The sequence below is a fragment of the Gopherus flavomarginatus genome, chromosome 3 (genome assembly GCF_025201925.1).
Source record: "Gopherus flavomarginatus isolate rGopFla2 chromosome 3, rGopFla2.mat.asm, whole genome shotgun sequence".
Lineage (NCBI taxonomy): Eukaryota > Metazoa > Chordata > Testudines > Testudinidae > Gopherus > Gopherus flavomarginatus.
The window spans coordinates 31124330-31182061 of NC_066619.1; the positions used below are offsets into that span (position 1 = coordinate 31124330).

At 40.9% G+C, this 57732-nt stretch overlaps 1 protein-coding gene across 3 annotated transcripts; it reads right to left on the reverse strand.

Moving 5' to 3' along the window:
* Window positions 1–2762: 2762 nt before the first annotated feature.
* PAIP1 (poly(A) binding protein interacting protein 1) lies at window positions 2763–40488 on the reverse strand. Of its 3 annotated transcripts, none has more exons than XM_050947039.1 (11): window positions 40134–40488; window positions 37513–37682; window positions 31647–31835; window positions 26391–26503; window positions 20131–20254; window positions 18821–18946; window positions 12820–12926; window positions 9510–9627; window positions 9288–9342; window positions 7305–7398; window positions 2763–3239 (listed from the first exon to the last, which is right to left on the reverse strand). In XM_050947039.1, the coding sequence occupies exons 1-11, from the start codon at window positions 40369–40371 to the stop codon at window positions 3146–3148; spliced, it is 1428 nt and encodes a 475-aa protein (XP_050802996.1). In that variant the 5' UTR covers window positions 40372–40488; the 3' UTR covers window positions 2763–3145. The 3 variants fall into 3 exon arrangements, with proteins under 3 accessions (XP_050802996.1, XP_050802997.1, XP_050802998.1); XM_050947040.1 differs by having other exon boundaries at window positions 20131–20242; window positions 40134–40487; XM_050947041.1 differs by lacking the exon at window positions 26391–26503 and having other exon boundaries at window positions 20131–20242; window positions 31702–31835.
* Between the last annotated feature and the right edge of the window lie 17244 nt (window positions 40489–57732).

The window sequence follows — 57732 nt, forward strand, 5'->3', positions numbered from 1 at the left end:
CTCGACTTTATACAATCTGTTTTAAAAAACCGGTTTCTGCAAAATTGGTATAATCCCGTAGTGTAGACATACCCATAGAAGAGCCAAACCAGGAGAATAGGCATTTGATTGTGTAAGCTAGAGAAAGAGAAAAAGCCATGCACATATACAGAGCCTGAGGAGTGGGGAAGAGAGCCAGAAAACAGCCAATGTCAGGTGCTCAAGACTCTTGACCAGCAGTTCTTGGGAAACAGTGACTGTGGTTGGGGTGGCTTTCTCGAGCCAACTCTTTAGTAGCAGTGGCAGCAACAGATTCTTCTCCTACAGTACAGTCACATGCTGGAAAAGCAGCCAGGGACCAAGAAAACATTGCTGTTTCTGGATAAAACAACAGCATAGTGAAGGCAGCTCAAGATAAAAGTCCTTCCTTCACCACTCATTGTTTCTTTAGGACCACAGTCTTCCAAGCAACACTATTGCATAGCTTCCTCCAACCCCTGAAGAAAATAGGTAGGTTTTGAATTCTCCACCAAAATTAATTGATGGGGCTCTGCTACCCCTTGTTCTCACTCCCCAGCTGGCCTATTAAAAAAGAAGCAGACAGGAATTTTGACTGACTTGTTAGGAGTTAGGCTAGCAACTGGAACACTGCTCAGCTGCCTGCTGGTTTCTACCAGTGAAGTCTTCAGCTTGGAAGCCTCCTGCTTACATCCAGAAGCGGGGACAGAGGCAAGAGAAAACAGCAAAAATCAGTTTAAAACCTACTTTAAAACCCTCTTGTGAGAGACTTTTATTGATATAACAAATAAGAAACACCTGAATTAAGTTTGGGGTTCCCTGTATTAAAAATGCAATTGTGTACACATTGCTGTGGAATTGTATTAAACGTCACTCGGAGACTGACCAATGCAATCTCTGGAAAGAATCAGGAATGTCAAAGGACTTTTTAGGACAATGTGTGTTGAAGTGGATTTCCTAGGAAATACTTGGGGTTTGGAATGCAATGATCTAGCTCTGAGTCCATCCTTTTGAAACTGTGACTTGAGAAAAACCCATTGTCTACTGATTACCTTTTCCTGGAAAACTCCAGATCAAAGACCCCTGAACTGTATAAAGAACGGACTAAAAACTTTTTTTTTGGGGGGGTGCGGTGGGGGGGGGGGACAGGGACGGGACAGAGAAGCCTGCTTAGTTGGGAATAACACAGTGAAGGCAGGGGACTGTTCAGCCTGGAAATACCTTGGTCAGAAGTGAGTGAGTGAGTGAGTGAGTGAGTGAGCGAGCGAGCGAGATCTCCATCCAAGAGAGGCAACAGCCTGGGAAACAGGAAGCCTGAGAGTGGATACTCTTGCTGGACCATTAGGGGAAAAATACAGGTGCAATTTGCCCCAAACTGAGACCATGATAAAGGCCTGATTTAAAAAAAATAATTGGGGAAGAGGTGTTAAAACAAGTTGGGTTTGGATGAAATGTTCTTTTCAAGAAAACTGCTTTGATGGATCTAGTTATATTATTTCTGTGGTGATGTACTTCTACCTAAAAATGGCCAGAATAGATGTATAAGGGAAATTTAATTAATTTACTCTTACCTGCAAATTCCAGATTGTGTATGGACATTTTTAAATGCAAACATTGTATCTGTATATATGTATTGTCCTTTTATGAATTTGCTTTTCAAATCTGTACTACAGAAAAAAATTCTCAGTGCAGTTGTGTAATAAAAAAAATGTTAATTTGCTGCCTTCTTGAAGTATAATTTGTTAAATGCTTGAATACGAGATATTAAGTTGATTCAGTATTAAGCACTGAGTACACTGACACTTAAACTGGGGAAACAAAAAATTCTAATCAAATTTTTTTTTTTTTGAAACTAGGAAAAGAAAAGCATAATGAAAATATTCCAAAGGAAACAAAGCTAAGCTCAGTTTTATTCTTCAAAACTTACTCTGAACTAATATGCTAAACAAACAGCAAGAAATGTAGTCAATGCTAACGGTATTAGCTGACGCACAAATTATTGTACCAAATGTATTACAGTACAATATTAACAGAACTATTTACATGCATATTTACAACATGTGTTTTTTACTTACTTCTTGGGAAGTTGGAAGCATATGCATTTTGAGTTTGGTAATGGGTTCTACTTCATCTATCCAATACCAAATAGCATGAACCACTACAACTGAATTATAGGCAATAAGAAGAATGGTCTTTGGGTATTTCAGAAAAACTACAAAAATTAGATGAGACAAGCAGCAGTTGACTTTAGAATTTGTTAATACATCTGAAATGTAAAAATTGATACAAACCAAACTATGGAATGAACACAATAAATTGCATAAATTAGAGGACTAAGGAGTGTCCTGGGGCTCTCTCAGAAGGGTAGACATGTTAATCACATTCAAGAATACATAGATTCAAAGCTGCACACGTTGTAAAGCCTGGGCTAAAACCTAGTTAGATTAATGTTTTCTTGTAGAAGAATGCAAAATATTTAGCAGAAGCTTCTGCTTGTAAATAGACAAGTGTTCTTAAAGCACCTGGCTTCCAAAGCAGTGCTTGCGTATTAATGATGTCACATATTAAAAATGTTTATTCCAGAAAAGAACCTCAAATACCACCACACACATTGGGAAAAAAACAACTAGCTTTTTTCATGATTGTGATACACATTTAAAAAAAATAAAAAAAATCTACCCATCTGTAGTTGAGTTTCCTAACCTAAAAATATGTAATACCAGAAAACTCCTGTATGATAAAAAGGGTGTAAGGCAATCCTAGTGTATACTAAAATAAGTGAGCAATTTATTTTTAACTCAAGGTTTTCATTTCTTCCAAGAGAAATTTAGCATTTTAATGGGACAGTTCCAAGTTAGTAAAATTTTATTTCCATGTGATACTTTTCATAACAATTTTATTGCAGCCAAAACATTGTTCATTTAACTGTACATAAAATAAACTATGATATATACACAACATTTTAAGTTACAGGGCATAAGTTTACAATTTTTGGCAGATTCAGTTTAACAAAATGGAAATTGCATAACTTTAATACTCAGAGAAACTCAACAACCTTAATTTGGTATATATGTGACAAGTTCTCTTGGTTTTCTGTTTACTAATCATACCTAAACTGCTTTATTAAGCTAATATTGTGTATAACATCTCACTGTTTTCTCTTACGTTCTGATTCTAAGCAGAATTTTTCATATGCTTCTTCAATTTCTGGATCCATCTCATCATCGATGTCATCAAAGTACCTGCAACAAAAATTAAAAACAAACAAACAAAAAAAAAAAAACACAATTATACTGATACGCTATATTTGTACAGTTTTCTTTTAAGAAAAAAAGTATACAGAGAAACAGAAAACAGATTAAATTGCAAGGTATTCTTTGGAGAAAAACAACATATTTTCATAAATAATCGTCAATATACCACAACTCTAATTAAGGGTAAAGAAGTCAAGGTCACAGACAATACACTGCCATGTTGGGACAATGTTTGGTAACAAAGTGGAGAGCGACACATACTGTATAACCAAACTATTTCCTGCCGTATCTAGGATATCCTTGGAGATCTGACATGTCTGTTCAGTTTATGAGATTCAGTGGTGACACATCATAAAGTCATATGGTTACAGGCTCTGGCATAAAGCCTCTTAAAAAAAAAAAAAAAAAAAAAGCCTGCATTCTCCAATGGCCTTTGCATTGGACCAAATTACAACTTTATATTTGTCATTTCAGGACCTTTGAGTATTTAAACAGTGCAACTCCAACACTAGTATTTATTTTACAAGTAACCACCCAATAAGCCATTTTTATTTGTTTTATAGCTTTCTTATAAATAAGCTTGACAAAAACCTTTGAAATACAGAATGATTATTGATATATTCATGACCCAAAACAACTTTCCTGCATGAATTCAGTAATGCATACTTGCTGATCTATATGCATAACAAAATGACACATTCTGTCAACTTCCCAGCTCAAATACTGTATCCAATTAATTTGTCCCATTAGGAGTCTAGAAAGTGGATTATTAGGTCCTGTGTACTCAGATTCCACAGCTTCAAAAATTTGCTACTTAAACCAACTACTAATGCAAAATTGTTCAGTATAATTTAAGACCCTGGTCCTGCAACACAAACCATGCAGGTGGAGCTATGCACCCATTAAGGGTATGTCTACACAGCAAAGAAAAACCTGTGCCTGGTTGCTGCCAGCCGACACGGGCTCACAGGGCTCAGGCCGCAGGGCTATTTCATTGCTATGCAGACTTCTAGGCTTGGGGTGGAGACCAAGCTCTAGGTTTCTCCCACCCTTCAGGTCCTAGAGACCAAGCTCCAGCCGGAGCCCGGAAGCCTATACAGAAATGAACAGCTCGCAGCCCAAGCCCCATGAGCCTGAATCGGGTGGCACAGGCCAGGCATAGGTTTTTCTTTGCTATGTAAACATACCCTTAGAGCCCCACTGAGGTCAGTGGGCCTCAGTGAAGCACCAGCAATTTGCCATTGCAGTTCTCAATGCAGAATCAGGGTTTAAGCCAGGGGTCGGCAACCTCTGGCATGCGTCTTACCAGGGTAAGCACCCTGGTGGGCCGGCCCAGTTTACTTGCTGCGTCAGCAGGTTCAGCCGACTACAGCTCCCACTGGCCACAGTTCGCTGTCCCAGGCCAATGGGGGCAGCGGGAAGCCACGGCCAGCACATCCCTCACCCGTCCCACTTCCCGCCCCCATTGGGCTGGGACAGTGAACTACGGCCAGCGGGAGCAGTGGTCAGCTGAACCTGCTGACTTGGCAGATAAACTGGCCTGGCCCGCCAGGGTGCTTACCCTGGAGAGCTGCGTGCCAGAGGTTGCCAATCCCTGGTTTAAGCTGTCACTTCTAGCCTTTTGGGTTGTGAAAAATCCTTTAAAATGCAAACTGAATTGAAAGGAATGCAATGTTGTCTCCCTAAGCCTGCAGAGTCTGCAACAATGTATTTGAGACAGGTGAAAATCATTGAAATCAGTGGGTGAAGCCCTGAAACCTGATGACAGAGTCAAGTCTTAATTATTTCACTGCTTCTCATTGTAATAAAAACTTCCAGCAAGTGTCCATGTCTATCAGTTTCATTCAGTAGTGGTTACTGCTGTGAGGGCAGTGGAGTGGCTGGTTGCTGTTAAGTACTGGGATGTATCCCTTTTTTCTAGAAAGGAAGCACGGAGACTAATAACCAAACCCTACTCCCACACATCCCTGTGTTCCCAAAAGCCACAACTGTTATCTCATGAGTGGAAAAAGCCCCCAGCAACAGTGTAGTTATGCACTGTCATTAACATTTGTAGAAAACCCAAAGTGTAGTGATACCGTGAAATTCAGGGTTAAAATAAATTCAAGGGATATTGCACTGATTATTCCTTTTCAGGTTAAATTCAATAAAAAGCTTCTATTTTTAAAATTTACCTGAAGTTTACCACAGAATTTAGTGTCCAAGTGTTACAGAAACCAAAGCCAGCTGTGATACAGAACTGCAGCCCAACTTGTAGTACAGTACAAGAGGAGTTTGACCATTATTCATTGACATTATCTTTCTCAAACACCCACCATTTCCCCAAACAAATACTAATTAAACAACCTTATTCAGAAAAAAAAAAGTGTATAGAAGTTTGTCCATCTCAAACTGGTCTCCAATTTGCTGACATATGAAAGATTGCAACCTTAATTCAGTTGCCTTGTTTGTCTCTATTATGATAGCCTAATAATTACATGATCACATACTCTTTTTTCCACATGACCCTTGTCTCATTCAGTGTACAGGGTAGATTGTGCTCTGGGACTGAATCAAGGTTGTCTACTGATGGGGGCTACTGCCTTTAAGGTGTCTCTCACCTCATTCATTGCAGAAGCTGAAAGGTGTGTACTGACTGAGGCAACGGACTGCAGGAAGACAAAGGATAGTCTGTCTCCCTATTAAGGCATTTGAATGCTACCTTGGAGAATTAGATTCTCTCTCTGCCCCTACTACAGAGTTCCTATGTGAAGCAGGACAAGTCACTTAAACCAGATTTTTCACAAATGGCCACTAACTGTGTGTTCCTCATTTTCTGGGTGTCTGACCTGAGAGACTGTGGGGTTTGTTTTGTAGAAGTGCCAAGAACTCAAAGCTGAAACTGAAGTCAACGGGAGCTGTGCTCTGAACAAGTGAAGTACTATATCATGCTAAATACTCAGGCTGCGGGGTGGGTGGGGACAGAAAAGGGGGGAGAAAGAGGGAGAAATCAGGCCTAGGCATCTCATACTAGGCACCCAAAAGTTAGTGGACACTTCTGATCTTAGTCTTTCTATGCCTCAGTTCTCCATCTCTAAAACGGGGATAATACCAATACAACTCACAGGAGTGATGTGAAGACATATCTTTGTGAAGCATTCAGATATTATAGTCATAAGCACTGTATAAAAGTCAATGAGGAAGTTGGTAATTCTGTATGCAGAGCATAATTTGAACAGTATGCAGTTAATAAGGCATGCGGCTATGAGGATAAAATGAAATACTGAATGGTAGCTAATTCAGTTCATGTTGTTCAGCCTGTGCACTGAATGAGGCAGTGGTTCTGTGAGGAAAAAACAACCTGGGGTGATGTAATTAAAGACGATCATAATGCAGACATAGAAGGAGACCAAATAAGGTTGCACAGGAAACTAATTATGGCATTTCATAACTTTTGAGTGGTTCACTTTGGAACATTAATGTTCTATAGTTTTTAGTGTTTAATTATATGTAGTTTGCACAATGCAGCCAAGGTTACACTGCTGGGAAATCAGTATTTATTTCCACAACTCAGATGTTTAGCACTCCCCACTGTTTATTACCATAACCCTCAATACAATGCTTTGTATTTTGTGTAGCACCTGTGCTCTCAAAACTGCAACGCTCTATTCTGGGCATAAGACTATACTCTTCTATTTTTTGTAAAATTAGTTCTTGGATGGCTGAAACAATGCCAGACCTCCATTCCATCTACCTCTCCTCACCTCATCTTTCTCTCTCCTCCCTATTCATGCATGTCTTCTCCTATTTTATTACTGTTACTCCAACCCAAACATGTTATGTCTATGTAGTATTGTCTGGTCTTGCGGCTTTGACAAATTACATAAATCTTTTAGAGATCCCACGAAGCATGTGATTTTTGGAAACATATCCAAGCTGTAAGGCATGTACCTTTTTGAACTTTTCATTGTGCTTCTTTATGAAAAAAAAAAAAATCAATAAAAATTTAAACAAAAAAACTGAAATGCAACATATAGATATTTTTGAGCAAAAGTAGACTAAAACAAAACATACGGATCTCCAGCCCCTGATAAGTCTGTTCCATTTTCCTCATAATCTGGAAAGAAATCCTCTCTGTCAAGCAACTCTTGATATTTCTCTTGATAATCTACAAAAGAAAAAAAATTTAAGTTTATACATAGTCTACTTTTAACATATGATTGTTTCTCAGAGGTCTTGCAAAATTAGAAAATAATTTAAAATAGAGTAAGATTAGTCCAGCACCAGTAGCGTAGCAAGGGGGGGGAAATGGAGGAGCAGCTGCTCCCCCACCGAGCACAAGTGGTGCTTTAATTTTACTCACTCGGGAATGGGGAAAAAATAAAAAAGGTGCCACCCGCTGCGGCACTTTTACTGATGGGGCGGCATTCCGGGTCTTCGGCAATGGGACCTTCACTCGCTTCAGGCGTCTTCGGTGGCACTGAAGCTTCATTGCCGAAATGCCACCGAAGACCTGCGGAGCAAGTGAAGGTCACGTCGCTGAGGTGCCACCAAAGACCCAGAGCACTGCCCCTTCAATAAAAGCACCGCAGCGGGTGGCTCCTTTTTTTTCCCCCCGTTCCCCTTCTTCCCTCCTGGCTATGCCACTGTCCAGCACCCAATGATGCAGTATAAACATGGCCTTTTTATTAGACTCTATAAACAATGAGATATGTGTAACGCAGGGAAGTGATCTTCCTTTCTAATTTCAATGTTGCATGCAGTGTTGTCATTAATATCCTGGGACCTTCACAGCTATAACAAGGTGGATGAGGTAGTATCTTTCACTGGACCAACTTCTGTTGATGAGATGGATATGTTTTCGAGCTTACACAGAGCTCTTCTTCAGGCCCGGGAAATATACTCAGAATGCCATAGCTAAATACAAGATGGAACAGATTTGTTTAGCATAGCTGACACATATTTCAAGGGACCATTCAAGATGAAGTGGCCCATTAGCACCCCTCTAGTAATAGGGAGGAAAGGAAGGGAGGGGGGAAAGCAACTGAGGGGTTGTTAGTGGGTTATAGATTGTTGCAATAAACCATAAATCCAGTCTCTCTATACAGTCCATGATTTTTAAAATGTCTAGAAAAGTTATGAATTTAAGCTCGTCTTTTGTAAGTGTTCTGCAAGTTTCCTTTGATGAGGAGGATTGAAATAGTGATCCCTTTGTTGAAAAAAAAAAAAAAAAAAAGTGTTCACGCACAGGTGATAGGGTGTTTTTTGTCTTTTCATTTTCTTGTGAGAGTTCATTCAAGAGCATAATGACTGTCTGGTTTCACCCAAATAGTGGCTATTGGGGCATTTAGTGCAGTAGACCACATGTGATAGGCATGTGTGTCTCATGGATCAAGAAAGGGGTGTTATGGAGGGTGTTAATCATTGCAGCAGTAGTGATATGTCTGCAGGTTTTGCATTTATTGTTCTGGCAGGGTCTGGTGCTGCTTTGAGTTGGTGTGTCCTGGTTTGTAGCACCAGACTCTAAAAACCATGGACTAAACAGACACTGGATTTATGGCTTATTACTACAATCTATAGCACCCTCCCCCACCCCCAGATAGTCTCTGAAAGAGATATGAGCCAAAGTCATGTCTGCCCAAGCCTAATGGGCTCTTTTGACCTAGTTCAGCTCTTTTCAGGGTAAAATTCTCCCAAATGATAACAGATCATGTCACAGGAGAGAAGAATAAGGAGTGCACATAAAATACAAGATGTCTTTATTCCTTCTCCATTAGCTAGAAAACAGGAAAACAACAAAGCAGGATGAGCCAGCTATCCCCCCTTAGAGAGGGAGTGATGTAAGAAGAGCTTTGCTTTTTCTCGGGTCCCCATCTGTGGGCACACTGGAAGGAATCAAATCACTTGTTTGTGTTATCATCTTCACACTACTTGTCATTGAATCTGCATTAATTTCCATTATTTAAAAATCGTTTATACTTCGTGCCTATTTGGACAGGGCCTCCTAAACAGTCATTTTCCTAAGAAAAATATAGCTATACTAAGCTGGAGACATACCTGGGTCTGCTGCAGTGAAAGGAACACCCTCAGAGGTGTAAAATGTTGGTTCATTCTAAAATTGAAATGACACAGTAAATTATACACATATTTAATATAAACAGGATAATCACTTTGCCTTTACTACTTCCAGAACATCTATCAAGGTTAACAAAATTTCTGTGCATTTCTTTATGAATATACATCAACTTGAACATTTGAAGTTTCCGAGTATATTCATACCATAAAATAGTTGGGGTCATTTTCAGGTGTTGCTTCCCTATATGTTGAGGTTACATGAACTCTACCCCAGTTACTTGAGCGTAGTTCTACTAGTTTCAGTAGCATCTGTTTTACATCTCTGCAAATAGACAAAAAGCACCAAGGACTGGTTAAGTACTTTGTATTAAAATGTGAAAAAAAAAAAAACAAAAAAAACCCCAAGATTCTTTACAATCCAACGCCTCTAACACTGCATATGCTACTATTTAAGTCAAAGCCCCTTAAAATAATTTAAAGAGCATGCTTCACACATATTTATAGATAAAGGTAGGGGGAAGAGAAACAGTTGTTAAACCAGTAAGATATCAAAACCCTAGTAGTTACTAAACAAATCTACAGTAAAATGGTTTTAGGAAATCCAGCTATTTTGCCACCACAATTGATTTTGAATGAACACATATGTGAGCTAGTTTCTTACCATGGATGTAGTGAAGTAATTCTGATTGTATAACGTAATCAATTACGGGAAACACGTATGCAAGAGAATCACATTGAAATGTTAAATATAGCCCCCCAGGATATTACATCTTCCACTTATGTATGACTAAACAGTATACATAATATTAATACATTCAAATAATGTTTTACATCTTTACTCGCTTATGTGTTGCACAATACAATTACAAATGGCAAGTTCTCGCCCTATTTTAGCTAACACATCCACTTAGAATCAGTGCAATACGAAACAAACAACAAAAAACTATTACATTTATAAGCAACTATTTATAAAATTATTGGCTGTAGTGTGCTTGGGGAATGGGAAAGTATGACATGTCCAAACTGTCTTCATTCCATACAATCTGCCTCAGAAAAATCCTCCATATCTTTTGGCTCAGAATAATCTCAAAATCAAGATCTATTGACATAGTGCAGCCAAGAGGATCTGAGCACCAATCACTGCCAGGAGGCGCTGGAGACTGATTGGTCATGTGCTTCGAATGGAAACTGATTCCATGACCAGAGTAGCAATAAGATGGACACCTGAAGGCAAGCGAAAACGAGGCCGCCTGAAAACAACATGGTGAAGAGCTGTGGAAGCCAACCTGGAAAACCTGGGGCACAGCTAGGGAACCATTTAAAGACTTGCCAGAAACACACAGGAGTAGAGGAGCTTTGTCACCGCCCTAAACACCAGAGGTGTTATAGAAATATATTGTAAGACAATACAAGAACAGTCATCATCATCATCATGTTCCCATTACACCTCTTATGAGTAAGATGAAGATTTCCCAGATGTCTACTGTATGACTGTCTAGGTTTGAGGAATCTTTCCCAAAAAACTTTAGTTGTTTAACTCGATCATCATCATTTTGGACTTCTAGCTGAAAGTATTGCTTATAGTCCATTTTTTCCCTTACCTATTTTTGTGAAGGAAGATATTGTAGTTTAATCAATCAATGGCAATGAAATGTGTGCAAAGACAGAAAAAAAATTAAAAATGTCAGATTTCCAAGCTCACTTGTTCTAAAAAAAATAAAATTATTGATAAGCATATAGCATGATAAAATCATGAAAAGTAACAACTCTCAAATTATTTAAAGTTGAGTGTTAACGGTAAGCAAAATCCAAGATACTACAAAGGCTTTTTATTTCTGTAAAGTGGCTAAAGTTGGTGCAACAAGAACAAAACAATCCAATTATGTTCAGGAGGTCACAGTACTGGGTAATTGGAGGACATGGTTTTCTTTATAAAGTTACACTTTGAAGACAATAAATCTTTCAGATTTGTTTTGTTCCACGATTTATTTTGGATAAATTCTCTTTCCCCATCAGGGTCTGGATGCAGGGAGATGATTTTATAATACTTTCTCTCAACTAGATCTACAGAAGGCACAAGCTCAGGGATTTGATTTTTCCCCTCATAGTTAAAAAGATAATTGAAAATAGACAGTTCTTCCATGTCCAGTAAAATATCAAACCTGCAGCAAGACTGAATCAAGTAGAGTCTGTAACATTCTTTTTTATGTCAGCATTGCCATCTGTGATTTTATATCAAGATGACAATTTCACTAATTATTACCCCTCCCACTGAAAAGCCTGCATAAGAAAGCTGAGGGGGGGATGAAAACTCAACAATATTCACTTATCTGAATTTATCTTTGACTTTTTCCTCTGGTGAGAGGCTTTGGTTACCATGGCTTTTGGAGGCTGTAGGTCCTCCCATTCCCAGTGATCTTGGGGATCCATAAAAATCAATCTCCTTCCATGCAAAGCCAGAAGCTCTCAGGTGTAATACCTGCCACAGATGCTACTGAGGAGCAACAAGACTCCTGCAGGGACAACTACTGATCTACTGGCCTTCCTCCCTCTGACAGGAGACCTGCTGTAATTGTCTGGATCCCAATATGGCTGTGTAACAGCAGCCTTGGAAGGACTCAGAAGGATGGAATAAACTCCTGCCCAGATTTCTGTGTAGGAGTCCAGAAGCTGAAAGCAGTACAGTGACATTTACCTAGCCACTCCTCCATTGTTTCTCCAACCTCTAATCATATCCATAAGAGACAGAGAGTGTACTGTGGAGGCAGAATAATCATTGGGGGATGATCAGTGACACTGAATAAAGTCAATAAACCCTCATATTAGTGAAGTCAACCTCCCTCACAATGTCTTTAATCAACATGTTCTATGCAAGATACTCTAGCAGGAACAGTTTTGCCACTTATAGTTATAGCATCCAACATGTCATCTTAGAAAACTAATCTTAACTCTTCTGCACAGCACTTCATTTTGAAAGTGTTGTTGGTTCAAATTAATGAATATAATGAAGAGCTATATTAGCAGTAAAATATACAATATTCATGGTATTCTATAGTAACCATTGTATATGGTATATAAGTTTGCAAGGTGGTAAATTGTGAACAAAATCAAGAAATACCTTAACTGACAAAGTTTCTTCAACAAGTGCAATAATTATAAATGTCCACTATAGAAGTATAGCACTGAGAAGGTATTTTAACACCTAAGCTTAAAATCTTTATTAATTGCTTAAAATATCTGATTTATACATGTACAAAATTTCCTAATTCTTTAGAAACAGGATTGTTTGTATGGGAATGTTCTGGCATAAAGTATATTACCTCATGCCCCATAAGAACAAAGACCATTAAGGTTACTATAACTCTGAAAAGAATGCATTCTGCACATTGACATACTTACTATTTCTACTGTATTCAAATTCACATACAGCTCTGAAGAAGAAGTAGGAAAACCCCACACATGAGTAAGGGAAAGCAGTGAAGAATTAATGATCAACTAATTTTTTTTCCCGCACCTGCTGCAGTTCGCATCCAGGACAACATTTTCAATTCTCTGAACCATTTCATCCATATCAGTCTTTCCTTTTTCTTTCCATGCATCTTCCAAAACTGACCCGGTCAACTAAAGAAAAGAAAGAAAAAAAGCATATTTTATTAATACAAAAAGCATGTAAGTACACTACATAAAATCTTAAAAAGCAAAGTTACAGTTCATGGAATTCTGTGACAAGCGTAGACGCATTCTTTGACTACCCTAAAGGAAAAGCTAACCTTGATTTTCTAGAGGTCTTTGATTTCATAACATTACAGACCGTATAAGTTGATGAATTCTCATTAAATTGAGTTGGCAGTTCATCAAACAGCTGGCCTTTGGTTTCTGGAAGTTTCCACTCGTTAATGCTGCTTAGAAGTTGAATGAACAGCCCTATTGCCATTTATGTTATCTTCAGGACTTTACAACTAACCACAATTTGAAAATAACTCTTCAATAAACTCACAAGGCTTTAAAGCATTCACATAAGGTTCACTCTTTAAACGTGTGCACACAACCTGAAGGTATTTTTCAAGTAACAAGGACTTTTCTATTTTACTATTTTTATGATAATTATTTCCCTTCAAAAGAGGGATATATCACTGGGTTTGCCCAAAAACCCACATATCACTGGGAAATAAGGAGCTCTTCCTAAAGTACTTAGTGTAGGCATTACCTCATAGGCCTTGCAATTAGGCCAAAATACCATGAGAAAGATAAACTTCAATGTTATCTCAAAATTAAATTCTGCAATAAATGTAATATTTAGATTTATAACAAAAAGCTAAACAAACTGGTACTAAATTCCCAAATTCCATATTTAAAAAACAAAAGGCTTTTTCACAATATCTGAAATTAAAGAGAAAAAGAACACAGTTTGTATGCAAGGTTAGAACTTCCATGAATCACAAAAGACCAATATGGCTACAGATATGACAGAAGAAAGCAGTATGATTAGCCCTTACCTGAAATTTTGACTTTTGACTCATTTGAAATTCTATCCCTGAAAGATTTCAACCCTTATTACTAAAATGTAATACATCTATTTTTTCCTATAGAACTTCTGATTGATGCATTTTATGGCAATTGCTAATGTTGGTCTATCATGTATAAAGCTAGACTAAACAAACAGACTTCAATTCCAACCAGATTGATCTGGCCCTTCTTCACTCTCGGGAATCTAAATTGAGTACAATGCACCTTACTGTTGACAGCATAAAAAAAAATATCAAGGCCATCTTGACTGCTCTGTGCAGGGATTAACAATATCTTGGCACTCTCAAGCTATGGTTACACTCAAAACTTCAAAGCGCTGCCGCGGGAGAGCTGCCGCAGCAGCGCTTTGAAGTGCAAGTGTGGTCACAGCGCCAGTGCTGGCAGAGAGCTCTCAGTGCTGCAAGTACTCCACCTCCTCATGGGGATTAGCTTGCAGCCCTGGGAGCCGCGCTCCCAGCGCTGCGGCACTGTTTACACTGGCGCTTTACAGCGCTGTATCTTGCAGCGCTCGGGGGGTGTTTTTTTTCACACCCCTGAGCGAGAAAGTTGCAGCGCTGTAAAGCGCCAGTGTAGCCAAGGCCTCAGAAGAGCCAGGATTTGCCTGTAGTCCTTGTCAAAATTTCCCCTGCCTCCACTATTGTGTACTGCACACTAGCTGGTTGATGACCTACAGTCTCAGAGTTGCTATATTTCACTGGTGCTATATATTGTTAAACTGTTTTGGGATCCTTTGAGATTATAGTTACTATATACAAAGTAAAATATTTTTAAAGTTACAGTGCTATATTTTCTGTAGTTAGAAAATGCCACTTAATTGTTGCCAAGTTAAATCCCATATAATACCCAATTAACAAAAGATAGCAACATTTCTTTTAATATAGAACGATTCTGCTGGTACCACCGTTTTAGATGAATGATTTTGAAATGCATGTTTGTCCTGATGACTTCAAAAAACAAACAAAAAAAATATCAAGTCTACTGTATTTTGTTAAGCCAACTACAATCAAATATTTGATTAGTAGTTTTAACTTGTAACTGAGGGCAGATATCCATGGTTACTGGAAGCCAGAGAGTTATTTGTATTACCTTAATGGAAAAGGCCATTCATATATTTCTACACAGACTTCATAAACTACTCAGGATCTTTCATCAGGTGTAGTAAATATTCAACCACAAATCTATGTAAAACAGATTAAATGCTGTTTGAAAGACACAATGAAGTGTGAAATGCAAAAAGAAGCTATATAAGTCTTATGTAGCTTGCCTATATAAGACTTGCCTATACTCCCTCACTTACTTTTTGAAAATAAGCTCAACTCCGCCCCCAAATCTTGATGCTGCAGACATAAACAAACCTTCATAAAAGAGCTCCACATTTTTAATTTATATTAGTTCTAATGTAGATATTTTAAGAAATTCCAAGCTTGGACATTTAAATGAAGATTTAAAAGCCTAGATTTAGTACCTAAAGAAAATGACTTTTCAGAGCGCTGAGCATCTGCAGCACCCAGTCAGCTCATAAATAAGCCATAGGGAGCCCAGCACTTGTGAATATCAGGCTGCTTAATTAAATGCTTAAATATGATTTCAGAAACCTAAACTTAAATAAAATTCAAATTTGGATATGTATGTGAAGTAGAGGCTGTTTTTGGCTTATTTCTAGCTGTAAAAACCCTAGATGATATCATAGAAGCAGTTCTCAGAACAACATCATGATCTCCTGTTCTCCAACACCAATTATACTTGTGATGTTACAACCATTGCTGTAACTAGACATCATCCCAAGAGAAAAGTGAATTTTTCTTAAATTGCAATAGTTAAAGATGAACTACTTAGATTCTCAATGAATTGCAGAAGTTATGTGCAGACTCAAACAATGCAAATGAATTTTACATTTTAAAACAACCAACCAACCAAAAAAACACAACCACCCCCCAACTAATTGCTCCTTTACTTATCTGCCAAAACTTCCAACTGTTCTATGCAGTGTTGTTGTAGCCATGTCAGTCTCAGGATATGAGAGATAGACAGGTGGGTGAGAATATATTTTATTGGACCAACTTCTGTTGATTAGAGAGACAAGCTTTTGAGCTTACAAAGAGCTCTTCATGTTTGGGAAACTTACGCAAGGTCTACACTACACACCTTATTTTGGCATAACTATGTTGCCCAGGGGTGGGAAAAATCCAGTGCTATCTTGGCAGGAGAGGGCTTCTCATGGAGGTGGTGTTATTAAGCCAATGGGAGAGCTCTCTTCTGTCTGCTTAGAGTGTCTACACTGACGCTGCATCGACCTAACTACATTGACATAAGCACTATGCCTCTCGTAAAGGTGGAGTTAAGTTGGTGTAGTGGGCAAGTTACATGGGAGGGAGCTACATTTCAGTATAGGCGCTTACAGAGTTAGGTCAAAATAAGCTGCCTTACATCTAATTAACTCTGTAGTATAGATCAGTAGTCATAGCCAAATACAAGATGGAACAGATTTAGCATAAGTACTTAAGACATTTTTAAAAAGGACCATTCAAGGCGAAGTGGCCTGCTAACACCCCTCCAGACATAGGGTAGGAAGGGAAGCAGGAGGGAGAAACAGCAACTGGGCAGGGGGAGAGAGTGTTAGCAGGCTATAGATTGTTGTAATAAGCCATAAATCCAGTGTTTCTATTTAGTTCATGATTTTAGTGTATAGTAAAGTTTTGAATGTAAGCTCCTAGTCTCATCTTTTGAAAGTGTTGTGGGTTGTAGGTCTCCTTTGAAGAGGATGACAGGTAGGAGCTTAAATTCATAACTTTGCTAGACACCAAAAATCATGGACTGAATAGAGACACTGGATTTATGGCTTATTACAACAATCGATAACCCATTACCAACCACCCAGCTGCTTTCTTCCTCCCCAGGACTGAAGGGGGTATGAATGGGCCATTCTACCTTGAATATTCCCTTCAAATGTGTTAACTACTTATGCTAAACAATCTGTTTAATCTTGTATTTAACTGTGAGGCTAACTTTGAGACTTTGTCTACAGCAGCGGTTCTCAACCTTTTTGGGCTCAGGACCCATTTGTAAATGTTCATGTCCTGTCATGAAGCACTAAATCAGAGGTTGGCAAACTACGGTCCAAGGGCCACATCCAGCCTGCGGGACCCTCCTACCCGGCCCCTGAACTTTTGGCCTGGGAGGCTAGCCCCAGCCCCTCCGTGCTGTTCCCCCTCCCCTGCAGCCTCAGCTCACTGTGCCACCAGTGCAATGCTCTGGGTGGCAGGGCTGTGAGCTCCTACCAGGCAGTGCAGTTGCAGAGCCATGGCCTGACCCAGTGCTCTGTGCTGCGCGGTGGAGGGGCTGACTGCTGCCTGTCCTGGTGCTCTGGGCAGAGTGGCTGTGGCGCCACCAGCCACCATGCTTCAGGTAGCATGCTAAGGGGGCACAGAGCGGGGGGGGTTGGATAGAGGGCAGGGGAGTTTGGGAGGGGGTGGTGTCAGGGGCGGGGGTGTGGGTAGGGGTCAGGGCAGTCAGAGGCCAGGCAGCAGGGGGGTTGAATGGTAGCAGGATCCTGGGGGCAGTCAGGAAAGTGATCGGGTGGTGAGGGGCACTCAGGAGAATGGGTTCTGGGGGTGGTCAGGGGACAGGGAGTGGGGGTGTGTGTGGATGAGGCAGGGGTTCTGTTGGGGCTATCAGGGAACAGGGGGAGGCTGGATGGGGCAGGAGTCCCAGGGGCACCATCAGGGGGCGAGAATCAGGAGGGTTGGGATGGGGGCAGGAGCTGGCCCAAGCCTGGCTGTTTGGTGAGGCACAGCCTCCCCTAACCAAGCCCTCAATAAAATTTCAGAAACGCAATGTGGTGGTAGAGGCCCTAGGGTGGTTTCAGCTGAATCCTGCTCTGCACTCACCCAACAGCGATTACTCCTGCAGCTCTTGTGCTGTGCTGCTGGCTGGGCTTGGCACTCTGCTCCGGCATTGCAACACCACTCCAGTTTGGCCCTGCCTCCTTGACTGGACCAAATTTGTGTGAGTGGAGTTGTGACCAGGCTCATTGGGTTGCAGTGCCACTCAAATTTGGCATACCCAGACTTCCGTCGTCATGATAACTAGGCCAAACCTGAGGGGTTCTGGGACCCCACAGGTTGCAGTGCCTGTAATAGGTAGACAAGCCCAGCCATCCCTTTGGGACAGGAGCTGCCATGCAACCTTTTGAAACATTCTGGAGACCCAATGTTGGGTCCCGATCCATGGGTTAAAAACCTGGTCTACACTATCAACTTATGTCAGTATAGCTACATCACTCAGAAAAAATCCACCCCCCTAAGCAATGAAGTTATACCAACCTAACCCCCACTGCAGACAGCACTAAACTGACAGGAGGGCTTCTCCCTTCGACATAGCTACTGCCTCTCGGGATACCCGCATGGATGGGAGAAAGGAGTAAGCAATGTCTTCACTAAGTGGTGCAGCTGTGCTGCAGCAGCGCTGTTCATGTAAACAAGCCCTGAGTAAGTTTTCCAGAACCCAAGAAGAGTTCTGTGTGCAAAGGAGCAAATGCTTTTCAAATGTTTTGAAACACCAACATATCTGCATTTGTTATGGCTACACATAAAAAATTGTATTATAGATAATCTGCAGTTTACCAGCAGAAACTATAGCAACTGCCATATTGCATTCCTTGCAGTCAATGTTTTCTCTCGTTATCTCAGAGAGAACTATCAAAAAATATAGCAATCACTTTAAGGAGCTATTTTAACATGAAAATATGAAAGCAATAATAATGAACTAGCAATTTTCTTTAATATAACTTGGTGTTAATCGATCTCAGAGAACTTATATTTTCATATAAGAAGGCAGTGTTGGTCAAGTACTTACTTTCATACAGCAGGGCAATCTGGTTATATTATGACAAAACCTGCAACATTTCATGAACATTTAAGTTTACAAAAAGTAGCAGTTTCTTTTAAAAGTATATTGTAAGAAAACACTGAATACTGAACTCTTCCTACCTTCAGTAACTTTACTGCACAAATCAAATTGTTGTCCACAGGATTAGAAAAAAGCGCGTTCAGTAATTCCCGAAGGCCAGTCTGCAGAATCTCTGCTCGCATTACTTGTCCTTTCGTTCCCTTAATCTACAAATGACCAAAAACCATGTCTGAACACTTAAAATATAGATTCAAATTATTTCTAAAGTTTGCTATAAAGGTTTCCCCTCTTCAATTCTGTACAGGTCGATATGATAGTTGGACTTGACTGGTGGACGAATATGAAAAAGTTTTTATTAAACTCCGAATAAAAATAAATAAAATCTAAAGTAGCTTTTCTATAAAATTTGACATACAGCATACTTACTGGATAGTATTGCATAACGACTGTATTAGCACTTGTTTGGGAGGACCTACACAAATGCTTGTGTGACTTCCTCATTCATGAGTGACAAAGGTCATCCCAAGCTCTTGAGAATAAAAACCCTTTCTACTATACCATTGTGCACCCTGTCTCCCCTCCAGCTCACATTTGGAAAGTTCTCTTTGTAATCAGAAGTTCTAGAAACTGTTTTTTAAAATAAAGGTTAGATTCTGCAAGAGCTGATGGCTGTCACCTGGGAAAAGTCAAACTGCCATCAGCAAATGGCTTGTTTGAGGTCTAGTTATAAACAAATTAATGTGCAATACATACATTTCTTTTGTGATTAGGTTCCCCAAAACGGCAAAGCACATACTTAACTTATTGGAACATTCAATTAAATTGAAACATGCACCAAATTTAAAAGCCAGTGAAAGGAAATATATACTTTCTAAAAATCTCATCACACATTTACCTGTGAAACTCACCATGGTAAGATTTTATATATGGAAAATGAACTGGCATGCTTCAAGGCATAAGCCAAGTTCTAACTGATAAGAGTTAGGAAGGAACTTCCCCTATCAGCTGGTTCTTGGATTTGAGTACAGTAATATATATTGTGGTGGTTTCACCAGGCAAAACTCTCATTTCAAAACAAAGAGAGGAGACACCTCATGTTGACTGGTCTGCCCTAGCTTAAGACAGACAGACAGCATCCACATCAAATACTGACTTTAAGAAAGCTGCTCTTATAATTTAGTAGAAGCATTTTTAGTGTCTAAAACGGCTTGTTCTTGTGTTGTTTTCTGAGACTCTGATGATAATGAATCAGTTTTGAAGTTCCTAGATGGTTAAAGGTTCAATGACATAAAAGATTAATATAATTTGATCTTCTATTTTAATGTGTTTTTTAAAAAAAGAAATTTTTAATGAGTAATAAAAAAGGGCCATGATACAGAACTTTTCTTACCTCCAGGTTAAGATAAAGTTCAGCTAAGAACAGCACAAAAGTATGAAATCTTTTTCGAGTAGCCTCATCACCTTTTGCTGCTTGATCTCTGTTTTCATACTCCGTTCGACACCTACAAAAACATCTTCAGAATCAAACTATTGTTACCGCTAGAAATTCTAGTGTTCATAAGAGATAGCATGTTAAACAGTTAAAATGCTGTGAACTACTAAACTGGATAGAAAATCTCTCAAGGACATTGAATACAGGACATCAATAAAAAAGGGACTAATTCATGAAGGAATGTATAAACTTCATACAGACAAAATGAATTTTTTTCTTTTATATTAACTAAAGTTGTATGATTTAAAAAAAAAAAAAAAAGGCAAAGTGTTTTCTAGTCCTGAAAGAATGGAAGCAGACAGCAGAATGGAACAGAATACATTATTTTTTTAAAATTATATCACTGAGATATCAGAGGGGTAGCCGTGTTTGTTGCTCTTTACAGATCCAGACTAAGAGAGTCCTGTGGCACCTTATAGACAACAGAAGTACTGGAACATAAGCTTTTGTGGGTGAATACCCACTTTGTCAGATACATGCTGAAGTGGGTATTCACCCATAGAAGCTTATGCTCCAATATGTCTGTTGTCTATAAGGTGCCACAGGACTCTTAGTCTGGATCTGTAACGAGCAACAAACACGGCTACCCCTCTGATATCTCAGTGATATAATTTTAAAAAGTTAATGTATTCTGTTCCATTCTGCTGTCTGCTTCCATTCTTTCAGGACTAGAAAACACTCTGCCTTTTATATATTATTTCCCTACATTGTCTCTATACAAGTTAAATATTGTTAAGTTGGTCCAAGAAGATGCAACTTACACACAGTAAGAAGTTGAATAGGGATACTTTAAATCATAGTTTCTCATATCCTCCTGTTAGTGGCTTCGTGTGCAACACCACAGACTATTTTACACCACTTATAAACGTGTATCACACATATAACCTTAGCCCATCAGTTATAAAATGATTGATATGTATAGTTTAATTGTAAATCAAAAGGTGATGGCGAACTAAAGTTGAATGGAAATACAGAACAAAAGATGAAAGGGAATAGAGGTAGTTTTGTATAGAACTCTAAGTACCCGTACCAAACAAGGTCTTTGGAAATGTGCATACCAGTACACAGCAACAGAGAATCTCATGGACCAATCCTTTCCATTATCAAACACTGTCAGTGATAATTTGATGGAACGGAAAAGGGACTTGGCTGTGAACTGAGGAGTATGGTTGATTTAGGATTATGTTTGGATAGAAGAACATGCAAGTTAAGGTTGGCATAAATATTAATGTTATTTCCTGGATTTTCAGTGTCAACATTGATAAGAAAACCACATGAGCAACCTTAACTAGTGTTTTCTAGATGGACTAACAAGGCAAATTTTCCTGAAACACATTTGTGTCTCTAAGCACAGTTCTAGAGAGCTGAGCATGATTGTGGTTTAACTGATTGATTTGGGGACTGGGAACCATAAACTTTTAATCTGAAATACTGAAGCGGATTTGCTATATTGGTCTTGGGCAAGTCTTATTCTCCCTGCTTCTTTCAAGCGTAAGCTTCTATAGCTTTTCTTCCAAAGTGCTATCTGTGATGCTGGCAGATGAGGTGCCAGCTCATGCCAAGGCCCCTAAGCCTCACTGAACACAGACAAATGCATTGCTGGAAACCAATCTGGCTCACCTGTGTGTTACTATTGTTAAAATAGATATTAGAGTTTTAAGAATGTATTTAGACTTTATGAAATGCTTGTATGATGCTGCATGTATTAATCTTACTAATATTATCCGCATTATCAGGTGATATGTAAGTGTTTGCTCTGCAACTATAAAAAGTTTGCTAAGATTGTAAACCCCACAGCCAGGAGAGAAGCATTATCAAGTGCGATGTACTAGTTTACCGCAAGAGACACATCTCCTCCCCCAACAAAAGAAGGCCCATAGACACCAGACAAACCATTATGGAACATCAGTGGACAAAATATTTCGTTGATTGCTTCCCTCACACCTATTAGGACAACAGGGGACTGGACTAGATGACCTCTTGAGGTCCCTTCCAGTCCTACGATTTTATGATTGTAGGTGCACAAGCCCTCATCCCACAGAAGACTGAATGGGAATACAAATCCATGTTAAGGAGAAATCTCATCACTATGCTGCTTGGAATTGGAAGAGGGCAACAGTTCTAAGCATAAGCCAGGGATCCCCAAGTCACTTAGTTTGGTTAGCCCTAAAAGGCTTCTAGTGCTTGCATATATAGCAGCTACTATCACATTTTTGGAACGTAAGACTGTAATTCGTGTGTGTTTATGGTTATCTGCTTTAACCCTTGTAAACAACATTTCTTTTTCCTAATTAATAGATCTTTAGTTAGTTTATTACAGAATTGGCTACAAGCATTGTCTTTGGTGAGAGATCTAAGGCATAACTGACCTCTGGAAAGTGACCGGCCCTTTAGGATTTGGAGTAACCAGAATATCATCGTGACTTTGGTGGAAGGGATCGTCTATTACAAAGGCAGGCTTGCATGGGAGACAAGATAAACTGGAGTGCCCCAGGGGACTGTCTGTTATAGTGCTTGTCAAGTTCACATTTGTTACTTGATTGGAGAACTCTAATACAAAAACATTATGGCTGCAGATTAATTGCAGCTAACTTATGCAATTAACAAAAAAATTAATCGTGATTAATTGCACTGTTAAACAATAGAATACACATTGAAATTTCTCTATATTTTCAAATATATTGGATTTAAATTACAAAACAAAGTGTACAGTACTTTAAATTATTCTTATTACAAATATTCTCACTGTAAAATGATAAAATAGTATTTTTCAATTCACTTCATACAAGTACTGTAGTGCAATCTCTTTATAGTGAAAGTAACTTACAAATGTAGATTTTTTGATACATAACTGCACTCAAAAACAAAAAAAACAAACAAAGTAAAACTTTAGAGTCTACAAGTCTACTTAGTCCTACTTCTTGTTAAGCCAATTGCTAGGATCAGCAAGTTTGTTCACATTTATGGGAGATACTGTTGCCTGCTTCTTATTTACAATGGCACCAAAAAGTGAGAAGAGGCATTCACATGGCACTTTTGTAGCTGGAGTTGCAAGGTTTTTACAAATGTTTAGCATAGATGGCACGTATGCCCTTTCATGCTTCAGCCACCATTCCAGAGGACATGCTTCCATGCTGCTAATGCTCATTAAAAAAATTAAATGTGTAAATTAAATTTGTGACTCAACTCCTTGGGGGGAGAACTATATGTTTCCTGTTCTGTTTTACCTGCATTCTGCATATATTTCATGTTATAGCAATCTCAAAGGATGACCCAGCACGTTTAAGAACACTTTCACAGCAGATTTGACAAAATGCAAAGAAGGTATGAATGCGAGATTTCTAAAAACAGCTACGGCACTCGTCCCAAGCTTTAAGAATCTTTAGTGCTAACCAAAATCTGAGAGGGATGAGGTATGGAGCATGCTTTCAGATGTCTTTAAAAAAAGCAACACTCCGATGAGGAAATACAGAATCCAAACCACCAAAAAAGAAAATCAACCTTCTGCTGGTGGCATCTGACTCAGATGAGAGAAAATGAACATGTGTCGGTCCGCTCTCCTTTGGACTGTCATCAAGCAGAACCCATCATCAGCATGGACGCATGTCCTCTGGAATGGTGGTTGAAGCATGAAGGGACATATGAATCTTTAGTATATCTGGTACATAAATATCTTGTGACACTGGCTACAACAGTGCCATGTGAACACCTGTTCTCAATTTCACATGAGATTGTAAACAAAAAGCAGGCAGCATTATGTCTTGCAAATTGTAAACAAACTTTTCTGAGCAATTGGCTGAATAATAAGTAGGATTGAGTGTACTCGTAGGCTCTATTGTTTTGCTTTGACTGCAGTTATGTAATTAAAAAATCTACATTAGTAAGTTACACTTTCACAATAAAGAGATTGCACTACAGTACTTGTATGAGGTGAACTGAAAAATACTATTTCTTTTAATGTTTTTACAGTGAAAATATTTGTAATAGAAATATAAAGCGAGCACTGTACACTTTATATGTGTTGTAATTTAAATATATTTGAAAATGTAGAACATCTGAAAATATTTAAATAAATTATATTCTATTATTGTTTAACAATGCAATTAATTACAATTATTTTTTTTAATCGCTTGACAGTCTTACAAAACATACAACCAGTTTGAGGCTTGTGCCTTGGTTTGTGGCAATCTGCCCTAAGGTTGGCACTCATGTCTGTGAGCATCTTCAGAAAGCTTGACACCATCATTTCAAAAACTGTATTCCACACACAAAGCCATGGAACTTGAGTTCTAACAACAACTTGAAAATTTGGACTAAGAGTAGAAGAATCATGAGATTGCACCCTGAGACAGGAAAGCACAAGAGACCCAACCCCAAAAGGGGACAGAGCTAGCCGTGTAACTGTAATAAATATATTAAATAAATATTGTGTAGCATTTCGAAAACCATTAACTCATATGAGTGTAACCAAGAGTTATCCCCAATTTCATTTGTTACAAAATAAAACAGAAGCAAACAAATGAACAGAAGAACTAGAAGGGAGGTTGAACAAGCCCTTAATTTGTTCTCTGAGAAAATAATTTGCTTTAAATAGCAACTGAACTTTCCATCTCTATTTCAAATAATTTGTGCAATATACTTAGTTTCACAGAGTTGTGGTCAACCTTGCCTTTCCAGCAGGGAAATAACTTTATTCTAATCAGTATTTTATCTGACAAGAAGTTATTGACAACTAGCAAAACAAAAAGTAAAAATGTAAGGTGTAAGTTTTTAACAGTGAAGGTAATTAACTATTGGGACAATTTACCAGAGGTCACAGAGGACTTTCCATGATTGACAATACTGATTTGTAAATACAAGTTTTATACTTAAATATTATACTCAGATAATAAATAATATTAATAATCTAGAATTATGATGCTCACATATTCAGGGAAAGAAGGAAATAAATATTCAACAACATGGTAAGACCCTGCTCCAATAAAATATTTTATTAATCATGAAACAGAGTAGATCCTTTGGAGAGTTCCTAGAAATCCACAGTAGTCAAAAGTTATTTAAAAGAAAAAACATCTATTCAATGTGTAGTATCTTTCCTGGGAGATCAAAGGGTTAGAAATTCAGACTCTTAAGAGGGGAAAAGAATTAGTGCCTCTTATTGCCCAGCAGCAGATTTCTCCTGATTCACTGATGTGATGATAGCTAAATACATGATAATCAGCATTGAGGCTAGAAATCTACTGATTTCAGGAGAGTATAAGAAAGATTTAAGAGGAAAGAACAAATCTTTACAGCTCTGTCAATGACCGAAAGGACCCTTGGGAAAAGGAAGAATAAATTTCTTTTAAAGACTAAATCTTATGAAGAAAAACTGTAAATTTAAGTATACGTTTCAAGAGCACTAATCTGTCAAGCCTTTTGCCACACAGACTAATAAAAAGTGGTCCCAATAATTAGAGGCCCAGAATACCGCCCTTTCAAAATAGGATTACCTCAACAGGACTCTTGATTCAAAATAAAATGCCATGCCAAAAGAACTCTGAAGAGAGAATCCTATTCTTTTATACCGCACTTCTAATCTATCTCAGTCTCATGTGTGTATTTCTAATCAGAAGACAAACTTGAGAACAAAAAAGTGAAATATCAAAATCCTAAAAATGGTTTTAAACACAAACAATTCAGGGAATTTAAGAACTGTTGGTGGCAGAAGCAGAGCATATTGACATGCAAGAGAAATTCAGGAGCAATATGATATAGACACACTGCAGAGATATGTCACGCTTGAATTTCAAGGGGAAGGTGCAAGTTACTACACTGAGAAAGTACATTTTCCTTTTCAAACAAGAGACAAATACAGGACACTTTAGAAGTTATGAAAAATTGGAAAAAGACTGAGGGATACCACACTGATTTTTGGAGGAACTAGTTTGCAGGCAGCTTTATTAGTAATTTATTAATTCACAAATTCATCAAAAATGAGGGCCTTGGTCTTGAATACGTAGCTTTCATTTAAAATCTCAGTCTAAACTCTGCTTTATATTAAATATGTATTTTGACTCCTTTGAACTAAGTTCAGGGGTAAAGACAAAAAGAGGAAAACAAGTCATTTTTAAGCATACTAGTTTTTCCTCGTCATAAAAATATAGGTGGATACTGACCTCTGAAGTAACAATTGCCGGAAGTTTCCACTTTGTGGATTAATGGTTAGATGATGAGATAGATAATTACACAGCCGTGCTCCCATGTAGGAAAAATTGGGGACAGATGTGGCCTTTCAAAATAAATTCAGAAAATAAATTATTATTCACAATAAATGAAAATTAGCTCATTAGGAAATCAAGATATCTTTCAGTAAAAGCACTTGATCAACACCAATGGATTTCTAAAAAGCTGACTATATCACTGAGTAGCAGACTAAGCAAAAAAAGAGAACTGTTATTTGTAACATGCTTAATTTCAGCAAGGGATTTCTCAGAGTCTAATGGCAATTCAATATTAAACAAGCTTTCCCACACCCTGAAGTCCTGACTTTGGAAAAATGCCAACACCCTCAAGCATGATGGCACTGTAAGAATAGTAGGACAATGGAATAGACTGCCTAGGGAGGTTGTGGAAGCCCTTTCACTGGAGGTTTTCAAAAGGAGGCTGGATAGCCACCTGTTCTGGATGGATTAAATACAACAAATCCTGCATCTTGGCTGGGGGTTAGATTAGATGACCCTTGCGGTCCCTTCTAACCCTATGATTCTATGTCTCTGTAATTCCTCCTTCCCTTCACATCTCAATGCCCACTGTATTTGAAAGTTACACTCCATTTGTAATTTATTGTTTATCTCAACATCAATACTTAGATGAAAAGTTCAGAAACACGTAAGAATACTCTCAACATAAAAATAGCCGAACACACACTCAACTAAAAATGCTTGTGTATCACTCAATAGGCAAAGCACTTAATACCTAGGAAACACAGAATCATAACCATTATAAAACTAGTCAAGGTTGCAAAACCTTTGTTTTCTCCCCATTCTCCTAAAACAACCCAGTAGTTAATTTTGGGAGGAAGGGAGGTCTATTTTTTGAACTTTTATATCACTAATTAAATGAGCAAAATATTTGAAAAGATGTGTTTAATAGTAGAAACATTTTTATCTGTAAATGAAAGTCTATTCTAAAAAGTGAAAAGGGAAGGACATCAAGATTTCTGTTATTCTATTAGGAAGCAATATGAAAATTTAGAGAACCCTCTAGAAGCCTGTGAAAAAGGGTAATGGACAAACGACACTGGTGATCAGAAAGAGGATTATGGCTAGAAGTTACAATCAACAGTCAGATGCTGAAGAGATGGGACTGGGTACAAATGTGAACTGTTAGGAGGGCTTGGTTTGCTAGAATCTAGAAAGGTGCTGTGCTGGGCATTTGATAACATTGTTCTCTACAAAGGTAGCTAGTTCATTTTACTTTTAAGCCTTCAGTGATGAATTCACATAGATGGTTGTTTCTCTTTCTAAAAGAGAAAGCTAAATGGAAAAGCTATTGTTCAGTAAAACAAACTGACTGTTCACTGATTAGCAAACATTAGCATATGAATTCCTGACAACATGCCTAAAACTGAAGGAAGGAAGTGGTACAAAACAAATAACATTTGTTTTAATTATTACAGTCCAGTCATCAAGAGTTATTCAGGCATGGATAATAGATTCATGCTCTTCTAGGAAACCATTTTCTGCTGACTCTTCAAAAGAAAACATGTCATTGAAATTTTTTCTATTGAAATGAAATAGCAGAAAATTGATTATTTGATGCTGCTGGAAGCAATACATTCTCAATACAGGCATCATAGTCAAGACTTCTAATAACTCTTCAATTTCAGTTTCTTTCAGAAGAAGCCTGCTTGTCTGCAACATCCAAAAAATGGCAAATTCTGCGATTATGTCAGACTTGAACTTGATAGGTAAGATACAAAGTTACTTTATGGTAATAATCACCTTCAATGTAGCACAAAATGAATAAATTAGAATAAATAACTAAAGCACTTTTCTCTCAATATATATACTTCACCAGACAAACTTACACTTGTGACTCCACTGCTAGAGACAGCAAATGGAGAAAGATAGGAAAAAATGAAGAACCAACACCGACAATGTAAATTGGTTTGTCAAACGGGATAATCCAACAATGGCCACACTCCAGAGAGGAAAAATGCTTTCCTACTTAATTATTAATTCTACATCTGAAATTAAAACCACACAGCTTTATATCCAAAATGCAAATGATGCCATTCAAGAAGGATGAGAAAAATACTGCCATGGAGGCCTTTACCATTTGCTTAATGAAAATAAAGTAAGGTCATCCAAAACATCTGATGTATGGGCATTCAGCACACTATTTAAAAGCCATTGACAAAGTAGCAACACTGGAAATTACCAAAAAAAAAAAACAACCCACTACCTGGCTTAATGCTTGGTTGAAAAAGGAGAAATCATGCCTCAGCTTCCCTAAGACACTCTAGATATTTTAGGAAGTGTGTGTCTATCCAACTGTGATAATATAAATAAATTTGCACTATGTAGGCCATCAAAACAGCACAAAACAGCACCCATTTGATAGAAGAGGGTACTAAAATTACAAACATAACTGAAAGAGGTTTCAGAGGGATTTGAAAGATTACAGGCTGAAGAAAAGTGCTGCAGTTTCGCTGGAATCTCATTTGAAATAAGTGAAGACCTAGAATCACAAGAATAAAAATGCCAACATGACTGAACGAATCAAGGTCAGAAGTGGAATCCAAAACAAAACCGCCTCTTCCCACCCTCACACCCAAAATGTAGCTGATGCAATGTAATCCTACATTTTGTCCTTCTCTAATATTTAAAAATTGAATATTCAGGTTTCTAGCCCAAATTCCATGTTTCCAAAGGATAGTGTGACAACAATGTTGCATCAAAATGGTAAAAAAGTTGTAGATGTCAAATCATGAAAGACAAAACAGCTAAATTCAGAACGGACTGTTTTAAAAAAAAATAAAATAAATCTGTATTTCTGTCTAGTTAGGACACCATCAAATTGAGCAAATGCTTATAACACACTGGAATTGATTTGTTTACAATTTTTGTAATGGGTCAGATGCTGAAAAAAATAATTAAGCTTGTAAAATTGTAATATCTAGGAGATACTAAAATAATTGTATGCTTAATTAGTAGATTGGGAACTCAAATATTATATTCTTGTGTTTTACATACAGAACTGCAAACTTTTCAGTTTGGATACTATAAGTGCCTTATGTTTAAGATGGAGTGATATTGTATACATTATACATTGTACCACTTTGGGTGGTTCACCTCCACTGGTTCCTCTCTGCATTTGAAGAAATCACAGCAACTCAAAAAACAGGCTAATGCAAAAGATGGTTAATTGTTAAAAAAAATTACAGTTGTCAGACAATTTTACTCTAGATGAAATCTCCTTGCTACTTCCATATTTTTATATAAGTTTTACCTATTTCCTCCCGCCCCAATAAACTTGAATTGCATACACTAGATTCTCTATTCAGGGTGCTCCATGGAGAATTAAAATTGGAGAAATAACAGTGATGCTGCCAATTGAAGCACCGATAAAGGAAGGAAGGAAGAGTTGGATGAACTGTTTGCTTAACTGAAATCAGTCTTTTTGGAAAAATATGAGAAACTTTATACAGGCTAGGCTCCCATATGACTGATCAACCACACATTCAGCTCAATATTCTTCAAATTATGTCACACATCAGACACCAAAACCAATGTACAAACTTACACTCTCCTGAAATATTTTAAGATCATTCTCAAATTCTATTTCAAACAACATTTGTTATTTTTCACTTTCTGTAACAAGCAGTAATTACAAAAGTTGCATGAAAGCAAGCCAAAAGCCCTGGAAGAACAATTGATATTAGCTCATTAGCACAAAGAAAAATTGTTCTTAACCTCTAAGGATAGGACAAGAAGCAATGGGTTTAAATTGCAGCAAGGGTGGTTTAGGTTGGACATTAGGAAAAGCTTCCTAACTGTCAAGGTGGTTAAGCACTGGAATAAATTGCCTAAGGAGGTTGTGGTATCTCCATCATTGGGGATTTTTAAGAGCAGGTTGGACAAACACCTGTCAGGATGGTCTAGATCAGGGATTGCCAGCCTTTGGCACGCGGCTCACCAGGGTAAGCACCCTGGCAGGCCGGGCCAGTTTGTTTACCTGCTGCATCCGCAGGTTTGGTCCATCGTGACTCCCACTGGCCGCGGTTTGCCATCCCAGGCCAATGGGGGCAGCGGGAAACAGCACGGGGAGAGGGATGTGCTAGCCGCCGCTCCCATTGTCCCGGAGCAGTGAACTGTGAGCCGCGATCAGCCGAACCTGCGGACACGGCAGGTAAACAAACTAAAAAAAGTGAGCCTCAGAAGTAGGACAAGAAGTATCTTTTTCAGTCCCACATAAGTGAATCTCATACTAAGGATATATCTGCACTGGGGGGTGGGGCTGGGGGAAGACCCGCAGCAATGAGTCTCAGATCCCAGATCACTGCGCTTGCACTATGAGGCTAAAAATAAACAGCGGAGATATTTGGGTACAGGCCAGAACCTGAAGACTCACTCCTTTTGCAGGGTTTCAGAACCCGGGCTCTTACACTGCTATTTTTAGCCTTGTAGCACAACCCTGAGTCCATTGACCCAGACTCTGAGACTCACCACTGTCTTTTTTCTGGGAGTGGGGGTGGGGAGGGGGAGTGTAGACATAACATCTACACCTATGTTGCAAGGCATTGTCAGAGAGCAATAGAGAAATGAATACAGCTGGAAATGGCAGTGCAAACAAACAAGTGATATTTATCCTCCTCCTTGCAGTTATGAAAGAGTAACCCACTTCCAGTCACTATTTTCAATTTCCAGGGCAAAAGCTTTGCCCAGATACTTCAATCTCTCATATGAATGGAACTATACTATAAAAATATTACATGTGCACAGAAATGCTAGCTGATATACGGTGATATGCAGCAATCCTAGAAATCCATTTGCTGCCCAAAAAAACCAACCAACCAAACCACGCACCTGCAGAATTTGTGTTTTTACAGAGAATCTTTAGTTTTTGCTTTACAAAAATAAATAAAAACATCCACAATAGAACCCGGTACCACCAGCAAATGCAAAGGAATATGGGAAATTGATGCTGTCAGCCCTGGGCAGCGGGGCTCCTGCTACCCGATTTCATTTCAATTTTGGAGAAAAACTGATTATGTTTTTTTCCATCTGAGATTTTTGGTGTTTTTTTTTTTTAAATCAGGGAAAATTAGGATTCCTGGTGATTTGTATCTTATATATTTTAATAAATTCATGCTCTGTAGCAAAATCCTGCAACAGAAAAATGTTATAAACAGACAATACACAGGCTACCTGTCGATAGATGAGTTCAACAAGCTCTTGTAATGCTTCATCTGTAGTGACCCACCCATTCAGTGTCTCTGCAAAATGCTCTATTTCAGTTTCAAAACAGCCTGGTTGTTCAGTGAGGTGATTTAAGAAATCCTGTACGTATTCTGTCAGAGTTGGATAGCTATCACATCCATCTTCAAAAGAGGAATCCTAGAGCAATGAAGAAATATACCTATGGTTAGAGGCTACTTAAAAAGCAATCTAACATACTAACAGTGGCCAGCACCAGATATGTCCAAGGAAAGTGTAAGAATCCTGCTGTGGGATGATTTCCCTCCCCCCGGCAACATGAAATCTCATCCTAATCTCTAATAGTTAGACATTGGTTTAAACCACAAAGCATGAAGGTTAATATCCCCTCCAAAAATTGTTAGCAATAAGTATTATATATAACTCTGGATATTCTTATCCATATAAATTTCCAATCCTTTTCTGAATCTTGCTAAGCTCTTGGCCTCAATGATTTCCTGTAGCAATGAGTTCCAAACAACATTTTTTAACAGTCTCCCAAAAACATTTTCACATTTTATGTTTTCTCCTTAACTTGTTTTAAAATTAAATTAAAACATGTATCTAGTTTAATTTAACAGGACTATACATTATCTAAATTAAGCCGATAAACATTTGATCAGTAGGGTCTATAACTTAAGGGAACAAACTGAACCAAGAGTACTTTTGGGGAACTGTGACTTTGTAAAGACTTCTTCAGACCATAAGATGACAAATCCCTTCCACAGTGAGTTAACAAAAAATTACTGAAACATAATTGTCAACTTTAAATAATATCTGAGAAACACTAAACTTGACAATGATTTTAGATCCATATTTTTATTATATGCAATGCTTAATTAACAAATCCTCACACAGCTTGCCAGATATTGTATTTCTACATTAAGTAGTATTGTAGTCTTTATAATAATTCAGTAAACTATCATGTGAATATGTGAAAAAAAATTAAGCATTGTAAAATAAAGTAAAATTATTCTTTCCCATAACTGCCGAATTACTGCATAGCAACCGCAATTCACATTACAAGGTACAGAAGAACAGGTGCAGGTTCAAACAGCATCCTTGAAATCTGCTTCTACAGCCAGAGTGGAGTGCAGACACAGCAACAAGTAAAAGAAACAGCTGACAGTCAGAAGCAACAGCTATTGGGATGTACTGGACACCCTCATTTGGCAAAAAGATGAAGGACTTGGAGATGGGAGGAAGATGATAATAGTAGGAGGATAAAACTGAATTCATTTTTTGAGAGCGGCCTCAAGCTTCAGTTAGCTTAGACATGTCCCTGCATTAACACACCCCCTCTGTAGTTTAAAGGATAACTTCTGTACCACATCCATTATATACAGCTCTAGTGTACTACAGTTTTGAAGGAATTATGTCTGAGGACACTGTGTACCAAATGGGAGGGAAAAATGCATTATACATATTACTACTGCCACCAATATAGGACCAGCTTGGTGGCACCTGATACACAAAAGGACCAATTTAAATCTAGCACTAAATCTTAAAAAACCCTCAGGCCACTAATAATAAAATAATAATAAATAATAACTAGCTCTTATATAGCACTTTTCATTGGATCTCAAAGCACTTTACAAAGGAGGTAAGTATCACTGTCTTCACTAGTATCTCAACTAAAAGAAGGTCTCTGTTATAGCCAGGAACTCCAGAGTGATCCTGGTTATTTCTAAGTGGCAATCAGCTAATAAAAAAGACAATATGCTCACAAATTTATTTAGGGTCTGATCCAAAGCCATTAAGATCAGTTGGAAGATTCCCATTAATTTCAAAGAGCTCTGTATTAGGCCCATAGTATGCAATCCTTCAGATAAAGTCAATAGCAGCAGGACAAGACTGGAATCTGAATGATCCATAGCAAAAAAAATCTACTTTTCCCCAAACATAGCCATTGTATGAATTGTGACAAAGTTCCTCCTCTACCTTGGTGGGTCCTGCACTTATTGGCAGATTTTGCTCACCTTAGTGATCTTCCCCACAGTTTGGATCAACTCCTCCTGTGTCTGATCAGAGTTGGGAAGTTTGGGGGGAACCCGGGCCCGCCCTCTACTCTGGGTTCCAGCCCATGGCCCTGTGGATTGCAGCTGTCTATAGTGCCTCTTGTAACAGCTGCATGACAGCTACAACTCCCTGGGCTACTTCCCCATGGCCTCCTCCAAACGCCTTCTTTATCCTCACCACAGGACCTTCCTCCTGGTGTCTGATAACGCTTGTACTCCTTAATCCTCCAGCAGCACAGCTTCTCACTCTCAGGGCTTGTCTACATCACAAAGTTGCAGCGCTGGTGAGGGGGTTACAGCGCTGCAACTTAGGAGGTGTACACATCTGCAGGGCATCACCAGCGCTGCAACTCCCTGTTTGCAGCGCTGGCCGTACTCCCGTTTTGTCTCAGGTGTAGAGGATCCAGCGCTGGTAATCAAGTGTAGACACTTACCAGCGCTTTTCTTGACCTCCGTGGAATAAGCAGGTATCGCAGCATACCTGAGGAAGCCTCTCTGGTAATCAAGCAGGTCTCCTTCCCCGGTTTGCTCTCGCGTTCCCCGAACCCCCGAGCAACAGGTCTCCTTCCCTGCGGTTTGCAGGGGGGTTCGGGGAACGCGAGAGCAAACCGCGGGGAAGCAGGTCTCCTTTCCCGGTTTGCTCTCGCGTTCCCCGAACCCCCGTGCAAGCAGGTCTCCTTCCCCGGTTTGCTCTCGCGTTCCCCGAACCCCCGTGCAAGCAGGTCTCCTTCCCCGGGGTTTGCTCTCGCGTTCCCCGAACCCCCGTGCAAGCAGGTCTCCTTCCCCGGGGTTTGCTCTCGCGTTCCCCGAACCCCCGTGCAAGCAGGTCTCCTTCCCCGGGGTTTGCTCTCGCGTTCCCCAAACCCCCGTGCAAGCAGGTCTCCTTCCCCGGGGTTTGCTCTCGCGTTCCCCAAACCCCCGTGCAAGCAGGTCTCCTTCCCCGGGGTTTGCTCTCGCGTTCCCCAAACCCCCCTTGAAGCCGCCCAACAGCGCTGCAGTGTGGCCACATCTAACACCACTTGCAGCGCTGGTTGCTGTAAGTGTGGCCACTCTGCAGCGCTGGCCCTATACAGCTGTACTAATACAGCTGTAACAACCAGCGCTGCAAAATTGTAGATGTAGACATACCCTCAGCTCCTTGTGCCTCTTGCTCCTCACACTCACTTCCTCTCCTCTGGCTCCTCCACCCAGCCTGACTGGAGTGAGCTCCTTTTTAAACCCAGGTGCCCTGATTAGCCTGCCTTGATTGGCTGCAGGTGATCTAATCAGTCTGTCTGTCTTAATTGGTTCTAGCAGGTTCCTGATTACTTTAGTGCAGCCCCTGCTCTGGTCACCCAGGGAACAGAAAACTACTCATCCAGTGACCAGTATATTTGCCCTCTACGAGACTCCTGTACCCCACTGGTCTGGGTCTCTCACAGAATATTAAAGATGTTATGATATAGAAAGACTGAAGAGGTAGTAACAAATGTTTGTTTTAGAGAGAGACAGAGAAACAGACTGAAAGGCTGTGTCTCAAATCCTTGGCTGCAAGCCTGTCCCATCCCTAGTAAGTGACATAGTAAAATAGTAAGCACTGTCCCAACATACCCTAGCTTGAAATGTTGGGCTAGATTTGTAGATAATTGTTTTAATTACCTATAATTTATCATTTTTTTTTTTTAAAGTTTTCTTTAGATTTTCTAGAAACATACTCCTCTGCCTTTAGATTATATACGGACCAGCTGAATCTTATAGGACTTTACAATGCAAGCTCATTGCAATCTTAAGCAGAGAGAGGTTGGTGCCTCTCCATAATCATCTGTAGAAACAGTGTGTAGCTTTATACTTCAGTAAATCTTATGAAACATCTACTGAACTCAATCCCCTCTGCCAATGAATTGTGGTAGGCAAGGAAAGAAGTTTACCTGACTCTGAAAGTTACTGCGGTGAAAACACTCTAGCCTTCTGCTGGAGTTACAGTAATATTATTGTTGCATGTTCTACTCCTGGGGAATTCTGAGCCGCTGCGTATGCACAGAATTCATGTCCACTGCATATTTCTCTGCTTCCCTGCAGAAAAGTGACTCCCTGATGGGGAAGTAAAGGGAATATGCAAGAGCAGGGTCACGTGCCCCTCCCCAGCAATGTGGGTACCTGATTTTGGGTTCCCGGAGCAGGCAGTGGAGAGATAAATCACCACTATGAGCAGGGGCGAAGGGAAGGATCTGGGGATGCCCTGGCCGGTGGTACCTGTGTGGGTAGGGCTGGGCTGAGGAAGGACAGGACTTGCTCTTTCCCTGCCAGAATCACTTCAGTTGTCTCTGAATTACAGCAGTTATTTAACAGTGCACAGCAACACTATGCTGCAGATAAGACTACAGAACTAATACTGTAAATAAAAGCATTGGGAGACTCTTAGGCACAAAGTAATTACACAATTTGAATTTGATCTTAATAAGAGTTCAACTGCTTACTTTTGCAAAAAATACTAAGGGGATCTTTAATGAACTGAAATCAACAATCTTTTGGTTGTAAGTGTCATCTGATCAAATAATAATTTTAAGACATTTCATGATTCTCATTTATGAGAAATACACACATATTAAAAGAGGATATATACAGTTTTCTATCCTACACCAATTATGCAGTCTGCTTTAAAGTACTGCATCTTTTCATTTACATATTTCAAATGAACATATCTTTAGAAAGCAATGTATTCTTCTGTCCTGGTCCTTAAGTCATGCAAAATGCGTACCAGCATTTTAAACGGGAGCATCAAGTCAAAAAATATTAACCAATATGTAGGACATGACAAACTGTAGCAAAGGCGGAAATGTTTATGTGCCTGCATCATGCTCTGGAGGGACCCACTTCTTTCAGGGAAAGTTTAGCTCAGTCTCATCCCTACTCCTTTGTCTTCAGAAACTGACAAATGGTACCATTTGCTACCCCTTGTATTCAGCTTACTGGTTATTAGGTGATGGAATAGCTGACAGCAATAGTTGGTCCAAATACAAGCTTCTGATTTAGAGGTGGCAGACTCTAAATCCAATTACCAATAGGTTCTCTTTCCCCATGTTTTAATAAAGCTGATGTTAAAATTGGCAATATAAATTAGAAACTGGAAGTTACCAATCACAGATGTCACTCAAATCTAGATACATCCATGTACAAAAAGTGTTTACACTGTTAGCCAGTTCAAAAGCATGTTAGCTTTTATTTCTCCACCTATGTTTCTCAAAACACAGTTTTTATATAAAAAGTGGTTGTCCCACCATTTATAAAACAACAGCATTAGAGTTTGAGGGTTGGTTGTTCAGACAATATAATTGGAATGCTAAATGATCTGAGTGATTATCATGGAATAAATGGAAAGGGAGACTGCAGGAACTCTCAGCTGCCTCCCCAGGACTGGAATTATTACAAAGGTAACACTCAAGACAATAGCACAGATGGTCAGATAGGTCCATCTTGCATTATACTTATAAGCTGGTCATGAAGAAGCATTGCAGACTCAGGAAGAGACTGCCTGCTGGGATATTGGTCAAATCAATGTGTGGTGAAAATCAGGAAGGAATGCAGTTATCTGGGACAGAAAATCAGCACACGACAAAGACTTGCATGTATTCTGTGGTATTCATTCAGATCCCTTAACATTCAAATTTATTGCTGCAGGAAGTGGACCTCTGTAATGGCTGAAGTTGGTGGGGGTAATCTAGTGCTTTCAAACCTCTGACATCTCACACCAAAAAATTATGAGAAACAAGCTGACAATCTGAACCCAGCTAGACACCAAAGACAGAATATTAAACACTTACTGTAAAACTAGGATTATATCCCGACGGATAAAACTCAGGTGCATTCACTGACAATTTTGACGTTGCCACTGGTGCCACAACCAACTGAGGTTTAGCCATTGCTGATCCACAATCGTGAGCTGCAATTTTATCTTGGGATACAGGGGGGACTTTTGTCTGCAGCATATGTTCTGTAAAGATTTTAAAAGCCATCATGTTATGTTAACACCTCAATCCTAGAATTTATCTAACATCTGCAATTTCACGCATGTAAACAACCATACAATGGAATTCATATTCTTGGGGGATGGAAGAGAAAGCAAAATCACTTCAGGAATCACACATAAAGCAACCTGCAGAGAACTTTTTAAAATTAGTATTGTAGTCTTTAAAAACATTTTAGGCCTATTTACACCTTAGTCTGGTCTGCACTGGTTTTGATAGAAAACTTGTAAGGATCTCAGATTTTTGTGAGTTCATGTACTTTAACTAAAACAAGAGAAGGCTCTGAATCTTTAGCAAACATTTTCTCCCAAATATTTTAAGAAGACACTTCTACACAATCTGATTAGAAATCTCTTCTCTTTTCAATCGCTCAATTTTCAGTTTCTTATAATATCATAATTTAGGCTTTGATAAAAACACTTATGCTCCTGCTTAAGTTTACTACCATAAGTAAGCTCATTTACAACAACAGGCCTACTCATGGTAGTAAAGCATATCCAGTAAGTGTTTGTAGGATCCGAGCCTTAAATAGTTCTCTAATCACCACAAAAATTTCCAGAGTAGACAGGATCTGAATTTCTAACCGCAAAAACCAAACACCACAATACCACATACATGACTGTTTTTAACAAAACACATTTCAGGCCTTTTCTACATTAGAAAGAAGCAAAAGCTTATTCCCCCACTGTTTTTTGCAGGTCCTCTTTAAGATAATTATACAAAAAATCTGAAACTACAAAAATCATCATTTCTAAATCACAGATGTCTGAAGAAACATTTGGCTAATCTTGTGGATTTCTCAACTTCTTTAAAAATAAGTCTAAGACTGTCATTTATTGACAAGTACTATGAAAATTGCTGAATGTATATTTTACCAGACCACGCACCCTGTTGTAAGTCATTGCATGAGAAACTGATCAAGTTATATTTCTTGTTTTCAAAAGTTATCTGCATTTTCACCTGTATTTTTATACCTTTGTTCTCTTTAGTTAGCTGAACTGTGGAAGTAAAAATTTTAATACTTATCATTGTTTCTTTGTTATCCCATACAGAATGGGAAGAGACTGTCTAGGAAGGAGTATGGCAGAAAGAGATCTAGGGGTCAGAGTGGACCACAAGCTTAATATGAGTCAACAGTGTGATACGGTTGCAAAAAAAAGCAAACATGATTCTGGGATGCATTAACAGGTGTGTTGTAAACAAGACACGAGAAGTCATTCTTCCGCTTTACTCTGCGCTGGTTAGGCCTCAATTGGCGTATTGTGTCCAGTTCTGGGCACCGCATTTCAAGAAAGATGTGGAGAAATTGGAGAGGGTCCAGAGAAGAGCAACAAGAATGATTAAAGGTCTTGAGAACATGACCTATGAAGGAAGGCTGAAACAATTGGGTTTATTTAGTTTGGAAAAGAGAAGACTGAGAGGGGACATGATAGCAGTTTTCAGGTATCTAAAAGGGTGTCATCAGGAGGAGGGAGAAAACTTGTTCACCTTAGCCTCTAAGGATAGAGCAAGAAGCAATGGGCTTAAACTGCAGCAAGGGAGATTTAGGTTTGATAGGAGCTTTTTCCTAATAACTGTCAGGGTGGTTAAACACTGGAATAAATTGCCTAGGGAGGTTGTGGAATCTCCATCTCTGGAGATTCTTAAGAGTAGGTTAGATAAATGTCTATCAGGGATGGTCTAGACGGTATTTGGTCCTGCCATGAGGGCAGGGAACTGGACTCGATGACCTCTCGAGGTCCCTTCCAGTCCTAGAGTCTATGAATCTATGAATCTGCTTCAGTAAACTATTTTTACAGAAAAAAAAAATTGCTTTAGAAAAGAGCTGAGAAGGGAACCATTTATGAAAGGTTGAGATACAAGTCTCACAATCTGCTGCCAAATAAAAGAGACGTGTGGATAGATAGAAAACACAGAAGAGGATGGTCAGGGGAAGCCTATGGCGCTATATAACGCAACATCACATCTAACAACCTGGATACAGGCGTCAGCGAGGAAGTTATAGCGTCCTGGAGGGATTGGGCAGGTGCCTGCCCTGGCTCTACTTGTTTCAGTTGAGGGTGCGGGGACTAGGTTGAATCATGGGCTGTTAGGTCGCTGCTCACTCAGGGCCCCGGGCGAGGGGCGCAGGGCAGCTCGCCAGTGGGACGAGACATGGGTCTCGGGGCCTCTGCTGTGCTGGCCCTAGAAGAGCAGATCGCGCGGTAGGCAGGACGGTGTCCCAGCAAGCAGGCAGTAGGCGAAGGAGCGGGCTCCGGTGCCCGGTCGGAGGCGGGGTTCCCTGGGGCTCCGGTGCCCGCTAGCTGGGGATTCCCCGGGGCTGTGGCGCCCTGTAGTTGCGGGAGGGGAGCCCCGGTGCCCAGTAACTGAGGGGGGGGAGGGTTTCCCCGGGCTCCGTTGCCGGTGGCGGGCAGTACCTGCGTTTCCGGTGCCCGGCGGCGCTGTCTTGGGCGGCCGAAGCGGCTCCTGCTGCTGCAGGAGGCCCGGCTTGTGCTGCGGTTCGGCGGGCCCCGAGCTGGGGAAGCCGCTGCCTGCGAGACGGGCCCCGCCGCTCCCGCTCTCCGCGGCGCCGGATCCGCTCAGCAGGGCGCCGCTACCTCGGCCCCGGCCCTGGCCTCGGCCGGCACCGGGAGCCCGGTCGAAACAATCCGACATGCTCGAGCCGGGTCGCTCAAGCGCTCATGGGAGAGAGGGGAGGGAGCGAGAAGCCGGGCCCGAGGCAGCTCCCGCGGGCCGCTTCCCTCCCTCACGGCAGCTGCTGCAGCCTGAGCCCTTCACTTTCAGTTTCATCCCACACTCGGTGGCGGCTCATAGCGCCCCCTAGCGGCCGGAGGCCTCCCATTACCATAGTAACCCGGACCCCGCCGAGACCCGCTGTGCATCGCCGAGGCGGCGGGGGGTGACGGAAGCGAGTCCCGCCCCAGTGTCCTCAGGGGGAGCATCTAACGGCATTAAATAGAACAGAATTCGCCTCACGTCACGCCACGTGGAATGGTTTCGGGCAGGGTTGTGGCGTGGTAGCAGCGTCAGGAAGAGCCAGCTCTGACTCTGTGCCAGCTGAGCCCATTCATAAGAGCAGGGCTGGATTTAGGGACTGTGAGGCACGTGACTGCCTGTGGTGCAGAGCTTGGGGGTGCCGGGTTCAGGGTGCTGCAGCTGTTGTTAGTGACAAAGGGAAGATAAACAATGTGGCCCATTCCCAACAGCTGACAAAAAGGGGTGAATATCAACAGAGATCTGTGTTCGTACTGGGGTGAAAGTTACTGAAAGGACTTACCCCTATGTTGGAGTCCTGAGTGGGGGCGGGGCCTCAACCAGAAGAGGCGTGGCCTTTCAAGATTGAAAGGTCCTGGGGCATTGGCTATGGGTGGGAGCCCCAGGGCCTTTAAATCACCCTGGAGCTACCAGCTACAGAGGCATCTCAGAGGCCTGGGGCTCAGGGGTAAATTAAAGGGCTTGGGGCGCCGGCTGCTGCGGAGCTCCGGGTCCTTTAAATCCCCGCCCAAGCCCGGCTGCCAGAGCTCCAGTGGTGATTTAAGGGGCTCGGGGCTCCCCGCAGCGGCTGGAGCCCTGGGCCCTTTAAATCACCACCGGAGAAGCCAGTCCAGTCTGGCACAGCATACCGGTTCTTGCCCCTATGCCAGACCGGACTGGCTTACTTTCACCTCTGGATCATACTCACCCTTCTTGTCAATTGTTGGGAATACAGTACCTGCCTACTGTATTTTCCACTCCATGCATCTGATAAAGTGGGTTATAGCCCACAAAAGCTTATGCTCAAATAAATTTGTTAGTCTCTAAGGTGCCACAAGGACTCCTCGTTGTTTTTGCTGATACAGACTAACACAGCTACCCCTCTGAAACCTGGACCTTTGTAAAATTTCATGTAACCTTCCAGACTTTCTGAGAACTACATTTTCCTTGATCCTCCTAGATTGTTGTCAGACATGCCCCCATAAGTATGTACGGGGCAAGAAGTCACCTGTCTGTCAGTGAGATAGATGAATGAAGTGATTTGAGAGCCCAGCTGTGATATCGTGAACCTTGTGTAACTGTACTTGTGTTTTAAGACATGAAGAGTGTAAGTAGTGACTTAAAAAGGACATATTTAATGAGATGCCAGCGATATCTATTGAATCCCTATCTATGCATCAATATAAAAGAAATTCTGTTACTTCTTTTGCCTTGCTTAACACATAACATTTGATGATTTTCTAAGACTGCAGAACTTAGACTTTTGCTCTCCCTAAGGGTATGTAAACTTATAGTGCCCTGAGAGGAATGGGCAAGTATCTGCCCTGGCCTATTACTACGGTTCTGCATGTCCAAACTACCTTCATTGGGTTGGTGGTGCACATCCTCACCAGGAGCACTTCCACCAACCTAAGAGGGGCAGTGTGAGGAGCAGAGAGCCAGATCTCTCAGCTCCGCTAGCAGTTCCCGGCCGGAAGCCTGGCTGCCATGCCCCCGTACTCCTTGGCTCCCTGCTGGGAACGGGGAAAGCCACCTGGAGCTTCTCGCCTCCCAGTTCCCTGCCAGGAGAGGGGTGCAGGCTTCTTGCCCTGGCTTGCAGCCAGGAGCAGGGTCCATTCTCGCCCGGCTCCCAGCTGGGAGTAGGGTCTAGCCACTCAACTCTCATGGGGAGCAGGGGGCAGCTAGGCTCTACTTTCATTGTTACTTACATTGGCTGTTAGCCAAAGTGTCTGCGCAGACACTGCATCGCCCTAACTTCACCAACATAAGCCCTACGCCTCTTGTGAAGGTGGAATTATGATGTTGGTGTAGTAGGGCACTTACATCGTTGGGACACTAACATAATTAAGTGAACATAAGTTGCTTTACATAGACCAGGCCTACTACTGTCTGTTTTCCCTTGAATAAAATAAAAGATGTTCCCAAAGAAGCCTTTACAAGTTCAGTATAGGAAGTGAAAAGCTCAAGTGCAATCTAGTTTACAGCAAGGGGTAAATTTGATGGGAAAATATCTGAAACAGAACAACCATGGGTTCTGGGTGAATCACCTCCTTTTGGAGAGGCTAGCCCACCAGCCCCATCCCTTTCATCTGAGGCCCTGCCTGCCGGAGCACTGAGCCTCTCCCCATGGCCGGAGGAGCCCCAAACCCCCCGCTCTCTCCTACAGGTACCCCTTGATCTGTATCTGATCACTGGTAGAAATCTTCTTTCCTCACCCCCAGACCTTCCCACTGAAGAAAGAGCACTAGACAATTAACGGGCTGCAAACAATAAGATTTATTAAAATAACTCAGTACAGTAAAAGCTGGGTTATCCAGCACTTTATCAACCGGAAAGCTCTATTAACCGGCATTTCTGATATCTCCCAATACAAATCTTGACTCTAGTAACCAGAACTAGTACACTGCCCAGGAGGTTATGCAACTGCACATTCTGCACTCTACTTTTATGCAAAAGAGGCAGGAGACAAGCAAGCAAGCAAGCAAGCTGATATCAGGGATTTATTCAAAAAAGCAGCTTCCAGGGTGAGTCATAGGGTCATTACAGATTCAGCCCAATCTCCTACACCTTCTACATCTACAAAGATACTTGATGTTGATAATGATGACCCTGAGGCACTGCAAGATCCTGAAGTGCCTTCTGAATCATCAAAGAAAGATTAAATTATGTTCAGTATAGTTTTAGTGTTGTGTATTTTTAGTTATCTGGGTGTTCGCCATGCACTGCCAATAGTGGTATGTAGTGTCATAAGAACCTACCCTATAGAAAACTTTACCTGTATATGATGAAGTGCTTCAAAAAAACCAAACACTCTGCAGTGCAGTACTACCACTGGATTGGTGAGCACCTGTCTACTATTTTATACTTTATTCCTTTATTGTATTGTAATTCTTTGAAAATTGGTAATCCATTGGAAATATAACTTAGTTAACCAGAAATTTTGACTAACTGTCACCCTCCATTCCCTCTCCCTCCCCAACATGCTGGATAACAAAGCTTTTACTGTAGTTAACACAGAAATTTGGGTTAATTACAAATGGGTTAACAAGATAAACAGACAAAACTGTACATCATCATTTCACAGGGATACCAAGAGTGGAACAAGGATGCCACAACAAGATCAAGACCATGGCTGGAACAGGAAGGGAAGAGGACCACAACCAGAAACACCACAGACTGGACGATGAGGATCACGAACAACACCAGCTCAGGAACTCACAAACAGGTATGTTGATCTTCTTTCTTGATGTTATTCTGCAGCCACTGGGCTGCCTCTGGGACAGACAGCACACTTTCCTCCTATTTTCTTTCAGCTTGACTTGGTATACAGTTGGGCTAGCCTTGTTGGTTATGGCTATCCGACAGGTGAATAAAAATCTATGATTTTTTTAAATTTAAATTAGATTTTTTTGATAAAATGATTTTTCAGGAAAAAATCTATCTAAAGATATCTTTGAGCTATAGCGTATCTTAATTAAAACTATCTCATCATGGAAAAGGGATAATAAATTCTAATTCTATAGTACGAGACAATATATTCCTGTAATGTTTAAGAAAAGTTTTGTAAATGAGTTCCAATAGTTCATGGATTAGGGATTCAATCTTGTGGGGTTCTAGGGGCTCCTGTATACATTATTTAGGTTAATCTTTCTATCTTCCCAATGGGACTCAGTGCTTAGTCTAGAAGATACCATCAGAGATGCTTAGTTTTGCAGTTCTCAAACTGTGGATTTGTGTCTCCAGAGATAACATGCTTGCTAACAGCAAAAATGCTTTTAAAAATAATATATAGAGGTGAGAAATAACAGACCTCAACTCTATTGTCCCTCTGACAATTTATGTTCACAGAGTCGATCCCTTACCTCTCTCTAAAAGTGCAAAGTTTCAAAAAGTTAATTGAACAGAAGATTGTTGGAGGAGGAATAGATCTGGACAAAAAGACGAAGTCTGGAGATAAATGTGAGAAGGGAGGGACAGGTAGTAGAAACAAAAGTGAAACTGTTTGATCAGCACATTCCAGAAGTCGTTTGCACGCATGCCTGTCTTAACCATAGGTAGAGGAACTTCATTAAGATATTCCTAAACCGGGTCTCTTTTACGGCCTGTTGCCATTATAGATTTCCCCTTCCAAGACTTCACCTTCAGCTGCATAGAAGCTTAACCTGTGCAAGGTTTATCATGATAGAAACAACTCCCCTCAACCACCCAAATGTCCATCTTTTTGCTCCTTGCTTCTGCATATGTGAGACCAAATTTGAACAGGAAGTGAATTTCTTGCACATCCTTGAGGGGCAGGGGGCATTCATGGTCTTTCCCATGTTAATGATGCGTAAGGGATGGCGGACAGAGATGGTATTTTGATGACTTCAGTATTTTTGTTCAGTAAACTTAAGAACCACCCCACCTGTCATAAACAGATAGCTAAGGCTTCATGTCTCTTACACCTGGAAAGAAGTAATCTGAAACACCTGACCAGAGGACCAATCAGGAAACAAGACTTTTTCAAATCTGGGTGGAGGGTTTTTTGTGTGTGAGTCCTTTGTTCTTGGTCTTCTGCCTGTACTCTCTCGGCTATGAGGAGTAAATTTTTCTATTTCCTGCTTTCTAATCTTCTGTTTCCAAGTTGTGAGTACAAAGATGGTTTGTTGTTTTGTATTTACATGTCTATAGTTGCTGGAGTGCTTTGAATTGTATTCTTTTTGAATAAGGCTGTTTATTCAATATCCTTTTAAGCAATTGACCCTGTATTTGTCACCTTAATACAGAGAGACCATTTTTATGTATTTTTCTTTCTTTTTATATAAAGCTTTCTTTTAAGACCTGTTGGAGTTTTTCTTTAGTGGGGGACTCCAGGGAATTGAGTCTGTGCTCACTAGGGAATTGGTGGGAGGAAGAAGTCAGGGGGAAATCTGTGTGTGTTAGATTTACTAGCCTGACTTTGCATTCCCTCTGGGTGAAGAGGGAAGTGCTTGTGTTTCCAGGACTGGAAATAGAGAGGGTGGACTCCCTCTGTTTAGATTCATGGAGTTTGCTTCTGTGTATCTCTCCAGGAACACCTGGAGGAGGGAAGGGAAAAGGTTTATTTCCCTTTGTTGTGAGACTCAAGGGATTTGGGTCTTGGGGTCCCCAGGGAAGGTTTTTTGGGGGACCAGAGTGCCCCAAAACACTCTAATTTTTTGGGTGGTGGCAGCTTTACCAGGTCCAAGCTGGTAACTAAGCTTGGAGGTTTTCATGCTAACTCCCATATTTTGGACGTTAAAGTCCAAATCTGGGACTAGGTTTATGATACCACCAATCTGGGGTTGGATACCCTTCCATCATCATTAATCTGTTCGGATAAAACATACTTTACAGGTGTATGAGTTGTTTGGAGCATCAATGGTGACATGCCTATCAAGTAGTCCCGATGGTGCATGGCTCAGATCAGTGTCAATACCTCATGCTCACAAGGGGAATACCTTCATTCAGTGTCACTCAGTGTCTTTGACCCATATGCCACTTGTTTGGGTCCATTCCGATTATCCTGAAGAAGCATAGCACTTAATCCTTTCAGTTGTGGCTAATTGTAGCTGAAATGACTTGTCCCGTTCTGGGATAAGCGAGTGCCAGTATTTTAGTTAGAACCTGCTTAAGATTGTTAAAGCACTCCATGTGTTCTTCATTCCATTTCCACTCTTGTCCTTTTTGCAGCAGTTGGTAGAGTGGGTGGGCAATTTGAATAGTTCTCCACAAGAAACTAGTGAGTCCAAGAAAGGATCTCAGAGAAGAGATGTCTTTTGGGGCAGGGAGCTTACATCTGAGCTCTATGCATTGGCCAACAGGTCTCCTACCCTCTACTCCAAGATAAGTCACTTTTTGTGAGACCATCTGGGCCTTCATTGGATTTATAAGAAATCCTGTTGTCTTTACTTTTTCCAGGACTACATTTAACAGTCTCAGTTTTTCTTCCTTGGTTGATGTTGCAATAAGGATGTCATTGACGTAGCTAATTATTTTATTCATCTCTGGAATGGTGGTGCACATTCTTGTGACACTCTTGTGGCAGATGGAGGGTACATTGTGGAACCCTTGGGAAACACGGCTGAAGGTATATTGCTTATTATCAAAGGTGAATGCAAACTTGTACCATAATTCAGGATGAAGTGGGGTATAGAAGAAGGTGTTTGATAAGTCTGTGACAGAAAACCACTGAGCTCCTGCGGAGATTGTTGCCATGATTTCCTGGTATTTGGCAACCACTGGAGTGAGCCTAGGTGTCACTTTGTTGAGCTCTTGATAATCCAGAGTTAATCGCCAAGTGCATTTATTCGCTTTTAGTACCTGTCAGATAGGTGCACTGCACACACTAGACGTTTCTACCAGAACTCTTTGGTCTGTCAATGCTGCGATGGTTTCTCTCAGTCCGTACTCAGCAGCTTGTGGGTATTTATATTGGCGCTAGGGCCTTGGATCTGGCACAATCACCTTTTACTTCTTCCTCTATCTGCCCACATTGCAACTTGTTAGATGCAAACACCGTTATATGTCCAGTTACCACCTTCATTACCTTTGGCTCCCACCAGGCAATTTGAGGTCTTCTGGTGCCTCAGTGCAGCCACTCAGTGTGATGCTGGGATCAGCCCACACTTTTCATTGGTTCCCTGCATCAAGGTTCGGTTTGGTAGGTCAACCACAGTCCCAAGTTTCTTCAATACATTCATGCCCAAAATCCCATGTCCATCTAGATGTTGCACTCCAAAAGGTTGTTTTTATCTCAAACTTGTTGATAGTGCATGGTATGGGTTCCAAAAGGGAAATGTACTTGTTTTCCTGTTGAATCTTTCTAGGATCTTAACTTCATGGATAGGTAGGTTTTTTGCTCTAGGTTCAGCCTTTGCAGTATAAGAGAGATGGTTGCACCTGTGTCAACCAGTAAGATCTGTTTAAAATCTCCTAACTGGCCCCTTAGAGTAGTTTTCACTACAGGTCTCCCCCATGGATCATTGAAGATGGGTGTCACAGGTGCTGAGGGAGAAGGGGGACCTTGGCCTTGTCACATTAGGCCTCCCTATAATTGTTGCTGTGTGACACCTGCCATTTCTTCACCTTTCTCATGCTTTGCCAACCTTGCTAGCAATTTCTTGGTTGGAAGACTGTCTATCCGGTCCTTAGATTTGTATTGGAGTAGACGTCTCCATAGCATTGCTCAGAAAGCTCTTGCTTCAACAGGGTCCTGATTGCTGATTTTCTTGTCTGATCTGTACTGAGCTCTTTGCTGGTCTTTGTTTTTACCATTACAGCTCTGTCCCTTAGGTTGCTTCCTAAGGTTTTCCTTAAATCCTCTCTCTCTGGTAGTTGTTTGGGAAGGCTTCTCTCTGTATTTCAAAAGCTGCTCTGGGCTTCTCTTCTAGATCCTGCAACATCTAGGATCTACTGCCCCCATACTGACTTTTAAGGTAGGCAGAAATCCTTGAACCAAAGAATCCTTGAACTCACTGGTATCACAGGAGGCAGCTCCTGCTAACCAGTAAAGCAGCTTCTTATGGCTTAAATATTTTTCTGGCCATTCGCCCATGCATTGTCTTTCACTGTAGAATCAGCCGATGACATTGCTGCACGGGAAGTTGAACTTGTATATGCCCTCATACATCTTCATGATGTCTTCTGTGTTAGTCATTTGTATGTTACCAGACAAGGCACTGTAGTCTTCTCCAGACATGCACTCCCTCAATAGGACTTGAGGGAGAGCCACAGGATTCTTTGCTCCTCAATAGGACTTGTGTGTCCTCCTTGCTGACACCTGGGAGACTGCCAATCTTGGCAAGCCAGTCTAATGCAGACTCATGGTTCAGGCATCCCAATGTTTTTCCCATTGGGGGCGCTTGTTCAAGAGTGTAGGCTTTTATTTCCTATCTGGTCTCAGGTGCTCTTGATGATCCATAGCTGACTAATGCCATGGTGACAGGGGCCATAGGAAGTCCTATCCCCTCCTAGGCATTTTCAGAAACTTCAGCTTCTTCAAACCTAGGTGCTGAAGGTTGACACTCTGTTGTTCTTCTGTTACAGGGACCTTGATCGTTTGAGTCTTCCTCTTCTGAACTTATTTCAGAATTGCAACCCCTTAGTGGATCGAGTCACATTGCTGCAACAACTCCTTGGATTCTTTTCAGTTTTCCCTTTAAACTGTTGATCTTATTTCAGCAGGCAGTATGGCTGACATGATTCTCTTGGGTTGCTTTGATCTTTCACCAGTTCTCACTGCTGCCTGAGATTCCTCGTTCTTTGTTGATAGAACGTAGTTGTCGCTCTCCTTTTTACTTAAAGCAGTTAGTTCCTGCACTTGTAAATCTAACTGACTGACCTGAGCAGCCGGACAAACTCTGACCTGCTAATAGGTTGTTTTGAGCTCCCAGCTTTTCTAATTCTAACTCCCTTTTTGCTGATACTGCTTTAAGATGAGAGATTTCTGCTTAACTCCTTAGCTACTATTGCCAACCCAGATATCAAAGTTCTTTTTCACATTTTGTAATTGGGGGTTGGTTTAGCTATTAAGAAGTCCTGCCATTTCTTACATAATACCTCATACGCATTGTCCCCCCACAAACAGACCCTCAAACTATGGGTTTTTCCATTTTCCAAATTGATTCACACTAAACTCAGACAATTTTTTATTTATCTCGGGGGTCCAGCCAGCCACTCCAAACGTCCTGTTGCTCATGCTTATACTTAATCTGACCCACCACAGACCATGTAAGCTTTCTGTGGCAGACACACCACTCTCTCTTACTGACTGTAAAAGTCAGATTCCAGCAGCACCCAGTTGTCTGAACTGGCATGTGCAAGAGCCTTTTTCAGCTCTCACACGCCTATGCATCCCCTTGGGTTGGCGCCTGCTTGTCCACAAGTCAGGCACACCAGGCTGTCAGAGCTGGTGCCTGCTTGCCCACAGCTCATCGGGTCAAACAGACTGAGCTATCATGGACACTCTGTCCCTAGCAATTCACAGGCCCACTGGAGTTGTCTGGAATGGGTCAGCAGGGCTGAGTCTCCCGCTTGAGCCTGCAAGGAACTCACTGTCCCTTCTGCCAGAGCCTCCAGCCAAGCATGTCTCCACCCCGGGGGGCATTGCTGAGTCTCCAGCCAAGGTTGAGCAATTCCCCTGGTGTGGCCTCATGAAGGTGAGTCATTGAATTGTTGCTCCCATGTTGAACAATGGCTGTTGATGGGTTCTTTGACACCCACCTGGGCATTGGTTACTTTCCTTGCTATAGTCTCTGGGGAGCTAATATCTGGCTGAATCCCCAATTTATAGTATGTTTTAGTGACAACCATACAATATAATTCTCATAACTTCATATGTGGTAATGATATACATATATGGATAAGTTATGATCTGCTGAAAGCCATTTCTCTTTCTCCTGATGCATGTAAAGCATGCCTTGTAAGGTAAGATCACAATCATATATAAATGAGGAATATGGGGGTTACAGGACACTCCTCCAAGGTACAGAATGTCACAATGACATTTCCAGTAAATAAGCAGAAGTGACACTTCTCAAAGTCAGACTGTGAAAGAGTGCTTGAGAATAGAGAAAAACTGAACCTGTGCTGGCTAATTTACTCAAAACCAACTGACAAAGTGTTCTGTTTTTCTTGCAAAATATTTGACAAGAATGCTAAATCATTGCTTGCACTTTCCGGGTACAATTACTGGCATAACTTAGTTGATGCTCTGAATCAACATGAAAAGTCACCCAGCCATTTTATAGTCTACTCCAAATGGATGGAGGCAGAGTCCAGGGTCAAGCTGAATAAATACACAGATGCAGAAAACTAGCACATTATTAATGTAGAAAACCAGCACTGGAGGAACATTCTTGATGTTTGATCTCAATTACCCTCTTGCAAAAAATAATATGGCTTTCCAGGACTTGTCAGATAAGTTATTTACTGAACATAATGGTAATTTCCTTGGTTTGGTAGAGCTCCTTGGGAAATATGATATTATGAATTAGCATGCATGTGGAGTAGTTCTTAAAGAAGCTATGGGCCATTATTGCAGCAAAACAATTCAAAACAAATTGATTGACCCTATGGGAAGGAGGAAGGTGCTTGATAACATATTGATGTGGCTCAGCAAAGCTAAGTACTATGCTGTAATAATGGACTGCACTTCTGACATTAGTCACAGTGAAAAGATGCCATTTACAATAAGATTTGTTGATGACAAGGATGGCTGTATCCAAGTAAAGGAAAACTTTATCGGTTTCTGGTCTGTGGACGACTCTACTGGAAAAGGCCTAACTGCTGTTTCTGAACATTTTGAATGAGGATAAAATAAAGTTTGAGGACTGCCGCAGCCAAGACTATGCCAATGGTGCAAACATGAAGGGAAGAAACAGTGGTTTCCAGGCAAGGATCCTTGCACTGAATCCAAGAGCTTTCTTCCTGCCTTGTGGCTACCATTCCCTTAACCTGGTTGCATCAGATGTGGAGTCATCTTCTTTAGATTCAGTCTCTTTGGAATACTGCAAAGGATAAATGTCCTGTTTTCAGCAGCAACTATCGGGTAGAAGATCCTCACGGACAATGTTACAAGTCTGACCATGAAGCTGCTAAATGACACTCGCTGGGTGAGCTGCATTGACAGCATAAGGCCACTGAGGTACCAAATAACTGAGGTTTACGATGGCCCGATGAAACTGGCACAGTTGACTAAAGCCAAAGCCGGAATCCAACACAAGGCGCAAAACCTGGCAAACCAGATCATTGACTTCAAATTTCTGGTCTCACTTGTAACAGGATATTGTGGCAAACCACAATTAAACATTGTAAGCGAGGCATTACAAATTCAGTTGATGGACATCATGACCACTTTGATGACAAGCTGCCTTGATTTTGTAGTGGCCTACAGAGACAGATTTGAAGACACCATCACTGCTGCCAAAGAAATGGTGGAAAACTAAGGAGTTGAACCTTCCTTCAAGGACACTCGTATTTCTTGGAAGAAGAGACAGTTTGGTTATGAGGGCAGAGATAAGGTGATGAGAAGCTTGGAAGAAAAATTCAAGAGAGTTATTTTTTACTCAGTCATTGACACTGCTTGAGTGTCTGTCCAATCCAACAAAAGTTCAGAGAAATGAAGCACTACAAAAACAGCTGGGTTATTTTTAATTACCTTAGTAAGCTACCGGTGAACAAGAAAACATTCCTGAACTATTGTACAGACCTTCACCCGATGCTGACACCTGGGGAATGTTCAGAAATCAATGATAAAGACCTTTACGTCAAATTGGACAACATCCATCATGTTTTGCAATATGCGAAGCACTCTCCACTCCAAGTTCTCCAATTAATTCATGATGCAGAGCTGAAGGACACTTTTCCTAATGTGTGGATAGCTTTGAGGATTTTGCTCATGCTGCTGGTCACAGTTGCAAGTGGTGAGTGCAGTTTTTCAAAGTTTGGGCTCATTAAAACATATCTTTGTTTGATGATGGCTGACGAGAGACTGACAGCACTTGAAAATGCCATTGGCCAGTCTTTGGATCCTCTGACGCTGTGCTTCAGTTCACGAGGGCAAAGGTAGGAAAAGCAACTATTTGAACTAAACGACTAGGGTTAACATTCTAAGGCTGTCACCTACTTTAATATTATTTAATACTGGTCCACACAATATTGATGTTAATACACTTCAGTTATTCTTAAAATTAAAAAAAGTTTCTATAAGCTTAGAGAAAAGGATTATTTTATTTGCTGATATATGGCATGAATAAATAGAGATTTACAGATACTAACAGGCAAATTTATTGTTTTATATGACAAGGATAAATCATGCATGCAAATTGTGCATCCAAGTCATGGAATGGGCTTTAAATGAAATAAAAATACGGTATTGAAAAGTTTAACAAATGGAAGGAGAGGAGCATCGAAGACGCTCGTCGCCTGGGGCACCATTTGGTCTAGGGCCATCCCTGCATAAAATGGGCTCTGCTACCCTGGGTTAAATAAACTTTGCCTGGCTAGTGCACTGTGACTCACCCCAAATGTTCAAAAAATCATGAGCCAGGCCCCGTGTCATAAACAGATAAGTAAGAGATAATAGAACAAAAGTGCTTCATATCTCTTTTGCCTGGAAAGGGTTAACAAGAACAGTGAGCCTGGCTGTCACCTGACCAGAGGACCAATCAGAGGACAGGATACTTTCAAATCTTGAGGGAGGGAAGTTTTTGTGTGTGCTGTTTGTGTTTGGTTGTTGTTCACTCTGGGGGCTCAGAGGGACCAGACGTGCAACCAGGTTTCTCTCCAATCTCCCTGACACAGGTTCTTATAGATTCAAAATAGTGAGTACTAGGTAGATAAAGCGAGTTAGGCTTATGCTTGTTTTATTTGCAAATGTGTATTTGGTTGGAAGGAGTTCAAATGTGTATTTGGCTGAAAGGAGTTTAAATTCGTATTTTGCTGAAAAGATTTTAATTTGTACTTGTATACTTAGGCTGGGAGGGTGTTCCCAGTGTTTATAGCTGAAAGACCCTGTACCTATTCCATTTTTTTTAAATTTACAAAGATAATTTTTATCTTTGCTCTTTCTTTAATTAAAAGTTTTTCTTGTTTAAGAACCTGATTGTTTTTTTATTCTGATGTGAGACCCCAGGGGACGGGGTCTGGATTCACCAGGGAATTGGTGGGGAGAAAGGAGAGAAGGGGGAGAGAGAGGTTATTTTCTCTCTGTGTTAGGATTACTGTCTCTCTCTGGGAGAATCTGGGAGGGGAAGAGAGAAGGAGGGGGGAAGGTGTATTTTCCTCTCTGTTTTAAGATTCAAGGAGTTTGAATCACAGTGATCTTCCAGAGTAACCCAGGGAGGGGAAGCCTGGGAAAGGCAACGGTGAGGGAAAGGGTTTACTTTCCTTGTGTTAAGATCCAGAGGGTCTGGGTCTTGGGGGTCCCTGGGCAAGGTTTTGGGGGGACCAAAGTGTACCAGGCACTGGAATTCCTGGTTGGTGGCAGCGCTACAGGTTCTAAGCTGGTAATTGAGCTTAGAGGAATTCATGCTGGTACCCCATCTTTTGGACGTTAAGGTTCAGAGTGGGGAATTATACCATGACACCCCGAAACACACCTGAGATTTAAAAAATCCATCAACAATGTGAGCTTGTTTTACTTGTCGCTCAGCTTTGGAGGCATTTGGGTGTATCACAATCACTTTTTCAAGCTTTTCTCTGCAACTCTGAGGGCCAGAAATGGAACTCTGAGAGTCTCATATCATGTGCCTCCAAGAGCAAATGCTGCAAGAGTTGGTAGCACTGCAGTTGGGCATCCCAAGAAGCTCCTAGCTGCCGATGCCTCACTCCAAAGGTGTGACTCCGTGTCATTCCCTAGTAGCTACACTACATAAGACATTTATAATGCTACTAAGGCTTCATCTGCATGGAAAAGTTTTTTTCAATATTATCTAAGGAATGAATTTAATCAGTATAATTATATTGGTATAACCACCTGTAGTGGGGTGACCACCCCGTTCCTCACCTCAGGGGGTCAAAGCAGCCCTGGAGACAGCTGTGGTGGAGAATCATAGAATATCAGGGTTGGAAGGGACCTCAGGAGGTCATCTAGTCCAACCCCCTGTTCAAAGCAGGACCAACCCCCAACTAAATCATCCCAGCCAGGGCTTTGTCAACCCTGACCTTAAAAACCTCTAAGGAAGGAGATTCCACTACCTCCCTAGGTAACCCATTCCAGGGCTTCACCACCCTCCCAGTGAAAAAGTTTTTCCCAATATCCAACCTAAACCTAGAAAATGCTAGGCTGATTAGGGGAAGCAGCCACAGTTGGGGCCATGCCCCAATCAGGCCACCGCTGACCCTATAAGAGGCCTGAGCGTCCGCAATTGAAAAACAGATATACTCTCTCTAGCTCCCTAGAGAGAGAAAGACCTGGCTGCCTGGGAGCTGAGCAGAGCTGGGGAAGGGCAAAGGAGTAGAGGAGCTCCAGCCTAGCAACTCCCCAGGCTGCAGGCCTTTGTAAAGGTCCAAAGCAGGTACTGGGGTTGCAGAGGTGCAGCCCAGGGTTAGGAAAGGAAGCAGGTCTAACCCCCCCCTTGCCAGTGATGAGTGGCTTAGAGACTGCAGTCTGCCCCAGTGAATGGGGGCTAGATGATGACTGGCAGTAGCCGCTGAGGCAAGGTGAGGATAGGGGGTTTGTCTGGGAGGGGAAACCCAGAGTGAGGAGGTACTCTGGTGGGCAGAACCCCTGGGCAAAGGGTACTGGGAAGGACACAGGGCCAGCAGCAGGCAAGACACTGGCCTGCAGAGGGTGCTATGGGCTGGAAGTGCTAATTCCCAGGATGACCAACAGGAGGTGCCACGCCAGTGAGTCCCTGCCTCGCCACCCCACCCCACCCCACCCCACATGGAAACTATTACTTCAGTATTAGGGCTGGACTACACGCAGATTTTCATAGACTCACAAAAGCACAGAAATATAGTTCTGGAAGGCATATTGAGAGGTCATTTCATTTTCATTGAGCCCCTTGCACTAACGCAGCACCAAGTAATCCTAGATCATTCTTGACCGGTATTTGTCCAATCTGTTCTGAAACTCTATTGACAAGGGTTCCACAACCTCCCTTGAAAGCCTGTTCCAGTACTTAACTATCCGTATAGTTTTTCCTAATATCTGACCTATATCTCCCTTGCTTCCATTACTTCATGTCCTATCTTCAGTGGATATGAAGAACAATTAATCACAGTCCTCTTTATAACAGCCCTTAATGTATCTGAACACTTGTCAGATGCCTCCTCCCCTCTCCAGTCTTTATTTATGGAAATTAAACATGCCCAGTTTTTTTAACCTTTCCCTCACTGGTCAGGTTTACTAAACCTTTTATCATTTTGATTGCTCTCCTCTGGACTCTCTTCAATTTGTCCACATCCGTATTGAAGTGTGGTGCCCAGAACTGGAAGCAGTACTCCTGCTGAGTTCTCACCAGTACCAAGTATAGCAGGACAATTACCTCCAATGTTTTACATGCAACACTGTTGTTAATACACAGGATTACATTAGCCTTTTTAGCAACTGCATCACATTGTTGGTTCATATTCAATTTGTGACCCACTGTAACCCCCAGATCCTTTTCAGCAGTACTACTGCCTAGCCAATTATTCCCCATTTTGTATAAGAGCATTTGATTTTTTTTTTCAGTGCAGTATGTTGTACTTCTCTTTATTGAATTTATCCTTGTTGATTTCAGACCCATTCTCCAATTTGTCTTGGTTGTTTCAAATTTTAATCCTGTTCCCCAAAGTATTTCCGACCCCATCCAGCTTGGTGTCATCCACAAATTTGCATAAGCCTACTCTTCACTCCATTATCCAAGTCATTAATGAAAATATTGACTAGCACAAGACCCAGGACCTCTGCCACACTCCACTAGATACAGTATATCCAGTTTTACAGCAAACCTTAGTTTACAACTACTCTTTCAACTAGGTCTGCACCCACCTCACAGTGATTGACCATATTTTCCTAGTTTGCTTATAAGAATATCATGTGGGGCTGTGTCAAAAGTCTTAGTAAACTAAAGGTATATCACATCTACAGTCCCACCTCCGCAGGCCAGTAATCCTGTCCAAAAAGGAAATTTGATTGATTTGGCATCATTTGTTTGTGACAAGTCCACGTTGGCTCTTTGTTAGCCTATTATCCTGTAGGTACTTACAAACTGATTGCTTAATAATTTGTTCCAGCGTCTTCCCAGGTATTCAAGTTAGGATGATTGTCTATAATTTCCTGGGTCCTCTTTTTTCCCTGGGTCCTTTTTTGCCCCCTTTTTAACTATAGGTACGATGTTTGCCTTTCTCAAGATCCCTGGTAATTCACCTGTCCTCCAGCAGTTCTCAAAGGTAATAAATAGCTAATGGTTCCAAGATTGTTTCAGCTAGTTTCTTAAGCTCCCTGAATTTCATCAGGACCTCTGACTTGAGTACATCTAACTTATCTAAATATTCTTTAGCCTTTCCCTATTGTGGCTTGCATTCCTTCCCCCCTTTTAATATTGTTAAATATCTGATAGCAATTTACCTTTTTAGCAAAGATTGAAGCAAAATAGGCCCTAAACACTTCAGTTTTCTTGATATCATTATTAGCTCTTTTCCCTGCTAAATAGAGGACCTCCATTTGCCTTTATTATCCTCTTGCTCCCAATGTATTTATAGAACGTCTTCTTTCTGTAAATCATTTTGAGGCTTACCCTTTGCGATTTTGCCTGTACATGTTTTTTGCTATTCTTTTGTACTCCTCCTTAGCAATTTGTCTATGTTTCCACCATTTGTAGGATTCCTTTTTGATTTTCACTTCATTAAAGAGCTCCTGATGGAGCCATATTGGCTTCTTACTATTCTTCCTATCTTTCTGTCACATTGGGATAGTTAGTTGTTTCACTTTGAATATTGTCTCTTGGAGATACTGCCCGCTCTCCTGAATTTTTCCTCTTCCCATGTGACCTTTCCTACTAGTCCTGAGTTTGTTAAAGTCTGCTTTTTGAATTCCATTGTCCTTATTCTGCTGCTTTCAATTGTTCCTTTCTTTGGAATCATGAAATATATCATTTCACAATTTTTTTCATCCAAATTGCTTTCCACTTTCAGACTCACAACCAATTTCTCCCTAATCAGACTCAAGTCCAAAATAGCTATCCCTCTGATTATTTCTTTAACCTTCTGAAACAAAAAGTTCTTCCTAGTATATTCCAATAATTTATTGGGAATTTTGTGTTTTGCTGTATTTCTTTTCCAACAGATGTCTAGGCAGTTAACAGCCCGGTGATGAGGTGGGACTCACCACTATGGTGCCTCCTGCTTTGCTGTCATGGGAAATAGCTTTGTGCGCCAGAACACCCTCCTCTGGCGGTGCCTCGCCAGCATCACTTTCGCTCCAGGACCCTCACCACTCCCAGGACTGCAGTATCCTCTTCAGTGACACTGCCATTCACAGTGCCACACTCTGTGTTCTCTCCTTCTGGGGTACCTGCAATCTTTATCCAGCCACTACCTCAGTGGCAATTA

Coding starts and splice junctions, on each gene's coding strand:
- PAIP1 (XM_050947039.1), bottom strand. CDS start 40,371: ATGTCGGATTGTTTCGACCGGGCTCCCGGTGCCGGCCGAGGCCAGGGC. Junction 37,683..40,133: donor GCCGGGCACCGGAAACGCAG/GTACTGCCCGCC, acceptor AAATCTTTACAG/AACATATGCTGCAGACAAAA. Junction 20,255..26,390: donor CGGCAATTGTTACTTCAGAG/GTCAGTATCCAC, acceptor TTGATTCTGAAG/ATGTTTTTGTAGGTGTCGAA.